Source organism: Tasmannia lanceolata, unplaced genomic scaffold, assembly GCF_043159265.1.
Source record: "Tasmannia lanceolata isolate RefF3 unplaced genomic scaffold, GAP_Taslan_0.1 ptg000020l, whole genome shotgun sequence".
Taxonomy (NCBI): domain Eukaryota; kingdom Viridiplantae; phylum Streptophyta; class Magnoliopsida; order Canellales; family Winteraceae; genus Tasmannia; species Tasmannia lanceolata.
This window is the reverse complement of record NW_027518697.1, coordinates 19,468,871-19,535,506: the sequence shown is the minus strand read 5'-3', so window position 1 is coordinate 19,535,506 and position 66,636 is coordinate 19,468,871. Positions and strand designations below refer to the sequence as shown.

The following is a 66,636-nucleotide window of genomic DNA, read 5'->3' as shown; positions in this document are numbered from 1 at the left end:
CTTTCTCTTCTCTCCTCCCCTCTTCTACTATTCCATCTACCTCTTCTCCCATCTTACATTATTCCTTTTCTTGCTCCCTCCTTACATTTTACCTTCATTTTCCCACTTTTTTCCCTTTTCACCCTTCCCGATTTGGTTCATAAACTGTTCTCTCATATCCCTCTTTTCAGCCTTTCTGATTGGGTTTATAATCGTTCCCTCTTTTCCCCCTATTCACTCTTCCCAGTTGCGTTTATAAACCATTCCCTTTCCCCCCCCTTTTCACTCTCTGTTGGGTTTATAAACACTTTCCCCCTTTTCCTGTGTTTTTCTTCCCCTTGATCTTCATTCCCTTTTCATGATCTTGAACTCATTGTTATCGGATTCATCATCCGCTCTCCGACCCGCGATCCGGGGTCGCACGATCCCAAAAGTGGTTCGCTAGAGACCTGGATTACCAAAAATGACGACCTGCGGGAGAGAGAGAGAGATGCATATAGACTAAGGGAGAGATGGAGAGAGAATTCCCAGTTGGGTTTATAAACCATTCCCTTTTTCCCCCCTTTTCACTCTATGTTGGGTTTATAAACACTTTCCCCCTTTCCCTGTGTTTTTCTTCCCCTTGATCTTCATTCCCTTTTTCATGATCTTAAACTCATAGTTATCGGATTCGTCATCCGCCCTCCGATGCGATCCAGGGTCGCACGATCCCAAAAGTGGTTCGCTAGCGACCCGGATCACAAAAAATGACGACCCGCGGGAGAGAAAGAGAGAGATGTATATAGACTAAGGGAGAGATGGATCGAGAACTACAAATTTTATATATGTTGGGTTGGATTAGAACTAGAGCTTTCTTTTTAAAAAATATGTAGGGCATACATGAGGTTTTATTTTATTTTTGTTTATTAGATGGATGTAGTATGGACTATGGAAGGATATTCATATGTATGACATACACGAGGTTTTTATATTCTGTCTATCAAATGTATGCAGGGTACTATGGAATAATATTCTTGTAAAAATATATGAAATTATATATGTGTGTGTGAGTCCGAATTAGCGCTCCAAACTGACCCGCGACCCCGAATAGCGAACCAACATAGCATATCCTCATCGTACCGGGCTACCATCGTACCCCATACCCGTACCACATACCGGAATGAACCGCATTCCAGGTAACATTGCTTGAACTTTTCTCGATCTCGATCTTATTTTCTTTCCTTGATCATGATCTTGATCTTTTATGGATCTCGATCTTTCTTCCTTTTCGAGATCACCTTAATCCTTCTTTTATTCATCTCTCCTTGTCTTCGCGGCCCCTCCTTCTCATATCTCTAGCTATATCTCTTTCTTCTCTTAACTGGAACCGTTGGTGGGCCAATCTTTGAACAACTTAGGCCCTGCTAATTCTTTTCAAGATGAACGCTACACCATAGGATGATCCAAACCGTCCATTTGATGGGCCACAATGTAAATAGGTTGCGTCCCAAAATATCATTTCCATAGGCTGATCCTAGGCCTCCGATCTAAATAGAAACTACATATTATGCTCTATAGATTGTAGGGTTGCGATCATCCTATGGAAATGATTTTTAAGGCACAACCTATTTACATTGTGGCCCATTAAATGGATGGTTTGGATCATCCTATGGAGTTGGTCGTACAGTAACATTAAGGCCCAATTGTAGGCCCCTCCCATATTTTTGAAAATGAAGTGTACTGTCCAGACCATAGGATGATCCAAGCCGTCCATTTGATGGGCCATAACGTAAATGGGTTTCGCCCCAAAAATCATTTGGATAGGATGATCGCAACCGTCTAATCTATAGAGGTTTCCATAATAAGCAATTTCTCTTTATATCTGAGGGCTAGGATCATCATATGGAAATGGTTTTTTGGGACACAACCTATTTACGATGTGGCCTATCAAATGGACGGCTTGGATCATCCTATGGTGTGGACCATAGTTCATTTTGAAAAATTGGATCGAGAGAGAGAGAGAGAGAGAGAGAGAGAGAGAGAGAGAGAGAGAGAGAGAGAGAGAGGTTATCTGGTCCTCAGTTTTTATAGATAACAATTTATTTTGTAAATTCTGAGTCGTATGGTGGGCCACAACGTAGAATGATACAAACCGTCCATTTGATGGGCCACAACGTAAATAGATTGCCCCTCAAAATATCATTTCCATAGGATGATCCTAGCGCTCGATATAAAGAGAAACTGCATATTATGGAAACCTCTATAGTTTGGAGGGCTGCAAATGATTTTGGGGCACAAGTAACCCATTTCTGTTGTGGCCCATCAAATGGACAGCTTGGATCATCCTATGGTCTGGACGGTACACTGTCATAGTGGGTTGGATTTGGGCACCAAAGAGGAAAATTTTAGGGGCCCATCAGCTGTTCCTGTTGGGGAGAGAGAGACCGGTCAAAAGCTGGGAACGTGCAGTAACATTATTCAAGGGGGAATATAGCCTCCTTTAGGGGTGTAAATGGATATTTGAAAATTCGATTACCGTCCGCATCCGAATCCGTTTAAAGCTAATATTATCTGAATCTGTTTCAAGCAGATATTATCCGAATCCGTTTATGAGATATCCGGCTCTTAGCGGATGCGAATTTGGTAAATGGTATATCCGATCCATTTAACATCCGAATCCGAGAAGTACAACCTTTTTATTTATTATTAATAATATCATTAATATTTATTTTTAGTAATGACACACTATCTTTTGTTTCTAAAAGAAAAGTGAATTTTTCTCTTAGGAAAAAATTAGGGTTTGAGAGTTAATTTTGAGAAGAGAAGGTAGAGATCTGGTTTTAGGGTTTGGAAAATTCATTCGAGGAGTAAGAAGGAGAAGAAAGATAAAGTGCTGCAATAAAATGTTTGAATTTACCAGATAAACGCATACAGATAATATTCGAATTCGAACAATATCCCCCGAAATCGAATATTGTAATAGATATTAAATATCTGTTGAATTCAAATCTGAATCCGAGTCCGAATTTGGTTAGTGTATACAGTAATCGAATTTGGATATAGCCATGTCCGCTTCAAATTCGATCCGTTTACACTAGCGGTTAAAGTCTAGCGTTTAGCGTTTGCGCGCCGTCAAGGGGGAATATAGCCTCAAAGGGGGAGAATATCAGCACCCAATCTTCAAGTGTTATTTCCACCTCCTAAAATATAGCTTCTGGCCCACCACCATGTGGATGCGATTGGATCCATTGATTTGACCGGCTCACAAGTATGGCCCATTTCTGTTTCACCCATCTTGATTGGATGATCCTGGCCCCAAGATCCGTCAATCCTTAAATCATCTTTATTCCCTCAAAAGTTAAACCATTGAATTTTGTTATGCCATATCTTACGGACGACGGGATGTCCTTTCAACATAGGACAAAGACCATGTGGGTTGCCTCTTGATAGACTACAATATCAACGGCCTTGATTGCATGTTAGCCCTAGATCACTTCGTCTTAAGGGTGCCCATATCAAAATATGGAGGACAATATTCTCCGTCATTTTCCCCTCTTGGATTAAGATCATAATTGATCTTAACAGGACAATATTCTCCGTCTTTTCCCCCTCTTGGATTAAGATCATAATTGATCTTAACAGTTTATGTGATAGCCTTACCTTTGGTGTGAGATGGTTATGATTTATCAATCCTTTTTGTTTGATCAAGATCTGAGGGGTGGGGAAAAATAGATAATATCGTTATGTCCACGTTTTCTCTGTTCTTCCTAAATTATTTTTTCCTACCCATAAATCAAGTTGTTGGTTTTTGCGGGATTTTGCAGATCTTTGTGGGTGAAAGAGGGAAAGTAGTGAACTTTACGAAAAAAGCTAGGAAAGGCCTGATATTTAGGGAGTTTTTAATTGACGGTAGTTAAACCAACATATTTAAGTTCTAAAACTTTGACAGCATGGCGTTTTATATCCAATAAGCACCCGACTACCTTCAAGCGGCTGTTTAGCCGCTTGATCTTAGCATTCCTCTTTTGTGTTTCCTTGCTTTAGGACTCTAGAATCTTTGCTTTCATAAGAAATAACCAAAGTACCCATATCATGTAGAACACCCACCTCTATTTGTGTTGCCAGGTAAATTTTGAGAAACTTTAAAAAATCCTAAAAAATGAAAAATCCTAAAGCATCCCTATTTGGCTATTTCATAAGAAATAACCATAATACTCCTATCTCATAGTAAATGATCAAAATGTTTCTATCTCATAAAAAATAACCAAAACACCGAATATTTAATTCACAAAAAGATTAAAGCACTCATATCTTGTAGAAATTAATAAAAATACCCATACCATTTACAAAATGAAAAAAATTCCCCTATCCCATAGAAAACGATCAAAACCTCTTTATCTGATAGAAAATTAACGAAAATACTCCTACTCATTGAAAATGAAAAAATTACCCTAAGGCTCTTTTCACTTGCGATCCCTGGAAAGCAAATCCCTGGAAAACAACCTCTTTTTTCCTTGACAAGACCTTGACAAGATAGAATTCTGGTGTTCACCTACTTTCCAGTGAAAATAGAATGACACATGTGGAATTTCTGCAATAAGTCAAAAAATGAAATGGAAAAGCCTATTTCCCCTCCTTTAGGGATTTCATTTCCGACCAAAAACACACGGATTTCGTTTCCTTGGAAAACTAGTGCAAAAAGAAGGGCAAGCAGTTTCCCTGGAAACCTTTTCCTGCACAAATGAACAGTCAAGAAACAGTCCAGGGAAACCTTTTCCTACACAGATTCCCTGGATTTCTTTTCCTAATGCCACGTCAGATTCTCGGGAAACATTTTCTTTTCCTTTCCCGGGAAAACCAGTGAACAAAGCCTAAGATAAATTTTGTGTATCCACGATAAGTTACTCTATGCATGGTCAAATTGAGAAAAATGAGAAAATTAAAAAAATATAATAAAAAAATCCAAACCCCTACTTCATAGAAAATAAAAAGAAAATTACTCTATCTCATAAAATGACCAAAATATCCCGATCACATTAAAATTGACCAAAACAGTGAGAAAATTAGAAAAATACCCTATTTAATAAAAAAATGAAAAAAATAGCCCAACCGCATAAAAAATAATCAAAGTACCCATTTCATAAAGTGATTAAAATATCCTTATCTAATAGACAATGACAAAATATCCCTTTCTTATAGAAAATGACAAAAATACCCTCATCTCATAGAAATTTGACTAAAATTTCCAAACTCATGAAAAATGACCAAAATCTCTTTTCACAAAGTTTTCGTACCCACAATAAGTAGGTACATCCAAGGTAAGATTGAGCAAAATGGACAAAACAAATGGAAAAATGTTATAAATCTAAAAAAATATATTAGAATACGCTCATCTGATAAGAAATAGCCAGAATATCCCTATCTCATATAAAATAACCACTATACCCTCATCTTGTAAAAAACAACTAAAATATTTTAGGTCTCTGAACAGGTAGAAATGATCAAAATACCCATATTTTGTGTTGTCATGATTTAGGACTATAGAACCTTTGATTTCATAAGAAATAACCAAAGTACCGATATAATGTAGAACACCACTCCTATTTGTGTTTCCAGGTAAATTTTGAGAAAATTTTAAAATCTTAAAAAATGAAAAATCCTAAAGCATCCCTATTTCATTAGAATTAACCAAAATAACCCTATCTCATAGTAAATGATCAAAATGTTTCTATCTCATAAAAAATAACCAAAGCACCGAATATTTAATTTATAAAATGAAGAAAACACTCATATCTTGTAGAAAATAATAAAAATACCCATACGATTTATAAAATAAAAAAAATTCCCCTATCCCATAGAGAATGATCAAAACCTCTTTATCTCATAGAAAAAAATTGCTACTCATTGAAAATGACCAAAATACCCTAAGATAAAGTTTGTGTATCCACGACAAGTTACTCTGTGCATTAGGGGTGGGCATGGTTCCTGTTCAACCCGAAGAAACGAACCGAACCGGCCTATTTGGTTCGGTTCGGTTCTAGGATTTGGTGGTTCGGTTCTGGTTCTGGGTTCCTGGAACCGTGAGAATGAGGTTCGGTTTTGGGTTTGGGATCCTGGAACCGAGAACCGAGTAGGATCATATCCCCCTCCAATCGGATAAAATCACCCCCCCAAACTCAGTTTCTGTGAGAAAAAATGTTTTAGACTTTACACTAACTACTTGAGGATAAATTCACCTGTTCAACATTTTGCTTTGCCTTTTAAAGTTTTAATCGTAAGTTATTAAAAATGAATAAAATCTCAATTGTTATGTGGAAAAAATTATATAATAAAGGTTGGGTAAACCCAGAACCGAACCGAACCGATCAAGTTCGGTCCTGGTTTGGTTCGATTCCAAAGATATATGGTTCGGTTCTGGTTCCAAATTCTGGGAACCGATTGCATATGGTTCGGTTTTGGGTATACCCTAGAAGCGAACCGAACCATGTCGACCCCTACTATGCATGGTCAAATTGAGAAAAATGAGAAAATTACAAAAATAATAAATAAAAAAATCCGAACCCCTACTTCGTAGAAAAAAAATACTCTATCTCATAAAATGACCAAAATATCCCCATCACACTAAATTGACCAAAACAGTGAGAAAATTAGAAAAATACCCTATCTAATAAAAAAAGAAAAAAAAAAGCCCAACCACATAAAAATAATCAAAGTACCCATTTCATAAAGTGATTAAAATATCCTTATCTAATAGCGAATGACAAAATATCCATTTCGTATAGATAAATGACAAAAATACTCTCATCTCATTGAAAATTGACTAAAATTTCTAAACTCATGAAAAATGACCAAAATCTCTTTACACAAAATTTTTGTATCCAAAATAAGTAGGTACATCCAAGGTAAGATTGAGAAGAATAGACAAAATAAATGGAAAAATGTTAAAAAATCTAAAAAAAATATTAGAACGCGCTCATGTGATAAGAAATAACCAAAATATCTCTATCTAATAGAAAATAACCACAATACCCTCATCTCATAAAAATCTACTGAAAAGTTTTAGGTCTTTGAACAGGTAGAAATAACCAAAATACCCATATTTTGTGTTGCCATGATTTAGGACTCTAGAATCTTTGCTTTCATTAGAAATAACCAAAGTACCCATATAATGTAGAACACCCACCCCTATTTGTGTTGCCTATTTGTGTTGTCAGGTAAGTTTTAAGAAAATTTTAAAAATCCTAAAAAATGAAAATTCCTAAAGCATCCCTATTTCATAAGAAAAAACCAAAATACCCATATCTCATTGTAAATGATCAAAATGTTTCTATCTCATAAAAAATAACCAAAGCACCAATTATTTAATTCATAAGATGAACAAAACACTCATATCTTGAATAATAAAAATACCCCCATACAATTTACAAAAATAAAAAATTCCCCTACCCCATAGAAAATGTTCAAAACTTCTTTATCTCATAGAAAATTAGAGGAATGCTAGACTCACAGGTGCCCTTGCAAAAAAATAGGGAAAGGGCACCCTGATTGGTCAAAACCAAATTAGGATGCACAGAAAATCACGGCCAAAACTGCCATGAAGCAGTTCTGACCAATGAGGGCGCCCTTTCCCTGTTTTTTGCAAGGGCTCCTGTGAGTCTAGCATTCCTACCAAAATACTCCTACTCATTGAAAATGACTAAAATACCCTAAGATAAAGTATGTGTATCCACGATAAGTTACTATATCCATGGTCAAATTGAGAAAATTGAGACAATTACGAAAATAATTAAAAAAAAAATCCCAAACTCTACTTCATAGAAAATGAAAAAATAACTCTATCTTAGAAAATGACATAAATATCCTCATCACATTAAACTTGAACAAAACATTGAGAAAATTAGAAAAAATACCCTATTTCTTGAAAAATGAAAAAAACCAAATCACATAAAAATAATCAAAGTACCCATTTCATAAAGTGATTAAAATGTCCTTATCTAATAGAAAATGACCAAATATCCCTTTCTTATAGAAAATGACAAAAATACCCTCATCTCAAAGAAAATTGAGTAAAATTTCCAAACTCATGAAAAATGACCAAAAGCTCGTTACACAAAGTTTTCGTATCTACAATAAGTAAGTACATCCAAGGTAAGATTGAGAAAAATGGAAAAAAACAAATGGAAAAATGTTAAAAAATGTAATAAAAATATTAGAATACGCTCATCTGATAAGAAACAGCCAAAATATCCATATCTAATAGAAAATAACCACAACACCCTCATTCACAAAAAAAACAACTGAAATCTTTTAGATCTTTGAACAGGTAGAAATAACCAAAATACCCATATTTTGTGTTGCTAAGATTTAGGACTCTAGAATCGTTACTTTAATAAGAAATAACCAAAGTAACCAAATAATGTAGAACAACCCCGCTATTTGTGTTGCCAGGTAAATTTTGAGAAAATTTTAAAAATCCAAAAAAAAGAAAAATCTTATGGCATCCCTATTTAATTAGAAATAACAAAAATACCCCTATCTCATAGTAAATGATCAAAATGTTTCTTTCTCATAAAAAATAACCAAAGCACCGAATCTTTAATTCATAAAATGAATAAAACACTCATATCTTGTACAAAATAATAAAAATACCCATACCATTTACAAAATAAAATATTCCCCTATACCATAGAAAATGACCAAAACCTCTTTATCTCAAAGAAAATTAACCAAAATACTCCTACTCATTGAAAATTACCAAAATACCCAAAGATGAAGTTTGTGTATCCACGATAAGTTACTCTATGCATGGTCAAATTGAGTAAAATGAGAAAATTACAAAAATAACAAAAAAATAAAAAATTCAAACCCCTACTTCATTGAAAATGACAAAATAACTCTATCTCATAAAATGACCAAAATATTCCCATCACATTAAAATTGACCAAAACACTGAGAAAATTAGAAAAAATACCCTATTTCATAAAAATGGAAAAAATAACCCAATCACATAAAAAAATAATCAAAGTACCCATTTCATAAAGTGATTAAATTATATATACTTATCTAATAGAAAATGACAAAGTAACCCTTTTTTTATAGAAAAAGATAAAAATACCCCCAACTCATAGAAAACTGACTAAAATTTCCAATCTCACGAAAAATGACCAAAATCTCTTTACACAAAAGTCTTCATATCCACAATAAGTCGGTATATCCATGGTAAGATTGAGAAAAATGGACACAATGAGAACAAATGGAAAAATATTAAAGAATCTAAAAAATATATTAAAATACGCTCATCTAATAAGAAATAGAGAAAATATCCCTATCTAAAAGAAAATAACCACAATACCCTCATCTCATAAAAAACAACTGAAATTTTTAGGTCTTTGAACAGGCAGAAATAACCAAAATACCCATATTTTGTTTTGCCTTGCTTTAGGTCTCTACTATCTTTGCTTTCATTAGAAATAACCAAAGAACCCATATAATGTAGAACACCCACACGTATTTGTGTAGCCAGGTAAATTTTTAGGAAATTTTAAAAATCCTAAAAAATGAAAAAAATCCTAAAGCATCCCTATTTCATAAGAAATAAGCAAAATACCCATATCTCATAGTAAGTGATCCAAATGATTCTATCTCATAAAAAATAACCAAAGCACCGAATATTTAATTCATAAAATGAATAAAACACTCATATCTTGTAGAAAATAATAAAAAAACCCATACCATTTACAAAATAAAAAAAATTCCCTTATCCCATAGAAAATGATCAAAACCTCTTTATCTCATAGAAAATTAACCAAAATACTCCTACTCATTGAAAATGACCAAAATACCCTAAGATAAAGTTTGTGTATCCAAGATAAGTTACTCTATGCATTGTCAAATTGAGAAAATGAGAAAATTACAAAAATAATAAAAAAATAAAAAATCCAAACCCTTACTTCATAGAAAATGACAAAATAACTCTGTCTCATAAAATGACCAAAATATCCCCATCACATTAAAATTGACCAAAACACTGAGAAAATTGGAAAAATACCCTATTTCATAAAAAATGAGAAAAATAACCCAATCATATAAAAAATAATCAAAGTAACCTTTTCATAAAGTGATTAAAATATCCTTATCTAATAGAAAATGACAAAATATCCCTTTCCTCTAGAAAATGACAAAAATACCCTCATCTCATAGAAAATTGACTAAAATTTCCGAACTTATGAAAAATGACCAAAATATCTTTACAGAAAGTTTTCATATCCACAATGAGTTGGTATATCCGTGGTAAGATTGAGAAAAATTGTCAAAATGTGAACAAATGGAAAAATGTTAAAAAATCTAAAAAATATATTAGATCTTTGTCAAATGAGAAAATATCCCAATCTAATAGAAAATAACCACAATACCCTCATCTCATAAAAAACAATCAAAATATGCTTATCTCATGGAAAATTGACCAAAGTATCCTGAGCTCATGGAAACTAACCAGAATACACCTATCTTATAGAAAAATGGCCAAAATTTCCTTAGCTTTTATCAAGCCCTACTTCATAGGAATTAAGGCTATTTTCATAAATTTTTTTATATGTGATAGGGGTATTTTAGTAATTTTCTATGAGATAGGTGTATTTTTTTCCTGTCTTCACCGGATAGGATATTTTGCTTATTTTCTATGAAATAAGTGTATTTTTGTCATTTTCTATGCGCTAGTAGTCTTTTGGTAATTTATTTTTTTATGTCCAATGGGTCGCACTCTAGCCGTGGCTCTCGCATGGGTGCCCTTCACTTTATCATTCACGCAGATGATTTTTATTTTATAAAAATGGTAACAAACAGCAATCAAATAGTAGAATTCAGAATTCCAAAAAATTGAATAACACGAAACAATCAGCAAAAAAAATTTCCAAGAAAAAAAATCCATAGGAATAATTTCCAAGAAAAATACTTTCTACACATCCAAACATGCATGTCCTTTGAGAATTTGTTTCCCTTGTTTTTTTGTCAGCCCCGCGATGTTTGGTTCCCTTCCTCTCTACTTCTCTTCCACGCTTGGTGAACATGAAATTACCTTTTTGAGTTTCATGGTTTGCAAACATGTCTTAAAAGAACACCTTTTGTAGTACGTGTGTTAGAGAGAGAGAGAGAGAGAGAGAGAGAGAGAGAGAGAGAGTTCTACAATCCCTATATCAATGACAATTTTTACAATCCATCCTATGTTACTATACACTCCTTGTTAGTAAAATCGATGTGCAAATCTGTAATTTAGGATTCAAGATTACCTTGTAACCTTGTAATCTCGCAACTTTGGAATCAGAAATCGACAGTAGCTATTTACTGCAAGAATTAAATGTAAGCAAATAAACAAAGTCGTTAGATCACTTATTGAGTTGAGGCACGAAGGATCTTCCCTGTCCTTAAGACAAATCTCGCCCCCACTATGACGAATCAACGGTGCAAATAGGCTTCACGGCGTATGTCTCTAGGATACAACAACTCTTGCTCCAGGGGTGTGCACTCACGCAGCCCGGATGCCTATCAAACTCGCTTATATGTGCCAGAAAAACTTCATCAGATAATCTTGGGGGAAAACCAGAAGTTCCAGAAACAGAAAGAGACGTAGAGAAGAAAGAGAATCAGGAAGGTTTTTCTGCTAAGGATACCTTTCTGTTATCTCTAAATCCGGTTTTATAGAAAAACAAAAGGCACGTATTAGCGAATCGTCGCACCATCTAATGCGTGAGAGACGTTTCCTAAACGGCCACTAAACCACGTCGATACGGAATCTTAAACGGTAACAAAGAGTGAATTAAAGAATATTTAAACCTTTAAAAGAAAAAGAGAAAAATTAAACAAACGAAAAGAAAAATCCTTGGGCCCACGCGGGCGGCCAGCCGGGCCGGGCGGCGCACGTGTGTGGTAAGACCAATAGCCCGCCTGACCCAAGTGGGCGATCCGTGTGCGTAGGATTCCCATGACCTCTTGCTCATTCACAAGGCTAAGAGAGTGAAAGTATATGTATGGCCACTCTCATCCTCTTACACTTCCCATCTAGGACTAAAGTTTTCTCATAACTTTAGCCCTTTTGGAGGGAAGCCCAAATACTTTGAATGAGAAGCCCAAAAGCATAAAGCAAGTCCCAAAGAAGGACAAACATATAATGACTAAAAACACCCCATTGTAAGTATGAATTACAAAAAGACTTTTTTCACATAAAAAGTCAACACTCCTTTCTTAAAATACAACTATACACTGAATACAATAGTTCGCATATGTAGTTGTTGTTGCACCACCAACACTGAAACCATACCACCAAAGAAATCCGGCGAGGCGAGTATGTCGCCAACAGGTCCTAGCCCTAGGGACTCGCTAAATTCAGACAACCCATTGAGTAGCTGTGACTCTGAACTTTGTTGTCGGCCAGTCATCATAAGATCGTAGCCACTCCCCATGGAACACATCAAAGTAACCATCTCTGGTCCATCTTGCACCACCTCCTCTCTATAAACCACACGCTGATTCCTCGCATTCTTGAATCTGAATTCCTCCAATGCCTTGTCGTGGAATTGACCATCCCCCATTGGATCTTCTACATTGTAGGCCTTAAGAAACCTCATCACGGTGAGGGTCACTTGCGGGTGCTCAGCCATTCTGGATGCATAGGCAAGCACCTCCAGATCATCGGCCCCGCCTAAGAATATAACCACGATGTTGTATGAGAAGCTGCCTTGGGTAGTCCACGTTGCATTACCGAGGCCCCTACGGTCGACAAGAACACCCACCGAACATGGGGCATTTTCTAGGATATTAGGGTTTACAACCATCAAGGCATTATCTATCTTATCAATATGGCCGTCGATCGTTTGTTGCTTGTGGAAAGGTATGATTATGAGCTTTACCTTCTTATCCAACGCAAACTTGCAGATATCTTCATGCATGGTCTTGTAAGAAGAAACCACTGTGAAGGGTTGGATGCAGATTAGTCCTCCTTTAAGCTGCTCGTAATTTTGAAAGGCTTTCACGAAGTGCTCGTCTTTAGTTGAGGAAGATGATTTTCCCTGGGAATCGTGGGCTATAAAAATGGGAAAGGAACGCCCAACGAGTTCTACAAGGTGGAAGGCGTAGACACAGATAGGGTTTTCTCTGGTGGAGTTGGAGGCTTCGACGAGGTTGATGATGGAAGGTATGTTTTCGTCGCCATGGATGCATGTTAATATATCTATTTTCGTGCCAGGCGTTGAGTGTTCTAGCGTTCTCCGATTGTAGGCCAAGTATCTTCTTGAATTTCCATTTAAGATGCTCACTAAGGCTGTCGAGATGGCGGTCACCATGATCGTTGAGAATACCAGACCCGAAAAAGCAGTTGCATATATAAGCTGAAAGAGTTAACATAAGATCCTTATGTAAAAGAGGAATTTATTTCAAATAATAACAAACTTATACAAATTCTTAATGTGTTAATCACCACAACAACAATCTTTGGTTGTTTACTTGTCAACTGATCCCAAATTAGTTAATAAATTTAAGGTTTTTTTTATACATTTTAAAATATCTACAAATAATCTTATTTTCGTTTGGTTTTGAAGTCAAATATGATTATTTAGGAATAAAATTTCTTGTAACGAATGTTAATATAAGTATTGTAGTGACTAATAAAAATATTTTACAAAAAGTTGAACTTTTTTGATAAAACAATCCAGATTCTCCATGACTAGGAAAACTAAGCATATAATTTTTTTTTCTTTTTCATTTTTGAATGAGTTCTAGGAGGATGCAATAATGGCGGCATTCGGGGGACTTTCATTCGCCTCATATCCTAAATGTGGGTTAAGCAGCAAATATTATCTATCCCACATGTAGGGCATGCAGACGGCGGCACTCCCGGGTGATGCTGCCCTCCGTGGGCACATTTTCTAGCCTTTCATATAAGTCTATGGGTTCTTTTTGTTGGATTCTCTCTCTCTCTCTCTCTCTCTCTCTCTCAGACACACACACATGTAAGTTTATAGCATTAGGATGTGCACCCAAATTGCAATTTGGCAATTTGGGCATCTAAACACATACGTCCTTGTCAACAACAAGTAAGAGAATATCTCTCTCTCATAGAAGTCTTAATGGGTGTGCTTGGATGCACATCCAACACATCCATCTCTATCAACAACAAGAAAGAGACTCTCTCTCTCTCTCTCTCTCAATAGATGCATACCGAAGTTTAATTTGAATATATGGACTCCCAAGATTTAATTGATTTTGGTGTCAAAGCATGCAAACTGACCGCACTTCCCCGAACTAGAGAAAAGAGAAAATAGGAAAGGGTAGAGGTGTTTTGCCTTGTTGTCCAAGAGACTACCAAATGTTAACAACTCTAAAATTCCTTTGAAGTTCAAGATGAGACCAAGTGATATCGAATCACTCCAAGGCATCTTGTAAAAGAGGGAAGCCAATATAGTCCCCACAGTCTTCCCAATGTATCCACTGCAGATGATGACTTGCATCGCCCACCAGCTCTTCCACGAAGAGACCGAAAACAAATCTGTCGTGATACCCAGCTTACTGAAGTAAAATGGCAAAAATAAAATGTTATTGACAGTCTCAAAACTTTGCACAATCCTCGCTCCCAAAGGCAACCCGTCCGGTATAGCCAGCCCCAAAAACAAAGGCCCCTGGGCTACCGTTGCACCCATAAAGTCAGTAACGAACGTTACAACGAAGGCCGATAAGAGGATCGGTGCAATGTACTTCTTGTTCACTGGCTTACCCTTGGGTGTTTTTCGGATAATCGATTTCATCACCGGCCGAGCAACATAGATTAGGACTATTATTAGTAAAGCCATGCTCCCTATGTAGGACATGAGCCTCAAAACATTCCCATTACTATTTAATACCGATGCCGTGAACACGAACACTGCCCATCCTATCAAATCGCTGACCAATGATGCGGCCAAGGCAAGTCGGCCTAGGTCACAATTGAGGAGGTTGAGCTCAGCGAGAATGGGCTGGGCAACAGGAAAATTTGTTACTGCAATAGTTGTAGAGATGTAGTAAAATACTATCTCGGTGCTTATGTCTGCTGTTACATATTTGCCCAGGAAAGAAGCTGTAGACGAGATTGATACTACAGTAAGGAACCAACCGGAAATAGCAATAACCACTGCCTTTCTTCCCGATTGTTTTATCATGCTTGGGTCCTGCTTTACTCCGCTGATGAAAAGGAATGCAAGGCTTCCAATCTCAGAGACTGTCTTAATCAAGTGACGACTATTGAGCGGAAACACCCATTTGACAAACATTTTGTTGCGTCCAAGAAATGATGGGCCAATGATGATACCGCCCTGAGGAAAATATGTTAAAATGCATAAAAAAGAAGAAGAAGAAGATAATATTGATGATGAAACTTATCAATAAAATTTTGGGAAAATTACATTTACACCCCGTCTAGTTTCTGACACATCCACTTCTACCCCTACAGTTTAAAACGTGACAACTACACCCTTGTAGTTTCAGTTTATATAAGGTAGAGGCCCCCTCAGTTGACGGTTCGTCCACTGATTGAAGGTTTAGGATGATCCGATGGAGCTGATTTTTTGGGCACACCTTATCTATATCAGGGCCCCTCAAATGAACTCTTTGGATCATCCAAACAATGTGGGCCCATACCCGAATCGAAACACTACCAAAAACACAGTGGGCCCACATTGTTTGGATGATCCAAAGCGTTCATTTGATGGGCCCTGACATAGATAGGGTGTGCCCAAAAAATCAGCTCCATTAGATCATCTAACCCTTCAATCTGTGGATGAACCGTCAACTGAGGGGGCCTACCTTATACAAATTGAAACTACAGGGGGTGTAGTTGTCACGTTTTAAACTGTAGGGGGTAGAAGTTGATGTGTTAGAAACTAGAGGGGCTGTAAATGTAATTTTTCCTAAAATTTTAGGTGACGGCCGGGCTCTCTAGATAAATTTTGGGTTAAAACAAACTTACAATAACCTGTGACACAATTTCGGGTTGTTTGAGTGGCATGAGAAGGATTCGAACGATGCGCATGATCATGGTCATGAGGAAGACTTGAAAACAAAAGAGAGAGAAGAAGTGATTGAAAGGGTTATCACCAAGATACAGCCCATTTGAATTGGGTGTACCAATCGGAAAACAAACCGGGTTGGGAGCCGATGATATGTTCATTTTGTTCTGTAGAAAAGATAGAAAGGCTCAACCACTGAGCTACAGGCCTGTTTCCATTGCGAGAACCTTGATTGCCTTTTCCCTCCTTCAAGATAGGGAAAGAAAAGAAAATAGCAGCGAGAGAGAGACAATGGGGTGAGACGGAGGAAACGGTGGTGTGAATTTGACCGTTGACTGGTCAAAAGGCTAGGTAGCCTTTCAAGAAAATAACTTCTTGAAAAACGGCATCCAAATACTGAAAATAGCCAAGTTGTTTGTGGAAATCATAAGGATGAAAGAAGATGCGATGTTTTTATAAAGGAAAATGATATAAGCACAACCATGTTTTGATAGTTGCGCTAACACTTCTCGTCCTTAATTCTTTAAAGAGCCGTATTTGCACTAACTCTACTTGTCTTTAATTATTTAAAGAGCTGTCAAAGGTTGTTACAGTTCCCAAAAAGCTCTCACAAGCCAGTTAAAAAAGAAAGGACAAGCTAAGTTTGTCCACTTATTAAAATATGGTTGTGCTGATATTATTTCCCTTTGAGAAATTGGCTGAAAGGCTAATATTGTGTAGCTGGTTTTTGGCAAAGAAGAGTTTTTGAACTGTTCAAACTCCTGTCGGTGAAGGACGAGATTCCAATTACAAGCCAAACGGTGAAAACTATGGAAGTATAAAAGAGATTAAATTCGTTGTTCTCTATTTCTTAATGAAACAGATGGACGTGAAATGTCTTTCTGCAATGGTCCCTACCAATCTCTTCCTAATAATACCACTTATATAAATAATTGCACCCAATTTTAGGTGATTGTAATACAACTTAATTAAAAAGGTGCTCTTTTAAACGGGGTAACCAGTTTTATAGATTAAAGTTGTTGTTTTCAGTTTGACATGAGATAAAAGTACTCTTTTAAAGGGGGCTACATACGGCTACATACAACTTCCTTTAATGTTGGTAGGGCTAGGATCCACACAAAAGCGAATAGTTCCACATCGGATAAGTGAAGTGGATGGGGATGAATTGTAGGGGAATGTGGACCCTCCCTCTATTGGCTAGCTTTTAGGGGTGTCATGCCCCAAACCCCACCCTAGGCGTAGGACGTGGCAGCGTCGTACACCAGCAAAATAAATCCCACAAGTATACAAAGCTACAAAGCAATAACAGAAATAAACCTTGTTGGATATTTTTAAAATATTGTATTTTGTAAAATAGAAAAATGAGATTTTACAAAGGGACACTTCTTTTTATGTGAAAAGGTATTTCTAATCAAAAGACACTTATGTTATGGAAATGTGTTGTTTTAAATGAAAGTGTTCATTTGAAAGGGTGCTTTCGTGTTTTTTACCTTCTATAAAGAAGACTTGGGATCTCATTTTTAAAGAGTCTTTCTCCTCTTAATTCTTTCTATTTTCTTGTTATTTAAGGGTATAAGGGTTGGTTTGAACTTGGGGTGCAAACCCTTGTTCTTAGTGTAGGCATTGTATCATTGGGACTTATTTCCATGGTAGCCACCTACATAAGTGGGGAAATTAAAGTCTTTAAGAGAAAGCCTTTTGCTTGCCTTGCGTACTTCTCTTCGTCTCTTATTCTCTTTCTTTGTTCTAAACAATTTTGTTCATCCACCATACCTATTTGTCCCAACAATCCTGACATTCCATAACTAAAATATCAAAATTCTCAAATAATGTGGACCCAACATAGCCAACTTAAACCTCAACTCTCCCATGAATCAAAATAAATAAACATAGGCGTAATCTTACACATTTATTTACCAATACTCACTGTCAGAAATAAAAGCAAATAAGCTAAATAAAATCTCCAAGCTCCGACGGTTCCGAAGCTTATCTGAAACTAAGCTTCTTCTTCCTCTTTCACCTCATGAGGATCAAACTCTGAAAATGTTAATATAACAACAGTCAGCTATAAAGCTCAGTACATAATAACGCACTACAAAAGTGGGATCATGCATGCTACAAAAAGAGAGGTTCGTATTAGGGGTGCAAGTTTGGCCCTGCCAGCCCTGAACTGCCCTGAGCCCGAACATGGTCAGGGCCGGATTTTCCAACCTTGAGGGCGGGTCAAGGTTCATTTTTTTAGACCCTGACTCAGGTCGGGTCGGGTTCTAGGTTAATGCCTCGGGTCACCCTGACCCGGCCCGACCCTAAGTTTTCTATTATAGAATTGAACCATCTGTGCATGTTTCTTTTGCTAATGTTTTCTATTATCTTGGATTGATGTTTCTTTAGATTATTATTATTAATTGTCTCTGTTGCTCGTCATGTTGTTGAATTCATATTGTCTAATTTGGTTCCCTTTCTCTGCTTATTGATCATTTTGTTCTATATGATAAGTGGTAGCTATATTTTTGGCACTCTTAACAAGTATTTGCACTAGGGTCAATTAGGGCCGGCCCGGCCCGGCCCTGCCCAATTAGGGCCAATCAGGGAGGGCCAGGGCCAGCACTGAGCCCTGTAGGGCGAGCAATGGGTTGAGGTTATTCGGCCCTGACTCAAGGTCAGGGCGGGTCAGGGCCGAGATAATGGGATCCAGGGTTGGGCTTGGGTTTTGAAAAACCCGACCCAATCTGACCCTGTTGCAGCCCTAGTTCGTATCATAATAAAAGGATATAAGTCACAAGTGAGATAGTTGACACAAGTTCAATGTTAAGGAGTAAGGTCCATAAAGGAATATGTCAAAATGTCACAACAAAAAGGGTCATAATATTCGAAGGATAACTGAAGGAAATCAATATGGGTACCATACCACCCCGAGATCACCGGCTTAGTTCAAAAGTCAAGTTATTTTTACCCCGACTTCCCACGGGTCCAAAAAGCGTGTTATTGCTTACACCGACTGCTCACGGTGCCGAAACTAGTTCCTAGGTTCACATACCTGTCGACAAGGTCAGCGTTTAGGCTCATTGACAAGCCCCATATAATCCAACGTACTATCCCCATTGGTACGAGCCCAAAAGTTCGCATATATACCTAAGCCTCTCATAAGATGTCCAGAGTACCTATAGTCCAAAAAGAGGTGTTCAAAGTTTGAAGTGAGTGTTTCGCATGAGTTCCACAATGGATTCATATAGTAAGGAGTGTTCAATATTCCAAAGTGTAGACACCCCCATTTTGCTCCGCTCTAATCAACAAAGAAATTAATGTTTTCTATCGGTTTTCCAGTGTTTTCTATTTCCGTGTCCGTCTCTGATATTTTCTCGATCTTTTCGGTCATTTCTGTTATGTTTTGCATTTGTCCGCCAGGTGTTGAGAGGGGTTATTCACAAGAATCTAAGCAAGAGAGAATTTGGACCCACTGGGTGGGCCCGCATATTGTTCTAATGAAAAATGAGTTTTGAACTTACTTCGATCCAATGCATAAGGATGCCCATCAAGGGAGCAGTCAAGATCTCAGGGAGATCATTTTAACAATCAATTTTGTTGTGACCATCAAGTTGAACTATTCGGATAACCCTTGGAAATAATTTTTGAGGCACTACTTTATAAATTAATAGTTTGGATAATCCCATGCGGGTGATATGTGGAGGATACAGGTTGTCCATGTCCTGGCCTGTCAAAGTGAACGGTTCAGATCAGTCTTTCGGAATAGTTCAAGGGGGCGCAACCTAATTTACATCGTAGCCCATCAGTCAATAGTTCGGATCATTATACAGAAATAATTTGCGGGGCATAATCAATTCGAGTCGTGGTTAATGAATTGGGCGGTTTGGATTAGCCCACAAAATTGATTTGGTGAAACACAATTCATTATGCCGTGGCCCATCATTTGGACGGTCTGGATCGTCCCAAGGTGCTGATTTCTAGAGCTGCAGCATATTCATATTAAGGGTCATCACTTGTACGTTTGAGATCATCCTACGAAGAGGATTTGAGGAGTGCGAATTGTTTTTATTGCAGCCCAATAGAATGGACGGTTTAGATCATCCCTGTGTAATCAGTATGAGAGCCTAACCTGCTGACATTGTGACTCCACAAATGGGCAGGTAGGACAACCCGATTGGGCAGTTTTGGAAAGCATCAAATTAGTAACTCTCCCTCTCTTTCCCAACCAGCAAGTCTATCAAATCTTTGGATTTTATAATTTTATTGATACATCAAACAAAGATGGGAAACTTGCCTTCAGGTTGAAAGAAATTTTTTGGCCGAATCCTTGCTTTCCAAAAGGTGGCCGAATATCATTTCCATTGAATTGTCTTTATTACTATAATCAATTCCTACCTTCCCAAGTATAGGCTAATTCCTCATCAGGAAAGAAATACAAGACAGAAAGAAATTCAAAGAGGAAAGAGATTCGTCATGCTCTCTATAAAAGAGAGAATTCGGCCAACTTTGAAGGGGCTGACTGGAAAAGGCTCATCGATCTTTCTCCCATCCTCTAATAATCTCTTACAAAGCTTCGTTCAGCACTCTTTGTGGTTTGAGGAGTCTGATAAAAAAAAAGAAACAAAAAAGGAGGAGAGAATCGGTCTTAATGGAAGAGAAGATGAACCTTTGAGAAAAAGAGCAACTTCTCTGCAACCTTCCCTCAGCAGCACTCACATTTTTCTTTTGACAGATCTCTTTCCATATCACTCTCACCCTCTCCCACACTCAACAGCCGTCTCTATCTCTCCTTCTCCAACTCTCTAAAAACAGAGTATCGTTTTCTTTTTTCTTTTTTTTTGACAAAAAACAAAGAGAAGCAGAGTGCCGTATTTCTCACTCCCTCTCTGTCTCTCACTCTCTCTATATCTCTCTCTATATCCCTCTCTGTTTCTCATTCTCTCTATATCTCTCTCTATATCCCTCTCTGTTTCTCATTCTCTTTATATGTCTCTCTATCTCACTCCCTCTATATCCCTCTCTGTTTCTCACTCTCTCTTTGTCTGCCTCACTCTCACTCTCTCTCTGTCTCTCGGACTCTCGCTCACTCTCTGTCTCTCTCACTCTCTCTGTATCCCTCTCTGTTTCTCTCACTCTCTCGCTCACTCTCTCTCTATATCTCTCTCTGTCTCACTCCCTCTATATCCCTCTCTGTTTCTCACTCTCTCTCTCTGTCTGTCTCACTCTCACTCTCTCTGTCTCTCGAACTCTCGCTCACTCTCTGTCTCTCTCACTCTCTATCTCTCTCACTCTCTATGTATCCCTCTCTGTTTCTCTCACTCTCTCTATATCTCTCTCTATATCCCTCTCTGTTTCTTACTCTCTCTATATCTCTCTCTGTCTCACACCCTCTATATCCCTCTCTGTTTCTCACTCTCTCTCTGTCTGTCTCACTCTAACTCCCTCTCCATCCCACGTTTAATCTCTCTAACATTCTCTCACTCTCTATCTCTCTCTCCATCTTACTCTCCCTCTCTCATCTCTCTTGTTGTCTCTCCCTCTCTATCTCTCTGTTTCGATCTCTCTCACCCTCTCTATCTCTCCCTCCCTATCTCTGTGCATCTTTCACTCACCTTCTCGGTCTCACTCACACTCTCTATCACTCTCTCTCTCTGTTCTCTAACTCTCATTCTCATTCCATATCTCTATCTCTCTCTCTCTCTCTCTCTCTCTCTCTCTCTCTCTCTCTCTCCACAGTGAGAAAAATAAAATAAAATAAAAACAAAGAAAGAAAGAGAAGAAAGGACATCGGATCGAGCGTCGACGGGATTTTTCGGATTCTTCGGCTCTTGGATTCGGCGAGGATTTCAATCAAAGGTAGGTGCGCTATTATCAGATTTTTCCAGAATTGTTCTATATATTTTTATATATTTTTTGCATGGTTTTAGCATTTAATTATATTTAATTCAATATTATATGGGTGTGCTAAAAATCGCGTTTTATATGAGTGATTCAAGTCCGATTCGTCTCAAAATTTAATACACTGATCTGTTTAAATAGAGTAAAATAACTATCGGATCGGATCGGACATTGGATCAAAGGATTTCAAAAATTTGAGTGAAGAATGAAATTTCATTTAAAATAATGACTGAGAAATTAAGAAATTGGAAAAAATAGCTATCTCAGGATGATCTATTTTTTGGAATATTAAAATTTTTTTGTGTTCGTCACATCGGAACAAGGTTAAAGGACATTTTCCGAAGTCGTAATTTTCTCAAAAATCATGTTTTAAAAATAGAAACTCTTCAAAAACATCTTTTTGAAGAAGAAAAATGGAAAATATACTAAATAGATTCCAAAATGAATGAAATTTTGTGTGAAAATAATATGATGATGATACATTCTACCATGAATTTTTAAAGAGTTTTGGATTTTATTTGGTATATTATTTGATGCTTTCTTTGAAAAAAATCAGATTTTGTGAGATTTTTTACTGACATCAAATCACAATTAAAAATCTCACACTTTTTACAGTAGTCTTATATTATATATTTCATACCGCTGTAAACTTTTCAAGTGATTTGGAATTTGTTTCCTAAGAGATGTAGTGTAAATTCATAATCTGGTCTAACAATTCAAAAATCCGAAATGGATAGTAAATAGTATCTCAAATTCATGAAAATCCCACAGAATACTATGTTTACCCGTACCTTACTACTGTGGAAATTTCAATAAATTTAGATTGCTATTTCTAATAGTTTCTGTGTTATTTTAACAATCTGGTCGTATTATTATTAAATCGGAAATTAATAGGAGCTTAATATAAAAATCTGTAAAATATTTCCAGTAAGCTACATTCCTTCATATCTTGTTTTTGTAGAAATTTCAGTTTATTTCGAATTTGTTTGCAATAAGTTCATTTGTAAAATTACTTATGCGGTCTGAAATTAATAAAATCCATTAAAAATTGAAATTAATCAAAAATCATTATGAAAATTTCTAAAGAACCTTAAATTTCTGTCACATGTTCACTCCTTAATCCATAGAAACAGAAATCTTAGGAGTCTTAGATTTTCCTTGTAAAATGGCCATAGCGTACATAATCGTATACCAATTGCAATCGATCCTTGACAATTTGAGTATTTAAGCTATAGCATGTTATTGGCTCCGAGGTTTACTGTCCACGGAAATCCTGAGAGATATGCCAGGCAATAAGGTTCTATAACTTAAGTATTAAATTGCACAAGGAAAGAGCGCACGATTCCCTTCCGTGGATGCTATTTGAGGCCGAAATTGGTGAACCATAAAACCTTTGGTATTCCTTAAATGTCCAGAAACCGAAAATCCTTGAAATATGAAATTCATTAACTTCAAGAACTTGAATCGATTTACCTCATGTCTCTCGGAACCGTTGGATTACGGTTTCTGTCATAAGAACCATTAGAGCCCTATTTAGGAACACTTACGTCATGTCGTGTTCTAGGTTTTAGGGAGTCCTAGGTTTTAGGGAGTCCTAGAGTTAGGAGTCCAGCCTCATCACGGACGTTTGCTATGGATAGCAACCGTGCCATAGGTCTAGTTAAACTAGTCACCCAAATTTTTCCTAGGACAAGCCTAGTTACCTAGGATGTAGGTTAACCTACATTAGTCTAAGGGACAACTTGCACTTAGATAGGATCATATAGCATCTTAGATGAAATCCTAGGATAATAAAATCTTCAACTTGAATTAAATAACTTCTCTTAAAACTGTTGAAACAGTCAATCCAGTCTAGATCGGTGTCTTAGATGAGTTAGGCATAAGTAGCTTAGCTTAGGTGCAGCGAACTACGTCGACTCTGATCCCAGTGAGGCTTGGGTACGTAGGCAGCTTGGATGCTTGATGGCATACCTCATAATATGAAGATGAGGCCCATCACGGTTCAGGAGCAGTGGGCTCCTGCATATGTTGATGCAATAGAAATAACTGCAAGATGTCCCGATGGTAAGCCATGGTATACGGACATAAAGAACTACATCTCAGGCCAGGGGCATCCCAATGAGGCGTCGAATAAAGAAATAAGGACTTTGCAGAGATTGGCAGCTAATTTTGTCATTTGTGGAGGGGAGTTGTATCGATGGTCTTTCGACGGAATTCAACTCTTATGTGTCACTGAAGATCAGGCAGAAGAAATTCTCGCAGATATTCATGAAGGGGTGTGTGGGCCTCATATGAATGGGAAGATGTTGGCAAGGAAGATCCTACGTCTGGGGTACTATTGGCCAACATTGGAAGCAGATTGTCACACATTTGTGAAGAAATGCTATAAATGTCAGATACATGCGAATCTCATCCATGTACCACCCACCGAATTGCATTCTCTCACCTCTCCTTGGTCGTTTTCGGTATGGGGAATTGACATCATTGGCAAGATTTCACCCAAGTCGTCTAATGGTCACGAGTACATACTCGTTGTAATTGACTACTTCACCAAGTGGGTTGAGGCCGCTTCTTACGCAAAGCTTACATCCGCATCAGTTGCCAAATTCATACGAACCAATATCATATGCAGATATGAAATTCGCCATGAACTTATCTCAGATAACGGATCTCATTTCAAGAAAGAAGTAATCACTCTTTCGAAGAGTTCAAGATTAAGCATCATAAATCCTCACCTTATCGGCCGCAGACGAATGGAGCGGTGGAAGCTGCAAACAAGAATGTCAAGACTATCATTAGCAAAATGTCAGAAACTTATAAGGATTGGTCGAATAAGTTACCGTACGCCTTGTGGGCTTACAGAACATCAATTAGAGCTTCAACTGGAGCAACCCCTTACTCTCTTGTTTACGGGATGGAAGCAGTGCTACCTGTTGAGATCCGTGTACCTTCGCTTCGAGTATTGACTGAAGTTAAGTTGCCAGAAAATTAATGGGCAGATGCCAGATATAAAGAGTTGAACATGCTAGATGAGAAGAGGTTAAAAGCGCTTTACCATGTGCAGGGTTACCAGCGCAGAATAGCCCGGGCTTTTAATAAAAAGGTTAAGGTCAGGGATTTAGAAGAAGGCAATCTTGTTCTGAAAGAGAATCGACCACCAGTGTTTGACCGAAGGGGCAAGTTCAAACCAAATTGGTCAGGACCATACATTGTGGACCAAATCTTACCCGGAAAAGCCATCAATCTCCGTAATTTAAATGGAGAAATATTACCGGAACCAACAAATCTTGATCAACTCAAGAGGTTCTATGCTTGAACACCGGAAGGTCGTCTTTTGGTCGAATAAATCCCAAATTCATAACCCAAAATTAAAAAAAAAAATATAACCTTTTGCAAACCCTTTTGAGCCTAAATAAAATTTTCCTTCAAAACCCAATATACTAGGGGCATCCGCCCTGAACTACGCATGACCTGATCCCTACACCGGGGTACGTAGGCAGCTCGGTCAAACCGAGCTCGGTTGTTTCAAAAGAAGAAAATCAATTATTCCAAAAAGAAGTTAAAAAAAAAGAAAAAAAAATCCATGCAAAAAGAAAAGAAAAATTAAAATACCTTCGAACTAGGGGCATTCGCCCTGAACTACGCATGACCTGATTCCTATACTAGGATACGTAGGCAACCTGTTCACAGGTTCGGTCAAAATTCTTACAAAAATCTTAAGCTATTCTTTGAAAAGCCCTACCTCACCTATAAAGTCATTTTGGTGTTCAAGTAAAAAAAAAAAAGAGAAGAAAAAATGAAAAAGAGAAAAGAAAAAAAGAAATGGAGCTTGAAAATCCGCTAGATTGAAAACCTGAAAAGGCGATCTAGGTAAAATTTAGGATCATTCCCTTGCTAAGTTGAAAACCTGAAAGGGCGGCTTAGGCAAAAGTTAAGGGGGTGGCCTGTTGAGTCGAAAACCTGAAAAGGCGATTCAGGCAAAAGTTAAGGCCGAGCGGTCCGCCAAGTTGAAAATCAGAAAAGGGGAACTTGGTCGTGGTAAGATTGGGTTCTTCCCAGAAGAATTACAGCAATCTCTGAAATCACAGTAGGTCAGGCAAAAATAACAACGATTCCTGAAACTAGGGACATTAATTTTTAGTAATCGGAAAGTTGATAGAAAGATATATGAAGTATCACTGTCTTAAAAATGAGTGAAGATGTTTATCAATGAAGAAACATTCTTTAAAAGAGGCCAGCCTAACCCAAATGAAAATACTGATAAGTCAGAAGCATCACGAGATCACTTGAGTAATCTTTCTTATTTTGTTTTTTTTATTACAAATGTCTGTGGTTCTATTTTTAGAAAAAAATTTACGAATTCTATTTTAAGAATTGTTGTAAGGTGCAATCACTCTGAAGACAGGTTCATTAACAGGTTCTGAGAAACTTGGAAAAGGCAAGGCTGTCGTGAATGGCGAAAAATCTTTGAAGAATGATATCTGGTCAATGAATAGAAGAAGGTTAGAATGCCTCAAACTGGGGCAGGTTGCTAATGAAGTGGCATCTCATATTCAAGCCCTGAAAGTCCTTTGCTGCATGGTGTTATTAAATCCTTTGCTTCCAAAATTGCTAATTGGAGATTTCGATTTCCTTTTTCTGATAATCTCTGTCAAAACTCAAATTATCATATCTCTCTGAATCCATTTGAAAATGATATTTTCTCTTTGAACATCATACGGATATGATGTCTCATTTCCTTGAAATTCGTATGAATACGATATTCCATTATCTCTGAGTTATCTTTGAGCATCATATGAATATGGTGTCTCAATTTTCTGAAATCCGTATAAATACGTTATTTCATTCTCTCTGAGTCCATTTGAAAATGGTCTCTTCTCTTTGAACATCATACAACTATGATGTCTCCTTTCCTTGGAATTCATATAAGTACGATATTCCATTATCTCTGACTTCTCTTTGAGCATCATACAAATGTGATGTCTCATTTCCTTGGAATCCGTATAAACACGGTATCATTCTCTCTGAGTTCATTCAAAAATTGTTTCTGTTTCTCTTTGAGCATCATACGAATATGGTGTCCCATTTTCTTAAAATTCGTATAAATACGGTATTTCATTATCTCTCTGAGTCCGTTTGAAAATGGTATTTTCTCTTTGGACATTATACGAATATGATGTCTCTTTTCCTTGGACTTCGTATAAATATGATATTCCATTATCTCTGAGTTATCTTTAAGCATCATATGAATATGGTGTCTCATTTTCCTGAAATCCATATAAATACGTTATTTCATTCTCTCTGAGTCCATTTGAAAATGGTCTCTTCTCTTTGAACATCATACAAATATGATGTCTCATTTTCTTGGAGTCCGTATAAATACGGTATTCCATTCTCGTCATATCATTCGAAAATGGTCTCTTATTCTCTTTGAGCATCATACAAATGTGATGTCTCATTTCCATGAGCTTCGTATAAATACGATTAATTCATTCTCCCTGAATCCATTTGAAAATGGTCTATTCTCTTTGAGCATCATACAAATGTGATGTCTCATTTCCTTGGAATCCGTATAGATACGGTATTTCATTCTCTCTGAGTTCATTCGAAAATTGTCTCTGTTTCTCTTTGAGCATCATATGAATATGGTGTCCCATTTCCTTGAAATCCGTATAAATATGGTATTTCATTATCTCTGAGTCCATCTTGAAAATAGTCTCTTCTCTTTCAACATCATATAAATGTGTTGTCTCATTTCTTGGAATTCGTATAAATACGATTGATTCATCCTCTCCAGGCCCATCCGAAAATGCTCTCTTACTCTCTTGAGAGTCGTATAAATACGGTATCTCATCCTTTTTCAGTCTATTCAAAAAAAGGGGTCTCTTGTTCCTCTTTGAGATCCATACAAATATGGTATCTCATATTCTTTTGGGAAACCGTATCGGTACGATGTCTCATTCTGGTGTCTTGTTTCCTCTGTGTCTGTATAATTGCAGTGTCCTGTTCTCTTTGGACCCATACAAATATGGTATCGCATTTTATCTAAGCCCATTCAAAAATGATACTTCATTTTCCTTAAAAATCTTTCGAAAGTCATCCATCATTCTCTCTAAGACCATTTGAAAATGGCGTCTCATTTCCTCAGAAACCGTTCAAAAATAGTATTCCTTTCACTCCGAAAATCCGTTTGAAAATGGTATCCCATTCCTTCATTGCCTGTTCGAAAACGGCTCCGCATCATAATCATCTTTTGTTCCGGATTGCAAAATTTTTACACCCGGAGTAAATCCGATTCTCTGTTATTCTAAACTACCATCTCATGGTGTTTAGAGTAAATGATTTTCATATATGTTCAAATTCTAGGATTTCATCTAGGGTCTTGCATTATGTTAGGTTGCATTGTGTCTAGGGAGTCCTTTGTCGATCAAAGCTACGCAAAATGGCACTGTCACTTTTGCTTTGATATTCGATGACTACGTCGTCTCTACCAAAGAGAGGCATCTGTAGACACCCCCATTTTGCTCCGCTCTAATCAACAATGAAATTAATGTTTTCTATCGGTTTTCCAGTGTTTTCTATTTCCGTGTCCGTCTCTGATATTTTCTCGATCTTTTCGGTCATTTCTGTCATGTTTTGCATTTGTCCGCCAGGTATTGAGAGGGGTTATTCACAAGAATCTAAGCAAGAGAGAATTTGGACCCACTGGGTGGGCCCGCATATTGTTCTAATGAAAAATGAGTTTTGAACTTACTTCGATCCAATGCATAAGGATGCCCATCAAGGGAGCAGTCAAGATCTCAGGGAGATCATTTTAACAATCAATTTTGTTGTGACCATCAAGTTGAACTATTCGGATAACCCTTGGAAATAATTTTTGAGGAACTGCTTTATAAATTAATAGTTTGGATAATCCCATGCGGGTGATATGTGGAGGATACAGGTTGTCCATGTCATGGCCTGTCAAAGTGAACGGTTCAGATCAGTCTTTTGGAATAGTTCAAGGGGGCGCAACCTAATTTACATCGTAGCTCATCAGTTAATAGTTTGGATCATTATACAGAAATAATTTGCGGGGCATAATCAATTCGAGTCGTGGTTAATGGATTGGGCGGTTCGGATCAGCCCACAAAATTGATTTGGTGAAACACAATTCATTATGCCGTGGCCCATCATTTGGACGGTCTGGATCGTCCCAAGGTGCTGATTTCTAGAGCTGCAGCATATTCATATTAAGGGTCATCACTTGTTCGTTTGAGATCATCCTACGAAGAGGATTTGAGGAGTGCGAATTGTTTTTATTGCAGCCCAATAGAATGGACGATTTAGATCATCCTTGTGAAATCAATATGAGAGCTTAACCTGCTGACATTGTGACTCCACAAATGGGCAGGTCGGACAATCCGATTGGGCAATTTTGGAAAGCATCAAATTAGTAACTCTCCCTCTCTTTCCCAACCAGCAAGTCTATCAAATCTTTGGATTTTATAATTTTATTGATACATCAACCAAAGATGGGAAACTTGCCTTCAGGTTTAAAGAAAATTTTTGGCCGAATCCTTGCTTTCCAAAAAGTGGCCGAATATCATTTCCATTGAATTGTCTTTATTACTATAATCAATTCCTACCTTCCCAAGTATAGGCTAATTCCTCATCAGGAAAGAAATACAAGACAGAAAGAAATTCAAAGAGGAAAGAGATTCGTCATGCTCTCTATAAAAGAGAGAATTCGGCCAACTTTGAAGGGGCTGACCGGAAGAGGCTCATCGATCTTTCTCCCATCCTCTAACAATCTCTTACAAAGCTTCGTTCAGCACTCTTTGTGGTTTGAGGAGTCTGATAAAAAAAAAGAAACAAAAAAGGAGGAGAGAATCGGTCTTAATGGAAGAGAAGATGAACCTTTGAGAAAAAGAGCAACTTCTCTGCAACCTTCCCTCAGCAGCACTCACGTTTTTTCTTTTGACAGATCTCTTTCCATATCACTCTCACCCTCTCCCACACTCAACAGCCGTCTCTATCTCTCCTTCTCCAACTCTCTAAAAACAGAGTATCGTTTTCGTTTTTCTTTTTTTTGACAAAAAACAAAGAGAAGCAGAGTGCCGTATTTCTCACTCCCTCTCTGTCTCTCACTCTCTCTATATCTCTCTCTCTCTCTATATCTCTCTCTCTATATCCCTCTCTGTTTCTCATTCTCTCTATATCTCTCTCTATATCCCTCTCTGTTTCTCATTCTCTCTATATCTCTCTCTGTCTCACTCCCTCTATATCCCTCTCTCTCGGTCTGCCTCACTCTCACTCTCTCTCTCTCTCTCTCGGACTCTCGCTCACTCTCTGTCTCTCTTACTCTCTCTGTATCCCTCTCTGTTTCTCTCACTCTCTCGCTCACTCTCTCTATATCTCTCTCTGTCTCACTCCCTCTATATCCCTCTCTGTTTCTCACTCTCTCTCTGTCTGTCTCACTCTCACTCTCTCTCTGTCTCCGAACTCTCGCTCACTCTCTGTCTCTCTCACTCTCTCTGTATCCCTCTCTGTTTCTCTCACTCTCTCGCTCACTCTCTCTATATCTCTCTCTATATCCCTCTCTGTTTCTTTCTCTATATCTCTCTCTGTCTCACACCCTCTATATCCCTCTCTGTTTCTCACCCTCTCTCTGTCTGTCTCACTCTCACTCCCTCTCCATCCCACGTTTAATCTCTCTAACATTCTCTCACTCTCTATCTCTCTCTCCATCTTACTCTCCCTCTCTCATCTCTCTTGTTGTCTCTCCCTCTCTATCTCTCTGTTTCGATCTCTCCACCCTCTCTATCTCTCCCTCCCTATCTCTGTGCATCTCTCACTCACCTTCTCGGTCTCACTCACACTCTCTATCACTCTCTCTCTCTGTTCTCTAACTCTCATTCTCATTCCATATCTCTCTCTCTCTCTCTCCACAGTGAGAAAAATAAAATAAAAAAAAACAAAGAAAGAAAGAGAAGAAAGGACATCGGATCAAGCGTCGGCGGGATTTTTCGGATTCTTCGGCTCTTGGATTCGGCAAGGATTTCAATCAAAGGTAGGTGCGCTATTCTCAGATTTTTCCAGAATTGTTCTATATTTTTTATATATTTTTTGCATGGTTTTAGCATTTAATTGTATTTAATTCAATATTATATGTGTGCGCTAAAAATCGCGTTTTATATGAGTGATTCAAGTCCGATTCGTCTCAAAATTTAATACACTGATCTGTTTAAATAGAGTAAAAGAACTATCGGATCGGATCGGACATTGGATCATAGGATTTCAAAAATTTGAGTGAAGAATGGAATTTCATTTAAAATAATGACTGAGAAATTAAGAAATTGGAAAAAATGGCTATCTCAGGATGATCTATTTTTTGGAATATTAAATTTTTTTTATGTTCGTCACATCGGAACAAGGTTAAAGGACATTTTCCGAAGTCGTAATTTTCTCAAAAATCATGTTTTAAAAATAGAAAACTCTTCAAAAACATCTTTTTGAAGAAGAAAAATGGAAAATATACTAAATAGATTCCAAAATGAATACAATTTTGTGTGAAAATAATATGATGATGATACATTCTACCATGAATTTTTAAAGAGTTTTGGATTTTATTTGGTATATTATTTGATGCTTTCTTTGAAAAAAATCAGATTTTGTGAGATTTTTTACTGACATCAAATCACAATTAAAAATCTCACACTTTTTATAGTAGTCTTATATTCTATATATCATACCGCTGTAAACTTTTCAAGTGATTTGGAATTTGTTTCCTAAGAGATGTAGTGTAAATTCATAATCTGGTCTAACAATTCAAAAATCCGAAATGGATAGTAAATAGTATCTCAAATTCATGAAAATCCCACAGAATACTATGTTTACCCGTACCTTACTATTGTGGAAATTTCAATAAATTTAGATTGCTATTTCTAATAGTTTCTGTGTTATTTTAACAATCTGGTCGTATTGTTATTAAATCGGAAATTAATAGGAGCTTAATATAAAAATCTGTAAAATATTTCCAGTAAGCTACATTCCTTCATATCTTGTTGCTGTAGAAATTTTAATTTATTTCGAATTTTTTTGCAATAAGTTCACTTGTAAAATCACTTATGCGGTCTGAAATTGATAAAATCCATTAAAAATTGAAATTAATCAAAAATCATTATGAAAATTTCTAAAGAACCTTAAATTTCTGTCACATGTTCACTCCTTAATCCATAGAAACAGAAATCTTAGGAGTCTTAGATTTCCCTTGTAAAATGGTCATAGCGTCTATAATCGTATCCCAATTGCAATCGATCCTTGACAATTTGAGTATTTAAGCTATATCATGTTATTGGCTCCGAGGTTTACTGTCCATGAAAATCCTGAGAGATATGCCAGACAATAAGGTGCTATAACTTAAGTATTAAATTGCACAAGGAAAGAGCGCACGATTCCCTTCCGTGGATGCTATTTGAGGCCGAAATTGGTGAACCATAGAACCTTTGGTATTCTTTAAATGTCCAGAAACTGAAAATCCTTGAAATATGAAATTCATTAACTTCAAGAACTTGAATCTATTTACCTCATGTCTCTCGGAACCGTTGGATTACGGTTTCCGTCATAAGAACCATTAGAGCCCTATTTAGGAACACTTACGTCATGTCGTGTTCTAGGTTTTAGGGAGTCCTAGGTTTTAGGGAGTCCTAGAGTTAGGAGTCCAGCCTCATCATGGACGTTTGCTATGGATAGCAACCGTGCCATAGGTCTAGTTACACTAGTCACCCAAATTTTCCCTAGGACAAGCATAGTTACCTAGGATATAGGTTAATCTGCATTAGTCTAAGGGACAACTTGCACTTAGATAGGATCATATAGCATCTTAGATGAAATCCTAGGATAATAAAATCTTCAACTTGAATTAAATAACTTCTCTTAAAACTGTTGAAACGGTCAATCCAGTGTAGATCGGTGTCTTAGATGAGTTAGGCATAAGTAGCTTAGCTTAGGTGCACCGAACTACGTCGACTCTGATCCCAGTGAGGCTTGAGTACATAGGCGGCTTGGGTACGTAGGTAGCTTGGATGCTTGATGGCATACCAACCGCGAGTCGGCTCCACACATAAGTGGGATTTTGTATGTTAATCCTTAAATTAAAATTAATTAAATCACTTAGGACTTTCCATGAAATTAGAATTTTAGGGGAACTTTCACTTAGATTGAATTCAAACAAATTAAGAAATCAAGATACACATTTAGGATTTACATTGAAATTAGATCATAGGATGCATGTCACATAGTTCGCACTTTAACGTAGAGTTAAATGAGCCATTTAAAATATATTTAAAAGAGTTAACTTTTGGAATTGAAGACCGATTATCGGGCAGGAATGGTGCATGTGGTGGATAACTCCCCATACCTTCCATTCTTGTAACCAGGTAACGAGTCTAGATTTCTGGTTAATTATGGGTCCTAGATCCCACATCTAGGTGGCTACTCTGTCAGTCTCTTTTGTGTGGAATTTGGAATGCCTTAGTGATCCCAAGTTCACATAAAAGATGAATTAAAATCAATAATAAAAGAGCACACGCCAATCGCGTGGGCACGAGAGACCAAGAGAGAGCGTGGCGGCTCGCGCCTCACCCCTCTCGCGGGATCGGGTCCCACACAAAGATTCATAGTTCTGATGAGATTATGAAGGTTTTCACAAAAGTTCCAAATTAGGAGAGATACATTTAATGAGTATATCAAATAGCAAGTTTCCATAGAGTTTAATCAACAAAAATGGTTAAGCATGCAAGACCCAAATAAATATCTAAAGTTTTTGTTGGTTTTATAGATCCAGTAAGTTTGGGATTCACAATCAACAATGGCATAGTGTTCGAAAGGTAAAACACAACAGTGAAGCACTAAGGTAGTGCGAAATTATGTACCTTGATGACAAAAACTTTTTCTTTCAATAATCACCTTATTTACCTACAATCAAGAGTATGAATATTCTACATGAGTTTCATCAATAATTTCACTCCTATCAAGCAAAAGACACTTTAGTGCCTCTTCGAAAAAGAATCGGTAAACCATCATAAGGTTCTTTTTAGTATTTTGGAATTATTTTCACTATAGAATCTCCAAAAAATTTTGAAACTATATTTAACAAAAAGTACGCGTTTTCGACATGCCCATAGAGTACAAGAGCGTAAAAAAACGGACAAGAAACGAAGAAGTTATGAATTTTTGAAGTTTCACAAATTCCTGTGTTCGGACGCCCGAACCTGTGGGACCCGATCCCATGAGGGGGGCGCGACCCGCCTCCCTCTCTTGGTCTCTCGTACTCACGCGAATGACTTGTACTTTTTAGTATTAATATAAATCATCTTTTTCGTGAACTTGGGATCACAAAAGAAATTCGAATTTCACGCAAAAGAGAATGACCAGAGTCGCCACCTAGGTAAGGGACCTAGGACCCATAAGTGACACTGCAATGATCTCCGATCCTAGAAGTCTAGATTCGTTACCTGATTACGAGAATGGAAGGTATGACGGATTACCTCCATATGCATCATTCTTGCCCGATAATCCGGTCTTTAATTCCAAAGATTAACTCATTTAAATTTATTTTAAAAGGCTTATTTAAACTCTCTTGATGTGCAAACTACGAGACATATATCATAAATAATCTAATTTCAATGTGGTTTCTAAATGCATCTTTTGATTTTCTTGATTTGTTCGGATTCAATATATGTGAAAGTCCTTCCAAAATTCTAGTTTTGGAAAATCCTAAGTGATTTAAATGATTTACATTAGGGTTTAAAAATGATAAAGAAATAAACAAAATAAAATCCTAAAACCCTACTATAGTGTGTAGGGTCGACTCGTGCATAGAATGACATCCCACCATCCAAGCTGCCTACGTACCCAAGCCTCACTAGGATCAGAGTAGACGTAGTTCGGTGGCCTAAACTAAACTACATGCCTAAGACATCTAGGACACCGATCTCGACTGGAAAAGATTGTTTCAACAGTTTAAGAAAATTTATTTAATTCAAGTTGGATGACTTTTATTATCCTAGGACTCGATCTAAGATGCTATATGGTCATATCTAATTGTAGACACTCCATTTTGACCGTGCCCTGCACCTCCATGTTTTGTGCTTAACTTTCCCAAATCAGTGCGTTAGGGTCCCAAATTGCACCCTGAGCTAGCTTAGGGTCCCACCAAGGTCCCTGTGAAATTTTGTCAAGATCCGACCACGTTTGCCTAGCGAACGAGCTAAGTGTAGACACCCCATTTTGACAGGACCCTAAACCCGCGTATTCGAATGAAATCCCGAGGTCAGGCGGAAAATGAATGAATGTGGGGCCCGCTTGTGTGGGACCCGTTTGTGTGGGGCCCGCTGGTGTGGGACCCGCTTTTGTAGGACCCGCTGGTGTGGGGCCCGCTCGTGTGGGACCCGCTTGTGTGTGACCCGTTTATGTGGGACCCGCTTGTGTGGGGCCCGCTGATGTGGGACCCGCTTTGTGTGGGGCCCGTTTGTGTGGGACCCGTTTGTGTGGGACCCGCTTGTGTGGGGCCCGCTGATGTGGGACCCATTTGTGTGGGGCCCGCTGATGTGGGGTCCGCTGATGTGGGACCCGCTGGTGTGGGGCCTGCTAATGTGGGATCCGCTTGTATTCAAAGAGAGGATAAGGACAGTCATCATTTTCTTTGGTTTTAAAATTGGGCGTAATGAGTATGTTTTTTTGTTTTCTTTTGGTATCCGATGCATGTAATGATTTTTTTTTTTTTTTTTTTTTTGAAAAATTAAGAAAATGAGGGGGACATGAGGGGGACAACCACTCTCATTTTTCTCTCCCCCTCATGATGACTCATGATGAGTCTCCCTCCGATCTCTCTCTCATTCCCTTACCCTCTCCACTGTTTTTCCCATCCACCCCACTCACAGTAGTTTTTTTTTTTAAAAAAAAAAAAAAAAAAAAAAGAAAAAACAAAAGAGAAGAATAAAAGTGGCGCGGATCGAATAACGGTCGGATTTTCGGATTCCTTCGGCTCTCGGATTCGGTGAGAAATTCCACCACTGTAAGTACACTGTTTTTCGAATTTTTCAGAAATTATTTGGTAATTTTTTAGGTTTTTGCATGATTTTTAAGCATTTAAATGATTTTAATTCATTATTAAATGTGTATGCTTAAAATCATGATCTGCATGACTGTTTCAAATCCGTTTCGTCCCAAAATTTAATACGATGTTCTGCTTGAATAGAGTAAAATAACTGTCAGATCGGATCGGACATTGGATCAAAGGTTTTCAAAAATTTGAGTGAAGAGTGGTATTTTATTTAAAATAAGGGTGAGTCTTAGCCTTGCTTCCCCCTTTGCAAGGGCAATGATAAGGTTACTTGGAGCCCATTTTTGTGTGTGTTTGGGAGACCCGCCCGGTCTCAGTCTCTCGTTAGTCCTCTTTGTGTGCCGTTTGGTTTTGGGAGAACACCCTACTCGGCTTGGCTTCATACCCCTACCCTTATGGGTATTGGGTTGCACATTTGTTGCACCCTAGGGCTAGGTAGCTGTCCGGCCCGGCTGGGTGTTTCACCTTTGCCAAATATGCACAAGGTCTCTTATTCCTTTTAGACCCGCCCGGTCTCATTCTCTTGCTAAACCTCCTCTTTGTGCGCCGTTTGGTTTTGGGAGAACATCCTACTCGGCTTGGCTTCATACCCCTACCCTTATGGGTATTAGGTTGCACATTTGTTGCACCCTAGGGCTAGGTAGCTGTCCGGCCCGGCTGGGTGTTTTACCTTTGCCAAATATGCACAGGGTCTCTTATTCCTTTTTACGTCATTTGTGTCTCGGAGACAAGCATCGTCTCATATAGAGAGTTTCCCCTTTAGGAGGCTTACCTAGCCTCATGTTAGAGTGGCCTCCCCTTTTAGAGTTGAGTCTTTAACTCGGTAGTGTTATTAGAGAGTCTCTGACTCATTTGTTCCCCCCCTTTAGTGTTGTTAGTTCGGAGTTTCTCCTTTAGAGTCGTTGATTACTTCGCTCTTATTAGAGACTAACTCAGTCTTATTAGAGCTTTGCTTGCTTGGGATCTTGGATCGTTTTCTCTCTTCTTGGGACGCTATTTTTCTTGTTGTGGTTCGTCTCTTTGAGGCGTTAGTTGCTTATTCGGGGTTTCCCCTTTTGGATTTAGGGCTTTGCCCTAATTTATGGTTGTTCTTGCGTGTTCCCTTTAAGATTGAAAACATTTAAAGGTCCTAAGCATTGGAAAAGCTTTAAAATCCAAAAACATTAGAAATTTAAAACTCAAAAATATTAGAAAATATCAAAAACATTTGAAAAACATAAAAAACCTTTAAAAATCTAAAGTGTTGAGTGTTTCTTTTAGAAGTGTAGTTTGAGAGTTCGTTTCGAACTACGTTGGCTTGATCCTCTTCCGAGGTACGTAGTGCAGCTTGGGATCCATATCCCAAGTCCAGCCAAACTTTTTTGTAAATAAATGTTTTAAACCTTCTTCAAAAACCTTTAAAATCTTATTTTTCAAAAGATCTTCCTCTAGAGTTAGGAGTTTCTCCTAGATAGAGAGTTTTAGAGTTAGGGTTTTTCTTTTGATTGGTTGTTTGATTGTTTGTTTGTTGTGTGTTTGTTTTAGAGTTAGGGGTTTGTCCTAGAGTTATAGGAGCGCCTCCGTCCGGTCAGTTGGCGATTCACATCGCCGACTGATGACTAGGTCTAGGATGCGTTAGTGATCCTATTGTTTTCCTTAGGACACACAGCCTAGTTACACATAGGTTGTAGGAACCACCTGCATTAGCCTAGGGCTAATCTGCATTTAGTTAGGGCATATAGGATGTCCTGAAATCCACAATTCACTGGAATTTAAATAATCGTACAATAAACTTTAATAACTAGTCTGGTCTTTTAGATCGAGTCTAGGATAGAGGTCTAGGTGTCTTAGGCATCCTAGCTTAGAATAGGCGCGAAGAACTACGTTGCCTTGATTCTCGTGGAGGCGGGGATACGTAGGCTTCTTTGGATGAATACCAGACCATCCGAGGACTCGGGCTAATAATTTAGAGTCTTAGGATTTGTTGTGTAGTCATCGTATGTTTTGATGCGTTTTCTTACTTTTTGTACTGATCCTATACCTTTAGCTATAGCTTGCATGTGTTTGCACATCAGAACTTAGACACCCATTAGGCTTGTCACTTATAACCTAGCTATGCTTAGGTGACACATCTTTCATTTCATTTTATGTGTTTATTATTTTTATCCTCAGGAAATGCATGCTTAGGTAGACGAGTCCTGAGGATTGTTCCCATTTCACATGATTTTTATTCAAACTTCTTTGGAGTTACTAAAAATGGCATAAGAGACCAGGTGCTTGCACTTGGGCGAATTGGGGGCGCCTAACCCCTTCCCCATTCGTAACCAGGCACGGACCCTTTGTATCTCTGGTTATCCATTGCAAACAGAGCATTTGTTTTGGTTCCATGGCGTGTCCATGGATGGCGACTCTGAGTTTATTTCAGGTATGTCTCGGTTTCGAGCCCTGGCTCCGGATCGAGACATATCTCTTTCTTTTTATATCGCCACTCGTGCTATGCTGTGAGGGTGGCACCTGTTTCGAGAGTTCCTTGGCAGAGCTCTCCTCCACGTTGTGGAGATATTTGAGGATCGCAGGAGGGACCTCGCGTCCCTCGCCGCACTCGTCCTCTCGGATCGGGGTCCACAGGCTGGCGACTCTGCTGGGGAATTCTTGAAACATTGCCTAACTCTATAAAAATGCCATTTTTACTAACTTTGGAGAAATTTGAGCTAAAATCATTTTAAATGGGAACCTTTTCGCTTAGAATCCAGGGGCACCAGATAGGTGCGTAATTAAAACAAGGGAATCACACACTACACATCATGCATTGTCATATTTTTTATATTCTTTCATTGTTTTTCATTGTTTTTCATTATTGGCTCCATGGGATAGATTCAATGCGTGCCCGACTGGGATGTTATTACACCCTGATGGTACTGTTGAATCAATTTTCCAAGCTATGCGCCAGCGCTGCAGCCGTAAACACTCGGTGCACTTGTGTTTACAGCAGCCGATGAGCACTGAAGCATACTATGTATAACACTCGGTGCACTTGAGTTATACATATTAAGTATGTTTCATACGCATAGTACCCGATAGATTGAGTCCGGAGCCCTACTTTGTTTTATATATATTATGTATATACTTACTGACTTAGTGAAACCCAACTAGGAAGTACCTGTGTTTATATAAGTATATTGCATTCATATAAGGGTCGAACATGTGTTGCTCACACATGTGGAGCCTAGAGTTAGGAGCCTTGTCCCCTTTGTAGACTAGGGTAGTTCATTTTATATGGCTACAACACGGTCCTAGTACACTCATCAGTCTGTCTTGAGTCGAGACTTTCTCGACTCCGTTAGATTAGATTAGAGCTGGTGCCCCTGGTTAGGATTTGTATGTATTTGTATATACCTATATATACTGATTATGTATATTAGGGTTCTCCTCTTAGTTAGAGTTCCTTATTCATTTCAATTGGTTATATCCATTTTCTGTTCAGATCTAGATCTAGTCAGTGGCTTTGCTTGCCATATCCTTGACCTGGTTTTGTCCTTTGATCTGTTGATTATAGGATTTGACCCGTTGTTATATGCTCTCACCTTTGGTCGGTCCTTCATTTGGTCACCTTTCTCTGGTAACCATATTCCGAGTTTATCCTACCACCGTTGTTCATATACCTTTAGTTGAGCTGTGGGAATCCTTTGTCTAGCCGTTATGCTGCTGGATTTTATCCAGAATATTTTGAGCATGACCGCTATCTCTTAGAGTTAGGAAAGCCATGAGTTTACCCTACCTTACTTCCTTGTTTAGCGTCGTTATGCTGCCGGATTTGGTCCAGAGCATTTTGAGCATAACCGCTATTTCTTAGAATTAGGAAAACCATGAGTTTGCCTTACCTTGACTTCCTTGTATAGCCGTTGTGCTGCCGAATTTTTTGCAACACATGTTGAGCATGATTGCTATTCTTTGGAGTCAGTCTACTTTGTCTTGATTCCCATATATACATGGCTTAGTAGGATTAGATTCTTACCTGTGACATCTTGAGATCTGGCCGATAGCTCATTCGCTGTCCTTATGACCATGATCTATCATTTCTGATCATATTGATCGTACGGTTGTTGATATCCATCATTCAGATTTTAGATCTGGTCCTTGACCCTACTTTTGTCATTCTTATGGCCATGGTCTATTATCTGAGCCATTGATTTTCATTGATCCATGTTTACCTATCATATATCTTTTACCTTTGGATCATATCGAAATCATTGATGAAAAAGTTTGATCTTACCGGTATTCTTTGAATGCATGATCATTGCTGAGATCAAAACTTATTTTGATTAGGGATGTTTATCGTTCCTGACTCTTTCATTCCCAAAAGAAGATTCCAATCACTCCCTCTATCAACAGTGAGAGAAACAAAAATAAAAAAGAAAAAAGAAAGAGAAAGCGAAAGACGGCGGAGCGGATCGGTGGCGGCGGGTTTTTTTGTTTTCAGATTTGTTTTTTTGACTCTTGGATTGGGCGGAGATCTTCACCACAGGTAGGTACACTGTTCCGATTTTTTCCGAATTTTTCCGAAAATCGTGTTTTAAAAATAGAAAACTCTTCAAAAACATCTTTTTGACGAAGAAAAATAAATTATATACTAAATAGATTCCAAAATTAATGAAATTTCGTGGGAAAATAATATGGTACTGATTCATTTTACCATGAATTTGTAAAGATTTTTGGAGTTTATTTGGTATATTATTTAATGCTTTCTTCGAAAATAATCAGATTTTGTGAGAATTTGTAATAACATCAGATCACCATTAAAATTCTCCCCATTTTTGCATTATACTTAAATTTCATCTTTCTTGTTTCTGTAAAATTTTCAAATGATTTGGATCTTGTTTTATATGGGATGTAGTGTTAACTTATAATCTGGTCTGAAACTTGACAAATTCGAAATTGGTGGTAAATAATCTTTAAAATTCATGAAATTCTTAACCTTTTTGGAGGCCTCTCTCTCTCTCTCTCCCTTCTTTCCTTGGTCATCAATGATGGCTGGTCATGGTCATCTATGGTGGTTGGTCATGGTCATCCATGGTGGCTACCAATACCACACATGTTTAAATTTTAGTCATTTGTGATGGCTATTAAAAATGTATTTTTATCTCAAATAGTATTCCTATATGTAGCTATAAATATGGCTTGTATTCTGAAAAACAAAAGGAGAAGAGGGAGGGAGAGAAAAAAAGAAGAACCAAGGTGGCTCATCTAATAAAAATTCTTCTTCCAATCACTCCCTCTATCAACAGTGAGAGAAACAAAAATAAAAAAGAAAAAAGAAAGAGAAAGCGAAAGACGGCGGAGCGGATCGGTGGCGGCGGGATTTTTTGTTTTCAGATTTGCTTTTTTGACTCTTGGATTGGGCGGAGATCTTCACCACAGGTAGGTACACTGTTCCGATTTTTTCCGAATTTTTCCGAAAATCGTGTTTTAAAAATAGAAAACTCTTCAAAAACATCTTTTTGACGAAGAAAAATAAATTATATACTAAATAGATTCCAAAATTAATGAAATTTCGTGGGAAAATAATATGGTACTGATTCATTTTACCATGAATTTGTAAAGATTTTTGGAGTTTATTTGGTATATTATTTAATGCTTTCTTCGAAAATAATCAGATTTTGTGAGAATTTGTAATAACATCAGATCACCATTAAAATTCTCCCCATTTTCGCATTATACTTAAATTTCATCTTTCTTGTTTCTGTAAAATTTTCAAATGATTTGGATCTTGTTTTATATGGGATGTAGTGTTAACTTATAATCTGGTCTGAAACTTGACAAATTCGAAATTGGTGGTAAATAATCTTTAAAATTCATGAAATTCTTAACCTTTTTGGAGGCCTCTCTCTCTCTCTCTCTCCCTTCTTTCCTTGGTCATCAATGATGGCTGGTCATGGTCATCTATGGTGGTTGGTCATGGTCATCCATGGTGGCTACCAATACCACACATGTTTAAATTTTAGTCATTTGTGATGGCTATTAAAAATGTATTTTTATCTCAAATAGTATTCCTATATGTAGCTATAAATATGGCTTGTATTCTGAAAAACAAAAGGAGAAGAGGGAGGGAGAGAAAAAAAGAAGAACCAAGGTGGCTCATCTAATAAAAATTCTTCTTCCAATCACTCCCTCAATCAACAGTGAGAGAAACAAAAATAAAAGAGAAAAAAGAAAGAGAAAGCGAAAGACGGCGGAGCGGATCGGTGGCGGCGGGATTTTTTGTTTTCAGATTTGTTTTTTTGACTCTTGGATTGGGCGGAGATCTTCACCACAGGTAGCTACACTGTTCCGATTTTTTCCGAAAATCGTGTTTTAAAAATAGAAAACTCTTCAAAAACATCTTTTTGACGAAGAAAAATAAATTATATACTAAATAGATTCCAAAATTAATGAAATTTCGTGGGAAAATAATATTGTACTGATTCATTTTACCATGAATTTGTAAAGATTTTTGGAGTTTATTTGGTATATTATTTAATGCTTTCTTCGAAAATAATCAGATTTTGTGAGAATTTGTAATAACATCAGATCACCATTAAAATTCTCCCCATTTTCGCATTATACTTAAATTTCATCTTTCTTGTTTTTGTAAAATTTTCAAATGATTTGGATCTTGTTTTATATGGGATGTAGTGTTAACTTATAATCTGGTCTGAAACTTGACAAATTCGAAATTGGTGGTAAATAATCTTTAAAATTCATGAAATTCTTACAGCATGCTACTTTTATTCATATCTTATTTCTGTAGAAATTTCATGGAATTTAAATTTCTATTTCTTGTAGTTTCTCTGTTAATTTTGCAATCTGGTCATTTAATTGTTAAATCAAGATTAAATATGAATTTAACGTAAAAATCTGCAAAACTCATCCAGTAAGCTACATACATTCCCATCTTGCTGCTGTAGAAATTTCAACTCATTTCGAATTCGTTTGCAATAATTTCACTTGTAAAATCACTCATATGCTTAAAATTGATAAAATCCATTGAAAATTCGAAATTAATTAAAAATCATTGTGAAAATTTCCAAAGAACCTTAAATTCTGTCACATGTTTACTCCTTAATCTATTGAAACAGAAATTTTAGGATCTTTAGATTTCCCTTAAAAAATGGCCAGTGCATCCATAATCGTATCCCAATTGCAACCGATTTTTGACAATTTGAATATTTAAGCTATAGCATGCTATTGGCTCCGAGGTTACTGTCCACGGAAATCCTGAGATTTGCCAGGAAATAAAATGCTATAACCTAAGTACTAAATTGCACAAGGAAAGAACGCTCGATTCCCTCCCTTGGATGCCATTCTGGGCCGAAATTGGTGAACCCTAGAACCGTTGGTATTCCTTAAATGTCCAGAAAATGAAAATCCTCAAAATCTGAAATTCGTTAACTCCAAGAACTGAAATCGATTCATCTTGTGTCTCTCGGAACTGTTGGATCACGGTTTCTGTCATAAGAACCATTAGAGCCCAATTTAGGAACACCGGTGTCGTGCCGTGTCCTAGGTTTTAGGGAGTCCTAGAGTTAGGAGTCAAGCCTCATCACGGACGCTTGCTATGAATAGCAACCGTGCCATAAGTCTAGTTACACTAGTCGCCCAATCCTTCCTTAAGACAAGCCCAGTAAACTAGGATGTAGGCTAACATGCATTAGTCTAAGGAACAACTTGCATTTAGATAAGATTCATATAGCATCTTAGATGAAATCCTAGGATAATAAAATCTTCAACTTGAATTAAATAACTTCTCCTAAAACTGTTGAAACAGTCAATCCCGTCTAGGTCGGTGTCTTAGTTGAGTTAGGCATAAGTAGCTTAGCTTAGGTTCACCGAACTACGTCGACTCTGATCCCAGTGAGGCTTGGGTACGTAGGCAGCTTGGATGTCTGATGACATACCATCCGGGAGTCGGCACCACAACAAATTGTGGTGTTTTGTATATTAATTTTCTTGTAAATGCTTAATCAAATCATTTAGGACTTTCCTTGAAATTAGAATTCTAGGAGAACTTTCACTTAGAATGAATCCAGACAAATTAATAAATCAAGATACACATCTAGGATTCACATTGAAATTAGATCATAGGATGCATGTCACTTAGTTCGCACTTTAACATAGAGTTGAATGAGCCATTTAAAATAAATTTAAAAGAGTTAGCTTTTGGAATCGAAGACCGATTATCGGGCAGGAATGGTGCATGTGGTGGATAACTCCCCATACCTTCCATTCTCGTAACCAGGTAGCGAGTCTAGATTTCTGGTTAATTACGGGTCCTAGATCCCACATCTAGGTGGCGACTCTGTCAGTCTCTTTCGTGTGGAATTCGGATTGCCTTAGTGATTCCAAGTTCACAGGAAAGACGAATCAATAATAAAATGCACACGCCAATCGCGTGGGTACGGGAGACCAAGAGGAGAGAGCGCGGCGGCTCGTGCCCCACCCCTCTCGCGGGATCGGGTACCACAGTTTGGCGACTCTGCTGGGGACCACCTAACTTCATTAAAATTTCAAAAGATAATTCATTTGAATTTAATTTAATTGGCTCATAAAAACTCTATACTTGTTAGATTAGTTTGTCTTGTTTTATTTTCTCATCACACTTTACTCAAACTTAATCTAACAAAACCTGAAGGCATCATAGATTGCGCAAACATATTGCACACACTTACATCACTTGCATCTAAACTCTGCATCTCACGTGCACACACGTCCTATTTTAGGCACCCGGAGTGTTATCTAGCATGGTTGACTGGGATTTCATCACCTGGTGCCTCTGTGCTAGAGAAGCATTCCACCCTTAGCCTAGTACCTTTATGGTACGTAAACGGATCTCTTGTTCACGTACTGATACGCCGGACACTGGTACAGTATATCGAACAGGGATTCGAGCTAAGGGAACTCTTGGCCTTACCCCTAAATTAACCCACACATGCATGTAGTATACGAACACATGTGCATCACGTGTGTGAGCCTAGTTTAGGATATCCTACCTATTTGTGTCTAGATTAGGCCGTAGACCATCTTCCAATGGCTACGATCGGTCCTAGGTACACGAACAAAGTCATGAGTCGAGATCCTCTCTCCACTCCGCTTGATTAGGATTAGGGTTGATGCCTTCAGGTCACACTGTTAAAATGTGCGAGATTAAAAAAAAAAATTTCCTTTAGGGGTTAGGATATAAATCCTATCATTTCCAAAGATCTCATAGGATTAGTCATTCTTGATCGATCGTATGCCTTTCATTCTTCTATCGTGTGATTCGATCATGTATTCATACTTTCCTTGTACTGGCAGGAACTTATCCCAATCTCGTGTTCATGTAATCCTGATCATTCTTATATCCCTTCTCTTGGCTTACGGGCACTATGTCTACTCGTACAATTCTTGATTGGATCCGTGGTACATTAAGAGAATCCCATATCTACGCTATAAGTGAACAAGAGAAAAATCTCTTCGGCTACGTGGCAACCATCAAGCTCGATTGGGGATTACTCTATGCCGCATCAGAGTGTTGGGATCCCGATCATCATGTCTTCCATTTTGGCAACCAAGAAATGTGTCCCACCTTTGAAGAATGATGTGCCTTATTGGAATATCCTGTGGATGGCCCTCTAGTGAAGCCATCCTGTGTTCCAGATTATCGTCCTTTGTTCCTTTGCTTGATGGATAATCCAGATGAATCCATGAACTCTTTCATGAAAGGCCAAGAAGTGTCCATGCAGCGACTGATTGACATTTACCCTCCTGTTAGATACATTGGTGCTGTTGATATTCAAAAAGCTCGACGGCGCGCTTTGAGATTCTGCTCCTTTGCTAGGTTCCTCACTGTCCAGCCTTCTCGCTTTGCGTCAGCTGTTCTTCTGGACCTCGTTGATCAAATGGATCGTGGCGCCAATCCAATTCCTACTATGCTTGCAGAAACTTTCAATGGATTGGATGATATGGCTCACCTTCGTGCCAGTTCAGGTCCAAGCTCTTATATTCGCTCTTTCGTTGGGTCTTTCTCAGGATGTCCTGCATTACTTCAAGTGTGGTTATGCCACAAGCTAAAAATTGCAGCTCCTGTCCATTTTGATCATACGTTATACACCTTCAGTGAATGGCGTCATGATGTTTCTTTCGATCATAAAAGCGATTGGGTTGAATGGTTAAATTCTCGCCAAGGAGATCAGATTTATTGGCAAATTCCCGGAATCCAAGAAGCTGTCTTCAACACCGGAGAAGCTAACTACGCTCGCCTTCTTGGTCTCAAAAAGACTTCCTTTTATGTTCCTGCCAGGATTCAGCGTCAGTATGGAAGGGAGCAATCCATTGTGCCTCCCCTTCATCATTTCTATCCGCCTGAGGGTCTCAAGCCCAAGATTGTCAAAGCTGTTTCATCTGCTTGGGATGCAAGAATCATCAAACCTTTAAAGGAGTCAGTTGACGAAGATTGTCGTCCGAAGAAGAAGTCTAAAAAGAATGCTTAGTTCCATGTTTATCTTTGAAAGATTGAACCATGTACTCAAATTTTAATGATTGATCAATAAAGTCCATCCTTCTCTTTCATTATCTTTGTCTATGTGTGCATCATCGTCTATTCTTCTCTCTGATTTTAAAATATGTCTTTCGGATATTACAGGGCAATAAACATCATAGCTAACCCTAATACTCCTTGGGTTCGGGTCTCTTCGCGGTTAGAGAGGAAATCTGTTTCTCCGCCACCTTCTCTAAGAACCCCAGCATCTCCTTCTTTCCCGTCCTCATCCTCACCAATGGCAGACAACCAAGATGGTCTTCCACCCGCTGCTATTACCGATACTCTTACCTTGATTCTCCAACAGCTTCAAGAACTCAAAGAAGAAAACCGAGTTATCAAGGCTCAGCTTTCTGAAAAGTTGGGACCGTCGTTGTCCAAGGATAAAGGGCCTATGCGCCAAGCAGCTACTCCAGTAGCACCTGCCCAAACAGTGTTCATCAATATCCCTGATAAAGTCGAAGAAGACTTAGAAAAAGAGCAGTACAGCGAGAATCACAGTAGGCCTTCTCAGTCCATGGTTGATAAGTCTGTTATGGAGAAATTAGAGACTCTTACCAGGAAAGTTCAAGGCATTCAGTTTCAAGACCAGGGTGGTTTCAATCCCAGTGATCTTACTTTATTTCTCGAAATTCGCCTTCCTGCCAATTTTCAAATGCCCGATTTCGACAAATATGATGGTGTGGGTTGTCCAATCACACATTTGCAAATGTTCACCATCATGTGTCAGCCTCAAGGCTTATCTTCTGAGCAAATGGCTCAATTGTTCCCAGTTTCCCTAACCAAGGTTGCGAGGAGATGGTTCATGGTCTTGGACAAGACTCGTTACAGGACATGGAAGGATATCGGCGAGCAGTTCATCAGGCAATTCAAATATGATGATGGGACAGAAATCACCAGAAAGGATTTAGAGAGAACAAAGCAAGACTTGAGGGAATCCTTTTTGATTTTTGTGAAAAGATGGAGGAGAATAGCAGCTCAGATGATGGAGCGCCCGTCTGAGGAAGAACAAGTCCAGATAATCATGAAAAATATTTCCCCCCAGCTCCAGTATCACATGTCTTTGCAATACTATCCAGACTTCAAACACTTCATCGTGGCTGGCACCCATATAGAGGAGGCTATGGCTCAAGGTGTATTCAGCCGTAGCAACCCAAACCCCAGAGATTTCAAAAAGTCCCCTCCAGCCCAAGTCAATAGTATTTCCCGTTCCAATGCTCAATCCTCTAGGTCCCAAGAACCTTTAGTAATGGACTATGCTCAAACCGCAACCGCACCTCGGCAACAAACCCGGGTAGAATTTACCCCTCTTCCCATTCCATCTTCAGAGGTGCTTAAGCAGTGTCTTGCTTCAGGTCGCATAACCTTACCTGCCATCCGGCCTCCCCCCAATCCTCTACCTGCAAGTTGGCGAGCTGACCTACACTGTGACTACCACAGAGGTCCTGGTCATCTTACTGACAACTGCATTGCCTTGAAATTTAGAATCCAGAAACTCATTGATGAGAAAGTCATTGCATTCCAGCCAAGACCCAATGTCACCCAAAACCCATTACCTGGTCATGCAAATCCTCCTGCTGCCGTTAATGCCGTAACCATAGGAGATCCTGAGTTTGACCCTCTTACCCTCATATGTGCCTTAGAACCCATCTCTGAACCCCAAATCATATTCTGTGATGAATCACACCTAAGAGAGTCTGTACCTCCCTTGGTAATCACCTATGAGCCACAAGTCCCTCAAATTATCACTTATGATGAGCCTGAATTGGATGAAGTCAGACATGTGACAAGAGGCGGAAGAATTTTCAAACCTGTTGAATTGAGAGTCGAAAATCCAGGGGCATTGGCTCGAGGAGAGGAGCCGCAATATGTGAAAGATCCAGATGATGAAGTTGTGCAGCAGTTAAAGAAAACTCAGGCTGTTATATCTGTATGGGGATTATTGATAGCATCAAAGAAACACAGAGAGGCTGTGTTAAAAGAATTGAATACAACACAGGTATCCTCAGAGATATCTCCGGAGCAACTGGCTGAAGTTGTTGCTCTAACCCAGGCCACCAGGGCCATTAGTTTCTCAGATCAAGAGCTGCCTCCTCAAGGTCGGAATCATGCTAGAGCTCTTCATGTCACTATTGTCTGTGGAGGCAAGAAAGTACCATCTGTGTTGGTAGATAACGGATCCGCGTTGAATGTGTGTCCATTAAGAACTGCCATTACCTTGGGTTTCAGTCCCACTGATTTTGCCGAATCAACCCTTGGTATCCTCGCATATGACAACACCCGAAGAAATGTGGTCAGAGTCCTCACCACCAAGATCGTTATGGGCGGTCAAGAATTTGAGGTTGAGTTTCAAGTTATTGATATCAAAGCCTCGTTCAATATGCTTCTAGGACGTCCCTGGTTGCATAAGGAAGGTGCTGTCGCTTCAACCCTTCACCAAAAATTGAAGTTCATCAAAGATGGGAAGTTGTTCACTGTCAGAGGTGATGAAGAGCCAGAAATAGGGCAAATAACAGGAGAAACTTTGATCCTTCCAGTTGCAAAAGCAGATGACTACAACTTGAATGGTTTCGCATTCGAGGTTGCTGTTATCTCTTACAAGGATGCCTCTCGGGAGGAGTTGTGTTTGCCGTTCGCCATCAGTTCTGTGGTGGCCAAGATGATGAGAAAAATGAACTACTTCCCTGGTATGAATTTGGGCCGTGATCCAAGCAAGGCATCTCACTGGCGCCCAATCAAAGCAAACCATGGAATTTTCGGTCTTGGATATGTACCTACTGAAGAGGAGGAGGAAGCCATGGAAAAATTGTTGAAATTGAAGGAAGAAATCCGCCGCACCGGAAGGGTACTCCTAATGCCTCCATATCCCTTATCAATGAATGGTCATTTTATCAAAGAAGGTGAGACCTTTCCATACTATGGGTTTTCTGAACCATGGTATGACTCAGTGACAGGGATCATGATACCCGGTTTTGAAATATTCAGTGGCCTTGCTCTCCCAGAAACAGAACCGCCGATATATTATGTTGAGAAAACTGTTGAGGACTGGTTAGTCTACCTTGAGCCAGATGTGCTGGAATATTTGTTTGAAGAAAATGTGCCTGATGTTGATTACTATTCTGAAGAACAAGAAGAGACAGATTGTGAAGATGTGCTAGTGGCAGTTATTCAGAGTAATGATACCTTTACTGAACCTCAGAGTCAGATTGCACCTGCAACAGAAAATCTTTCAAACTGGAGTTCTGATGTTTTTCCATCTTATTTTATTGCTAAGTCAAGTCTAGTCAAGTCGAGTGAATCAGTGTCAGTGCCTAGTCCAGGCGAGTCATTTTCTGAGTTTATTTACTATGTGAATCCTGAACCTGTTCAGGATGAGTCCAATGATAATGATGTAACTTCTTTCAATTCAATGAAATCTGATTCTCAGTATGTCTCTGTGTTTGCTTCTGACTTTAATAATAATGATAACACTCCCTCCTCAGATGAGGAAGGGGGGATCGACGAAACTCCCCTTGAATTGCAGCATATGCTCAAACAAGAGGAGGAGCGCCGAGCCCAGCCTCTTAAAGATGAAATCGAAATTATAAACATCGGAACAGAAGATTTAATACAGGAAATACGAATTGGAAATACTCTATCCTCTGAAGAGCGCGATGAATTAATAAACCTACTTAAGGAATATAAAGAAGTTTTTGCCTGGTCCTACAAAGATATGCCCGGGTTGAGCGAAGACATTGTTCAGCACAAGCTACCTTTATTGCCTGGGATTAAACCTAAAAAGCAGAAGCTAAGGAGAATGAAGCCTGAGTGGGTCCTGAAAGTAGAAGAAGAGGTTACTAAGCAGTTGAATGCTGGATTTCTGCAAGTGGTGGAATATCCAGAATGGCTCGCAAATATAGTACCTGTACCGAAGAAAGATGGAAAGGTGAGAATGTGTGTAGATTTCAGGGATTTGAACAAGGCAAGTCCAAAAGATGATTTCCCTCTACCACATATCGATATCTTGGTGGACAATACGGCCGGGCATGAATTACTATCTTTCATGGATGGTTTCTCGGGCTACAATCAAATTAAGATGGCACCCGAGGACATGGCTAAGACCTCGTTCATTACACAATGGGGGACATATTGCTATCGGGTAATGCCATTTGGTCTTAAGAATGCCGGTGCGACATACCAAAGAGCAGCTACAGCCTTGCTCCATGACATGATACATAGAGAAGTCGAAGTTTATGTCGATGATATGATTGTAAAAGCCAAGGAAAGGAAAGATCGTATCCCGAACCTTAAGAAGTTCTTTGAAAGAATTCTCAAATACCAGCTTCGCCTGAATCCTAGCAAGTGTGTGTTCGGGGTTACCTCCGGTAAGTTGCTTGGATTTATGGTGAGTCAAAGGGGTATAGAGGTAGATCCTCAGAAGATTAAGGCTATCCAGGAGATGCCACCGCCTAGAATCGAGAAGGAAATTCGGAGATTCCTAGGAAGGATACAGTTCCTAAGGCGATTCATCGCTCATCTGACATCAACTTGTGAACCTATCTTTAAGCTCTTAAAGAAGAACTCTTCCAAAGAATGGACAGAGGAATGTCAGCAGGCCTTTGAAAAGATAAAGCAAAGTTTGTCTGAGCCACCGATAGTAGCACCAGTGATACCGGGGCATCCATTGCTGCTTTACTTGTCAGTAACAGAAACCACAATGGGTTGTATGTTAGCACAGCAAGATCCAGAAACCAAGCATGAAAAGGCTGTGTATTATCTTAGCAAGAAGATGTTGGAGTATGAACAGAAGTATACTGTCCTAGAAAAAACCTGCTTAGCCTTGGTTTGGGCCACTCAGCGACTCAGGCATTACCTTTTATCACATAAGGTCCTGCTTTTGTCGAGGATGGATCCTCTGAAGTATCTCTTTGAAAAACCAGCCCTGACAGGCAGGACTGCCAGATGGTTATTATTGTTGTCTGAATTTGACATCACTCATGTAACCCAAAAATCAGTAAAGGGCCGAGCCATTGCTGAACAATTGGCGGAAGCACCCCGAGAAGAAAGTCAGCATTTCAAGCCGATGTTCCCAGATGAAGAGATCATGATGGTTGAAGATGAATATCCAGAAACTGGTTGGACCCTCTATTTTGATGGAGCAGCAAACCAAACAGGACAAGGAGTAGGGGCATTGCTTGTGTCGCCTCGAAATGAGCATGTCCCCGTTGCCGTTAAGTTACAATTCAATTGCACCAACAATATGGCAGAATATGAAGCATGCATTGTTGGGCTTGAGGCTGCATTGGCCTTAGGCATAGAGAATCTTGACGTATATGGAGATTCGAAGCTAATCATTTGCCAAACTCAAGGAGAGTGGAGAACCAAAGAAGAAAAGCTATTGCCATATCATGAATACTTGGATATTCTCGCTAAGCAATTTCAACGCGTCACTTTCAGTTATTTGCCAAGGTTGAAGAATAGATTCGCCGATGCCTTAGCAACGTTAGCTTCCATGATTGACATACCTCACAATATGAAGATGAGGCCCATCACGGTTCAAGAGCAATGGGCTCCTGCATATGTTGATGCTATAGAAATAGCTGCAAGATGTCCCGATGGAAAACCATGGTATACAGACATAAAGAACTACATCTCAGGCCAGGGGCATCCCAATGAGGCGTCGAGTAAAGAAATAAGGACTTTGCAGAGATTGGCAGCTAATTTCGTCATTTGTGGAGGAGAGTTGTATCGACGGTCTTTCGATGGAATTCAACTCTTATGTGTCACTGAAGATCAGGCAGAAGAAATTCTCGCAGATATTCATGAAGGGGTGTGTGGGCCTCATATGAATGGGAAGATGTTGGCAAGGAAGATCCTACGTCTGGGGTATTATTGGCCGACATTAGAAGCAGATTGTCACACATTTGTGAAGAGATGCTATAAATGTCAGATACATGCGAATCTCATCCATGTACCACCCACCGAATTGCATTCTCTTACCTCTCCTTGGCCGTTTTCAGTATGGGGAATTGACATCATTGGCAAGATTTCTCCCAAGTCGTCTAATGGTCACGAGTACATACTCGTTGCTATTGATTACTTCACCAAGTGGGTTGAGGCCGCTTCTTATGCAAAGCTCACATCCTCATCAGTTGCTAAATTCATACGCACCAACATAATTTGCAGATATGGAATTCCCCATGAACTTATCTCAGATAATGGATCTCATTTCAAGAAGGAAGTAATCTCTCTTTGCGAAGAGTTCAAGATTAAGCATCTGTGGTACCCTGATCCCGCGAGAGGGGTGTGGGGCGCGAGCCGCCGCTCTCTCTCTCTTGGTCTCTCGTATCCACGCGATTGGCGTGTGCATTTTAATATTGATTTGAATTCGTCTTTTATGTGAACTTGGGATCACTAAGGCAATCCGAATTCCACACGAAAGAGACTGACAGAGTCGCCACCTAGATGTGGGATCTAGGACCCGTAATTAACCAGAAATCTAGACTCGCTACCTGGTTACGAGAATGGAAGGTATGGGGAGTTATCCACCACATGCACCATTCTTGCCCGATAATCGGTCTTCGATTCCAAAAGCTAACTCTTTTAAATTTATTTTAAATGGCTCATTCAACTCTATGTTAATGTGCGAACTAAGTGACATGCATCCTATGATCTAATTTCAATGTGAATCCTAAATGTGTATCTTGATTTATTAATTTGTCTGGATTCAATCTAAGTGAAAGTTCTCCTAAAATTCTAATTTCATGGAAAGTCCTAAGTGATTTGATTAAGCATTTACAAGAAAATTAATATACAAAACACCACAATTTGTTTGTGGTGCCGACTCGCGGGTGGTATGCCATCAGACATCCAAGCTGCCTACGTACCCAAGCCTCACTGGGATCAGAGTCGACGTAGTTCGGTGCACCTAAGCTAAGTTACATATGCCTAACTCAACTAAGACACCGACCTAGACGGGATTGACTGTTTCAACAGTTTTAGGAGAAGTTATTTAATTCAAGTTGAAGATTTTATTATCTTAGGATTTCATCTAAGATGCTATATGATTCTCATCTAAATGCAAATGGTCCCTTAGACTAATGCAGGTTTGCCTTACATCCTAGTTTACTAGGCTTGTCCTAGGAAAAGATTGGGTGACTAGTGTAACTAGACCTATGGCACGGTTGCTATACATAGCAAGCGTCCGTGATGAGGCCGGACTCCTGACTCTAGGACTCCCTAAAACCTAAGACTCCCTAAAACTTAGGACACGACACGACACGACACCAGTGTTCCTAAATTGGGCTCTAAGGGTTCCTAAAGGAATTTTGAATCCACCGGCTCTTGGGAATCTCGAATTCTTTTGGGTTTGTGGAAACTTTTAGAGTTTTCTTGAAGCTTTTATTATCTGAAGGTATTTAGTGTGTTTGGTAGCTTTTAAAGTTGTTTATTTAGAAGGTTTTAGTTTCATTTGAAATTTTTAGTGGTCTTTTGGTTAATGGCTTTTAACGGATTTTTATCAGTGGATTTTAAATGGGTGAATTTTAGTTTTGTTAATTTTAGGTTGGATGTACTTTAGATTAATGTCTTTCGATTTTGGTTTGGAAAATGACGTTAACACAACCAAGTTTTGACAATTGCACAAATTCGACAAACCATTGACCATTAAAAGATCTGACAAATGCAGCCCACTAAAACTGTCGTAACTCTTTAACCGCTTGGCCAAATTCAACGTACAAACATGCGTTGGAAAGATCTTTTATAGGGCTACAACTTTGTAGTTCTCCATTGTTTGTAAATCTGTGATTTAGAGGTTCGAATTTGTGTTGCAAACAAAAGGACAGCAACATTAAACTGGAAATGCCTAAAGGTGTGCCGCAACCATTTTGGACTTAACTTTTTAACCGCTCGCTGTCTGATCTAGCACGAATACTCGTTGGAAACGGCACGAAAATATCTACGACTTTGTAGTTAACCATTTCCCACGATTCTGTTGTTTAGAGGTCGAAAAATCTGTTTAAAGTCTAACAGCTAGCACTATGACGGGAATAATATTGGCACCCCCATGTTTTCTTTTGATAGTTCTTATTTTTTTAGTGATTAAAAGACGGTGAATATGAAAAATGGCTTGAATGGGCCTGAGATTAGATTCAAATGGGATGTTTGAAAAAGGGGTTGTTTTTATCTACTTGGCAAGGTGGGGTATGGATATTGGGTTCTTGAGATTGAGTGGGGGCTGTTGTTATCAAATTGGAGTGGGGGCTGTTGTTATCAATTGAAAGATGGAGGTTTTGTAAGCCAAATTAAATGGGTTTTGATAATTCATGTAAAATTCAAGTTTTCTTTCTTGTAAATGTTCAAAATTTTTAATGAATTGTTTTCCCAAAAGAAATCTAAATTCCCTAACAAGCCAATGATTTCAACATCCCATTGCAAATAGGTTCTAATGACCCTGACACATTAATTATATTTAGCATAAGTGAGAACATGACCAAGGCCAAACTAGTACAAAATTAAACATGACATCAACCAAAATATACGCAAAACAACACTCAATCCTACAAATATAGAAAAGAAAATAAAATTCCAAAAGACATACCTTTTTGTAGACGATATTCCATGCAAACTTATGGAGAAGAGGGATTTGGTCTAGAGAGAGGGCTTGAATTTTCTAAGAGAGGGGTTCTCTCCTCTTTTCTTTTTTTTCCTCCTTTTCTTTGGTGAGATGAGAGGGTATTTATAGGAGAATGGGATAGGAGGTTAGGTGAGGTTAGGTGAGGTTAGGTAAGGTTAGGTGAGGTTAGGTGATGTTAGGTGAGGTTAGGTGAGGTTAGGTGAGGTTTGGATGGTTATGATGGGAGGAGAGGTTAGGTGAGGTTAGGTGAGGTTTGAATGGTTAGGATGAGAGGAGAGGTTAGGTGGTTTTGGATGGTTAGACCCAGGTCATGATCTGCCATTGATCTAACGATTTACGGAAATCGGGTCTCGGAATGGAATCAGGGTCCGGGCTATGAAGTGACCCTAGCTTATTTTGTCCCGATTGATGATCCGTAAAGTCAGATCAAGATATTAATGACCTAAAACATATAAATCAATGATAGAGGGGGTTCTCACATGGATTTAACACACTAATTTATTTGTTGATTAAAACAAAACAAAATGGGGTGTCTACAGATGCCCCTCTTTGGTAGAGATGACGTAGTCATTGAATACCAAAGTTAAAAATGACAGAACCATTTTGCGTAGTTTTAATCGACAAAGGACTCTCTAGACACAACGCACCTTAACATAATGCAAAACCTTAGATGAAACCCTAGAACTTGAATAATAATAAAAACTCGATGCGGCGCCGTTCACAAACGGGCAATTAGAGAATGAGATATCATTTTCGAATGGATTCTGAAGGGAAAGGACAAAGATCGCTCTCAAACAGTTTTTAGAAGGAGATGAGACGCCGCTCACAAGCGGGTTCAACGAGGATAAGAAGCATTCCCAAATGGACTTGGATAATGAGGCACCGTTCACAAACGGCCTCAAGGAGGATAGAAAACCATTCACAAATGGACTCGAGAAAAGAGGCACCGTTCACAAACGGGCTCAAGGAGAAGACAAGACCATTCACAAATGGACTCGAGAAATGAGGCACCGTTCACAAACGGGCTCAAGGAGGACGATACCATTCACAAATGGATTCGAGAAAAGAGGCACCGTTCACAAACGGGCTCAAGGAGAAGACAAGACCATTCACAAATGGACTCGAGAAATGAGGCACCGTTCACAAACGGGCTCAAGGAGGACGATACCATTCACAAATGGATTCGAGAAAAGAGGCACCATTCACAAACGGGCTCAAGGATAAGACAAGACCATTCACAAATGGACTCGAGAAATGAGGCACCATTCACAAACAGGCTCAAGGAGAAGACGAGACCATTCACAAATGGATTCGAGAAATGAGGCACCGTTCACAAACGGGCTCAAGGAGAAGACAAGACCATTCACAAATGGACTCGAGAAATGAGGCACCGTTCACAAACGGGCTCAAAGAGGACACGAGACCATTCACAAATGGACTCAGAAAATGAGGCACCGTTCACAAACGGGCTCAAGGAGAAGATGAGACCATTCACAAATGGACTCAGAGAATGAGACACCTGTTCACAAACGGGTTCGAAGAGAAGACGAGACCATTCACAAATGGACTCGAGAAATGAGGCACCGTTCACAAACGGGCTCGAAGAATTTAGGGATTTTTTTATGAACTTGAATTTGACGTAGGAATGGATTTTTATTTTTATTTTTTAATTAAGGATTTGGATTTGATAAATTTTTTTATTTTTGGAAAATGAGGTACCGTCCGCAAACGGGCTCAAGGAGAAGATGAGACCATTCACAAATGGCCTCGAGAAAAGAGGCACCGTTCACAAACGGGCTCAAAGAGGACATGAGACCATTCACAAATGGACTCAGAGAATGAGAAACATGTTCACAAACGGGTTCAAGGAGAAGACGAGACCATCCCCAAATGGCCTCGAGAAAAGAGGCACCGTTCACAAACGGGCTCAAAGAGGGCATGAGATTTTTCATGAACTTGAATTTGACGTAAGATTGGGTTTGTTTGAATCGGGGATTGGTTTTGATGAATTTTTTATTTTTGGGAAATGAGGTACCGTCCGCAAACGGGCTCAAGGAGAAGACGAGACCATTCACAAACGGCCTCGAAAAATGAGGCACCTTTCACAGAAGGGCTCAAAGAGGACATGAGATTTTTCATGAACTTGAATTTGACGTAAGATTGGATTTGTTTGAATCGGGGATTGGATTTGATGAATTTTTATTTTTGGGAAATGAGGTACCGTCCGCAAACGGGCTCAAGGAGAAGACGAGACCATTCACAAATGGGCTCGAGAAATGAGGCACCGTTCACAAACGGGCTCGACGACACAAGATAGCTTTGATTGATGAATTCAACAATGAAAAATTTAGAGATTTTTATGAATTTGAATTTGACGTAGGATTGGATTTTTTGAATTGGGGATTGGATTTGATGAATTTTTGATTTTTTGAGAAATGAGGCACCGTCCACAAACGGGCTCAAGGAGGACATGAGACCATTCATAAATGAACTCAGAAAATGAGGCACCGTTCACAAATGGGCTCAAGGAGAAGACGAAACCATTCACAAATGGACTCGAGAGATGAGGCACCGTTCACAAACGGGCTCAAGGAGAAGACGAGGCCATTTGCAAATGGGCTCGAGAAAAGAGGTACCGTTCACAAACGGGCTCGAAGAATTTAGAGATTTTCCATGAACTTGAATTTGACGTAAGATTGGATTTGATGAATTTTTTATTTTTTTGAACTCAATGAAATCGGGGATATTATGGATCGTGCCCGACAAAGATGTTGGAAACTAGGACTTTGACGAATGATGAAACGGCAAACCTTTGGAACGAAGAACCATTACTAGCAAGAATGGATTAGGAACATTTTTATGAAACTTCAACAAGATTTTTCTCAAAGAGACTGCTGGTCTTGTCTTCTGGGGATTTTGATAACTGAAACCTTGAACAAGACATTTGAGATTGGTAATTTAGAACAACGACTCTCTTGGATATTAACATGGAAAAGCGGGATCTGCTTCTTGACAGGTGTTTAGATAAACATTTCTTGACCAGGATAACTAACCGGAAGGGAATTATGAATTTGAATGGTTCATCTTTCTGAGAAATTGGCTCAACCACCATTGCATCTGAGGTTCTTCCAAGCTTAAGGTGCCTTCCTGGGGTATGATCTTTTTACGGAAGCTGGGCTTTCTGATGTTTCTACTTCTGAATTTTTCTGAGCTGATCTTCTTTGAAATGAAGTTGTTTGACTAAATTCTCGAGCTCTTTCAGGTATAATTGCAGGGAGCTGCCTAGGCCTGGCCTCCTTCACCAAGACAGTTACATCATTTGGACATAGGAACGACAATTGACTCTTTCTAAAGAGAAAACTTAGATGAAAGGCACTACTCAAAGGATTGAGCAGCCCTGAAGGAGTGAACTTAGAATAATAAAGATTGACTGACTATACTGACAAACATAGTGATGCTTCTGACTTAGTTAATGTTTTGTTTGGTAAGTCTATCCTTTCAAGGAATAGTTTTTCAATTGGTAAACACCGGACTTCTTCCTCGAACCAGTAATGCCTCAAGAATTTAATTACGACCCCTAAGATTGCTTAGCTTCAATGCCCCCAGTTTTGAGGATATCACTTGAATTTGCTTGAACTTCAGTTGATCTTCAGTCTTGATACCGGCTGTTGCCTTCTTATACTGATTCTCTTACCGTGACCAAGTCACCTCTTCAGGGTTTTTAACTTGGCGGACCGCGCTAGCCTTAACTTTTGCCTGAACCACCTTTCTAGGTTTTCGATCCAGCAGGCTATCCCCTTAGCTTTTGCCTAAGCCGCCCTTTCGGGTTTTCAACTTAGCAGGGGAATGATCTTAAATTTTGCCTAGACCGCCCTTTCAGGTTTTCAGTCTAGCAGATCTTCAAACTCCGTTATTTTTCTTATTCATCATCATTTCATTTTTTTATTGTATCTCAGGACCTAGCTCATTAGTTCTGAACACCAGAAGGACTTTTATAGGTAGGATAGGGCTTTTCAAAGAATGGCTTAAGGCTCAACAAAGATTTCGACCGAACCTGTGAACAGGTCGCCTACATATCCCAAGGTAGGAATCAGGTCGTGTGTAGTTCAGGGCGAATGCCCCTAGTTTGAAGATAAATTGTTTGATTTTTTTTTCTTTTTTCTTTTCTTTCTGGAACAATTAACTTCTCTTCTTTTGGAACTTGTCCCTCTCTTTTTTTTTTTTGAAAGGATTGAATTTCTTTTCCTTTTTGAATCGACCGAACTCGGTTCAACCGAGTTGCCTACGTACCCCAGTATAGGGATCAGGTCTCGCGTAGTTCGGGGGAATGCCCCAAGTTTGATGGGTTTTCAAGAAAATTTGATTTAGGCTCGAAGGGTTTGCAAATCGGTATTCTTTTGACATTGGGTTTTGATTTTGGGATTTAATCGGCCAAAGGAGGCCTTTCGATGTTCAGATTGGGAATCGATCTAGGTTACTAGAGTCCCTCTAGTACTGATTATTTTTTTTTTTCTCTTTTGTTTTTTTTTTTTCGCGGAGTTTGACGGCATTTCCAGGTAAGAGATAATGGATCTTCTTCTTTCAAGATTCTAATACGTGCTTTTGACTTTCATAGAGCGAAACTTGTTCTTTGACATCCTCCATCTATGGATTCGTACTCTCGATATCTGATGATCACTTTTCATTGTTTGCTCTTGAACTTTTCATCTTGAATTTGTTGGCTTTATGAATTTGAGAACCAAGGTCATTGATTGGAAATATGAAAGTTGTTTCCACTCTATGCCCCTTGTATAGCATATATCTTCTCACTTTCTTCATTTTCTTTGAGCTTTCCATCTATGTCTTGCCCCTGGTATCGGTTGTAGCTTTTCTAGACAATCTTCTTATTCTTGAAATAATTTTATCAATTCTTCACACTCTTTAGAGGGTAATGTATTTTCAATCGGCATTCACTGAATCAAAGTTTCAGTGCCAGTGTTTATCATTTCAATTTCATCTTTGAAAGGTTGGGATTGGCGCTCCTCCTCTCGTTCAAGTAATTGCTGTGACTCAAGTGGAGTTTCGTCAATTTTGTCCTCATTTGAGGAGGGAGTCTTATTTTAAGATCAGAAGCACACTTAAGAACAGACACAAGTGAACTTTTTGGAACTGACTGAAATTTTATTTAAAGAAAAGCTATTACATCAGACGACCTATCCTGAACATGCTCACGATTCACAACTCTAAATAAGAAAGAGAAACAGAAGATAACTTGCCTGGACTAGGCATTGACCTTTAACTGTAAGACCGGACTCAACAATTATACTGACCATGATGACTGACTCAACATAAAATAGTAAGTGACTAAAACTTTAACTGCTGCAACTGTTTGGCGTTGAAGGCTCGGCGAAGGCTGGTTCGTTCTGAACATCATCATGGCTGATACTTTCAATTTTGGACAATGATGACTGATTCGCATAGGGAAATGCCCCTAGCTCAATGATTCTGAGAGTGAACTCTGAAGGACTTAGCAAAATAATCTTGAAAAAGGTAGCCCCTAGAGGAGGAACAGACCAGGGGTACAAGCAAGATTGGATTATCTGGACCAGGCATGATCAGATCATGAGAACGCATAATCGAAAGATTGTGAGATTCTGCATCTGCCAGTTAGGGGATGGCATGAAGATACGATCGAATCGTATGACAGAAGAACGAAAGGCATACGATCGAAAGATTAGATGAGATAGCATAAGATTGCTTTCAACGGATAGATCATGAATGACTAATCCTATGAGATTTTTGGAAATGATGGGATTTATATCCTAATCCAAAGGGAAATTTTTTTTTTTTTTTCACATTTTATCAGTGTTACCTGAAGGCATCAACCCTAATCCTAATCTATCGGAGTGGAGAGAGAATCTCGACTCATGCCTTTGTTCGTGTATCTAAGGACCGATCGTAGCCATTGGAAGATGGACTACGGCCTAATCTAGACACAAATAGGTAGAATATCCTAAACTAGGCTCACACACGTGATGCACATGTGTTCGTATATTACATGCATGTGTGGGTTAATCTAGGGGTAAGGCCAAGAGTTCCCTTAGCGCGAATCCATGTTCGATATACTGTACCAGTGTCCGGCGTATCAGTACGTGAACAAGGGATCCGTTTACGTACCATAAAGGTACTAGGCTAAGGGTGGAATGCTTCTCTAGCACAGAGGCACCAGGTGATGAAATCCCAGTCAACCATGCTAGATAACACTCCGGGTTCCTAAAATAGGACGTGTGTGCACGTGAGATGCAAGGGTTTAGATGCAAGTGATGTAAGTGTGTGCAATAAGTTCGCGCGATCTATGATGCCTTCAGGTTTTGTTAGATTAAGTTTGAGTAAAATGTGATGAGAAAATAAAACAAGACAAACTAATCTGACAAGTATACAAGAGATAGAGTTCTTATGAGCCAGTTAAATTAAATTCAAATGAATTATCTTTTGGAATTTTAATGAAGTTAGGTGATCCCCAGCAGAGTCGCCAGACTGTGGTACCCTGATCCCGCGAGAGGGGTGTGGGGCGCGAGCCGCCGCTCTCTCTCTCTTGGTCTCTCGTATCCACGCGATTGGCGTGTGCATTTTATTATTGATTTGAATTAATCTTTCCTGTGAACTTGGGATCACTAAGGCAATCCGAATTCCACACGAAAGAGACTGACAGAGTCGCCACCTAGATGTGGGATCTAGGACCCGTAATTAACCAGAAATCTAGACTCGCTACCTGGTTACGAGAATGGAAGGTATGGGGAGTTATCCACCACATGCACCATTCTTGCCCGATAATCGGTCTTCGATTCCAAAAGCTAACTCTTTTAAATTTATTTTAAATGGCTCATTCAACTCTATGTTAATGTGCGAACTAAGTGACATGCATCCTATGATCTAATTTCAATGTGAATCCTAAATGTGTATCTTGATTTATTAATTTGTCTGGATTCAATCTAAGTGAAAGTTCTCCTAAAATTCTAATTTCATGGAAAGTCCTAAGTGATTTGATTAAGCATTTACAAGAAAATTAATATACAAAACACCACAATTTGTTGTGGTGCCGACTCGCGGGTGGTATGCCATCAGACATCCAAGCTGCCTACGTACCCAAGCCTCACTGGGATCAGAGTCGACGTAGTTCGGTGCACCTAAGCTAAGCTACTTATGCCTAACTCAACTAGGACACCGACCTAGACGGGATTGACTGTTTCAACAGTTTTAGGAGAAGTTATTTAATTCAAGTTGAGGATTTTATTATCTTAAGATTTCATCTAAGATGCTATATGATTCTCATCTAAATGCAAATGGTCCCTTAGACTAATGCAGGTTTGCCTACATCCTAGTTTACTAGGCTTGTCCTAGGGAAAGATTGGGTGACTAGTGTAACTAGACCTATGGCACGGTTGCTATACATAGCAAACGTCCGTGATGAGGCTGGACTCCTAACTCTAGGACTCCCTAAAACCTAAGACTCCCTAAAACTTAGGACACGACACGACACCGGTGTTCCTAAATTGGGCTCTAAGGGTCCTTACGACGGAAACCGTAATCCAACGGTTCCGAGAGACACGAGGTGAATCGATTTCAGTTCTTGAGGTTAGTGAAAAAAGGGATGGAAGAGATGATGAAATAGTGTGAGGGAATGAGAAAGATAGAGAAAGGTGCGACTGAACTTGGGAGTGCCAAATTGCCTACGTACCCCGCGATGGGGATCAAGCCACACGTAGTTCCGCTGGCGAGGTTGCTTGGATTTTGGAAGACAGAATTGGTATTTGTATCAGGAATCGGGTTTGTATTTGAGCATTGGACTTGAGATTCAGAAACATTGATTTATCAATGGGATTTTGGAATTGGGAATTTGCATCAAAGAATTGAGCATATAGGAATCATCAAGGGTTTGAATTTTGGGAATTCAAAATGGGCGGGCTTATGAGATTCGGCCAAATGGATTCAGACATGCGACTCAGATTGTGTTGGGATATGACTTGGTTAGGCAAAAGGGAGGAAGTTCTATTAGGTGTAAACGGGCATTAGTAGAATAGGGGAATGACTCGGTTGTGACATGGAAGGCCGCCACTTGGTCGAATGCGACTCGGTTGCATTGGGATGGGTTGATTAAGGAATTGGATTGAGTCAACTAAGGGGAGAGTCCAATCGGTTAAAGAGGTTGAGCATACTCGACTAGAGAGTTGGGTCAACTCGACTAGGGAGGTTGGCTAGAGTTGACTCAGTTGAGCTGGGTTGGGATCCCACTTGGTTGGATTGTATTGGGGCGATTTGACTTAAGCTGCAGGTGGCCTGGCTGGGTTAGATTTAATGTAACCAGATTTATGGATAAATGGTGTGCCTCAGTGAGTGGACAAAGGTATGGCTTGGGTTGATGTGACTCGGTTATAGGGTTTAAGGCTTATGGGTATGGGGTTTAGTGAGTTGGGTCTAAGTTAGGAGCAAACCCGAGACTAGCCATGGTCTAACCAGGAGGAAGCAGGGTACAAACCAGGGTGCGGACCAGGGTGCACCAGGGTGCGAACCAGCAGGGAACCAGGGTGCGAACCAGCAGGGGAACCAGGGTGCAACCAGCAGGGAACCTGGGTGCAACCAGCAGCGAACCTGGGTGCAACCAGGGTCTAACCAGAGTGCGAACCAGCAGGGAACCAGGGTGCGAACCAGTATCGAACCTGGGTGCAACCAGCAACGAACCTGGGTGCAACCAGGGTCTAACCAGAGGCTAACCAGGGGGAACCAGGGTGTGAACCAGGGTACGAACCAGAGTACAACCAGGGGCTGGCCAGGGTGCGAACCAGGGTGCGAATTAGTAGGGAACCAGAGTGCGAACCAGCAGGGAACCAGGGTGCGAACCAGCAGGGAACCAGGGTGCAACCAGTATCGAACCTGGGTGCAACCAGTATCGAACCTGGGTGCAACCAGCAGCGAACCTGGGTGCAACCAGGAGCTAACCAGAGGCTAACCAGGGGGAACCAGGGTGTGAACCATTAGGGAAAAATAAAAATGAAGATCAGATGGGTTAAGAGAAGAGGGAAACATGTATAACTTCAAAGTCTACCATCAAGAAGAATATGAGTAAAGATTGATCCTAGATGCTTCCTAACATGGTTTTTCTTTTAAAGTAAAAGATATGCATGAAAACAGACCCTACATAAAATTGAAATAAATGCCTACCTCTTTGAAAACCCACTTTGTGTTTGATTTTTCTTTGATGTTAATTCCTTGAAGATGATTCCTTGCTTGATAATGACCGCTTTTGATATATATCACCCAACGTATAAAATCACCCGATCCGGCAAGGATGGCCGATCCCTTGAAGAGATGAGGGAGAGGGATGAGTTTTCTAAGAGAGGGGTTCTTTTTTTTCTTCTCTTCTTCCTTCTCCTCCTTTGGATGGTGGGATGAGAGGGTATTTATAGGAGAATGGGATAGGAGGTTAGGTGAGGTTAGGTGAGGTTAGGTAAGGTTAGGTGAGGTTAGGTGGTTAGGTGAGGTTAGGTGAGGTTAGGTGAGATTTGGATGGTTAGGATGAGAGGAGAGGTTAGGTGAGGTTAGGTGAGGTTTGGATGGTTAGGATGAGAGGAGAGGTTAGGTGATTTTGGATGGTTAGACCTAGGTCGAGATCTGCCATTGATCTAACGATTTACGGAAATCGGGTCTCGGAATGGAATCAGGGTCCGGGCTATGAAGTGACCCTAGCTTATTTTGTCCCGATTGATGATCCGTAAAGTCAGATCAAGATATTAATGACCTAAAACATATAAATCAATGATAGAGGGGGTTCTCACATGGATTTAACACACTAAATTCACCAATCAGGGTATTTTTCAATTTTTCGGGTCTAATCATCTCACCAGGTACATCTCTTTATCATTTTGTTTTTTTCAAAAAATTTGAGGATGCATACTTTACCAATGAAATTCTACGGATCAATATATTAGGTTATTGTTGGTTAAAGTAAGGCAAAATGTGGGTGTCTACAGCATCATAAACCCTCGCCTTATCGTCCGCAGACAAATGGAGCGGTAGAAGCTGCAAACAAAAATGTCAAGAATATCATTAGAAAAATGTCAGAAACTTATAAAGATTGGTCGAATAAGTTACCATACGCCTTGTGGGCTTACAGAACATCAATTAGGGCTTCAACTGGGGCAACCCCTTACTCTCTTGTTTACGGGATGGAAGCAGTGCTACCTGTTGAGATCCGTGTACCTTCGCTCCGAGTATTGACTGAAGTCAAGTTGCCAGAAAATGAATGGGCAGATGCCAGGTATAAAGAGTTGAACATGCTAGACGAGAAGAGATTAAAGGCGCTTTACCATGTGCAAGGTTATCAGCGCAGAATAGCCCGTGCTTTTAATAAAAAGGTTAAGGTCAGAGATTTAGAAGAAGGCAATCTTGTTCTAAAAGAGAATCGAGCACCAATGTTTGACCCAAGGGGCAAGTTCAAACCAAATTGGTCAGGACCATACATTGTGGACCAAATCTTACCCGGAAAAGCCGTCAAGCTCCGTAATTTAAATGGAGAAATATTGCCAGAACCAACAAATCTTGATCAACTCAAGAGGTTCTATGCTTGAACATCAGAAGGCCGTCCTTTGGCCGAATAAATCCCAAATTCATAACCAAAAATCAAAAAATTTATAACCTTTTGCAAACCCTTTTGAGCCTAAATAAAATTTTCCTTCAAATCCCAATATACTAGAGGCATTCGCCCTGAACTACGCATGACCTGATTCCTACACTGGGATACGTAGGCAACCTGTTCATAGGTTCGGTCGAGACCCTTGCAAAACCTTAAGCCATTCTTTGAAAAGCCCTACCTCACCTATAAAGTCCTTTTGGTGTTCAAGTAAAAAGAAAAGAAGATAAAAAAAAAGAATAAAAGAAAAAGAAAAGAAATGGAGCTCGAAGATCCGCTAGATTGAAAAACCTGAAAAGGCGATCTAGGCAAAATTTAGGATCATTCCCCTGCTAAGTTGAAAACCTGAAAGGGCGGCTTAGACAAAAGTTAAGGGGGTGGCCCGCTGAGTCGAAAACCTGAAAAGGCGATTCAGGCAAAAGTTAAGGCCGAGCGGTCCACCAAGTTGAAAATCCAAAAAAGGAAGACTTGGTCGTGGTAAGATTGGATTCACGCCAAAAGAATTACATCGGTCTCTGAACTCGCGGTAGGTCGGGCGAAGCTAATACACAATGATTCTCGAAACTAGGGGCATTAATTTTGAAGCAATCTGAAAGTTGATAGAAAGATATATGAGGTATCACTGTATTAAAAATAAGTGAAGATGTTTATCAATGGAGAAACGTTCTTTAAAAGAGGCTAGTCTAACCCAAAAGAAAATACTGATAAGTCAGAAGCATCACGAGATTACTAGAGTAATCTTTCTTATTTTGTGTTTTTATTACAAGTGTCTGTAGTTCTATTTAAAAAAAAAATATTTTTATTTTTAGAATTGTTGTAGGGTGCAATCACTCTGAAGGCAGGTTCATT

General features: G+C 39.1%; 1 protein-coding gene, 1 long non-coding RNA gene and 1 pseudogene across 2 annotated transcripts; all 3 read right to left on the bottom strand.

Annotated features, from left to right (window-relative positions):
• Window positions 1–12,206: 12,206 nt before the first annotated feature.
• Window positions 12,207–13,292, bottom strand: LOC143853859 (cation/H(+) antiporter 15 pseudogene; annotated as a pseudogene).
• Window positions 13,293–14,201: 909 nt separating this feature from the next.
• On the bottom strand, window positions 14,202–16,291 carry LOC143853858 (cation/H(+) antiporter 15-like). The gene is made up of 2 exons (XM_077363564.1): window positions 15,947–16,291; window positions 14,202–15,293 (listed from the first exon to the last, which is right to left on the bottom strand). The coding sequence occupies exons 1-2, from the start codon at window positions 16,145–16,147 to the stop codon at window positions 14,202–14,204; spliced, it is 1,293 nt and encodes a 430-aa protein (XP_077219679.1). The 5' UTR covers window positions 16,148–16,291.
• Window positions 16,292–60,314: 44,023 nt separating this feature from the next.
• On the bottom strand, window positions 60,315–65,120 carry LOC143855195 (uncharacterized). Its single transcript, XR_013237725.1, has 2 exons — window positions 63,637–65,120; window positions 60,315–60,700 (listed from the first exon to the last, which is right to left on the bottom strand). It is a non-coding gene; the product is annotated as an uncharacterized LOC143855195 (long non-coding RNA).
• Between the last annotated feature and the right edge of the window lie 1,516 nt (window positions 65,121–66,636).

Coding starts and splice junctions, on each gene's coding strand:
- LOC143853858 (XM_077363564.1), bottom strand. CDS start 16,147: ATGAACATATCATCGGCTCCCAACCCGGTTTGTTTTCCGATTGGTACA. Junction 15,294..15,946: donor AAATTGTGTCACAGGTTATT/GTAAGTTTGTTT, acceptor TATTTTCCTCAG/GGCGGTATCATCATTGGCCC.